General features: G+C 50.7%; 1 protein-coding gene across 7 annotated transcripts; it reads right to left on the bottom strand.

The window, feature by feature from the left end:
- Positions 1-21467: 21467 nt before the first annotated feature.
- Positions 21468-61691, bottom strand: LOC114912299 (transmembrane protein 260-like). 7 transcript variants are annotated; one of them, XM_029258490.1, is made up of 17 exons: positions 61625-61691; positions 60204-60326; positions 55501-55532; positions 53759-53910; positions 34351-34528; positions 32629-32742; positions 32354-32533; positions 31843-31883; positions 30483-30569; positions 28605-28713; positions 26867-27039; positions 24775-24946; positions 24549-24688; positions 23894-24070; positions 23750-23803; positions 23559-23643; positions 21468-21977 (listed from the first exon to the last, which is right to left on the bottom strand). In XM_029258490.1, the coding sequence occupies exons 2-17, from the start codon at positions 60310-60312 to the stop codon at positions 21720-21722; spliced, it is 2061 nt and encodes a 686-aa protein (XP_029114323.1). In that variant the 5' UTR covers positions 60313-60326; positions 61625-61691; the 3' UTR covers positions 21468-21719. The 7 variants fall into 7 exon arrangements, with proteins under 7 accessions (XP_029114323.1, XP_029114329.1, XP_029114324.1 ...); XM_029258496.1 differs by having other exon boundaries at positions 32354-32530; XM_029258491.1 differs by having other exon boundaries at positions 60424-61667.
- Positions 61692-71860: the final 10169 nt, after the last annotated feature.

The following is a 71860-nucleotide window of genomic DNA, read 5'->3' as shown; positions in this document are numbered from 1 at the left end:
GAGAGCAATCGGACAGCTGAGGGACTGGGGGGTGGGAGTGGGAGTGGGAGTGGGGGGGGGCGGGGCGGGGCGGGCGAGTGGACAGGAGAAACAAAGACTGTCTGAACATTAATGACAATAATAAAAACAATAGGCAAAACACCTCAGGCAAGACAGGGGGGAGTGGGGTGGGGGGGGGCACATGAAAAAAGAAAACAATGGCAAATTGAATTAATTTAGGCTTCCTTTCAAGTTCTTATTAAGATATCAGTAAAAACTCACGTCTCAAAAGAGAAAGTTATGAATCTATTAGCCACAATGTGTCTGGACCTAAACTGTGGTTGTTTCGCAGTTCTAACAAAACATCATTGACATTAATCGCATGAAGATGCTCGTAATTACTTTGAATGTATCACGAAAATAATTTTCTTTATCATAACAGAGATTTTATGTGCTCCCTTCCCATGTCAAGCAACAGTACAGCGGTCCCCCCTTATCTGCGGTTTGAGTTACCCAAGGTCTGCAAATATTAAAAGTCCAGAAATAAACAATTCATAAGTTTTAAATTACGAGTGTCATGATGAAATCAGTACAATAAGATATTTTTAGAGAGAGAGAGAGAGAGAGAGACCACATTCACATAACTCTTATTACAGTATATTGTTATAATTGGTTTATTTTATTCTTAGTTATTATTGTTAACCCTTTATTGTGCCTAATTTATAAATTAAACTTTATCATACATATGAACGTACGTATGATAAAAAACCTAGTATATATAGGGTTCGGTACTATCCGTAGTTTCAGACACCTGCTGGGGGTCTTGGAACGTATCCCCCGCGGATAAGGGGGGACTTCTGTAATTGCTCCTAAGCGTATGACGTGTTATAATACACGCGTATCACATAAAGTAACACGCAACACGTATATTATAAAAGAAAAAACACTGTTTCCAAGCACAAGAAAACATACGTTATAGGTTGTGCTTTTACTATAATACACATATTTAAACTATTTCCGATGCCTCATGTGGGAGAGCACAGTTGAGGGAGCGTGTGGCGCAATCCAAATGTGATCATCGACGCCCTGACGGGGGTGGGGTCGTCGTCCTTCGCCGCTGTACGGGGACGACGGGCTGTGCGGGCGGATCAGCTGTCCTGCATTGTCCCCGCTGGCCTCCCGCACTTGGGCTGGGGTGGGGGTCGGGGGGGGGGGGGCTCGGCCCGCTAATGAGCCCCCGCTCGTTAAGACCCCGCTCCCTTAATTAGTAGCGCACTGACACAGCGGTGAATGGGGAGGGCTCGGTCGGGGGAGGGGGGTGCCCGTCCACTGAGGACGAGGCTGGTGCCTAGGGGCGAGGAGGAAGCGAACAAGTGGCCCACCCCCTCGCCAATACCCCCGAACGCGCAGCAGGGTGCCCTCCTTGTCCCACCCGCCCCCACCATAGCACGGAGTGACCCCACCGGGCCCCCGGCGTGTCCCCTCGAACACACATTCCCACGTACAGGCCCGTGTCACGGGGAAATCCTGTTGACTCCAATTATGTCTCCCCGCGCCTTTCTTGACTCCAAAGCGAGGGACGCACGGCGGATCGGAGCCCTTTTAATTGTGGAGGGGGTCGGCTTGTGCGTGCGCGTCACAGCTTCAGGAAGAGCCCCCCCCCCGGCCTAACGAGACATCGATCGGAAACGAAGCGTCCCTCTTCCCGCTCGCGACTGGGCCGCCCTAAAATATCGTTCTCGTGTTCAGAAATAAGGCAACGGTGGTGCCGAGTGCGTAATTATGAGCAGAAATGAAAAAACAGAAGTGCGCAACTGTGGCCAGTTAACAGGGTAAAAAGTGAAGTTTTTTTTTTTTTTACAGTGTTTTTTTCACTTGTCCAGAGATCTTCATCTAAACTGACGACGAGTCGAGGATTTCCACAGAAATGTACTATGTTTTCGCAGTGCAATCAAGTTGAAATATTTTTAATGTTGTAAAATTACTTATTGGTCCTTAAGGACGACCCCCCCCGCCGGAACTATCCACGTTCGGGTGACGAACGTCGCTCCTTAACTGCACCACCACCTGCTGCTTGGAGAAAGCGGTTGCTTGCAGGTATGAGGCACGTTACCCCCGAGGGGTCCCGACGCACGTGAGCAGGGGGCGACACGTATGCGGTGGTTTCCATCGTTCCGCTAACGGGGACGGTACGGTTTGAGACGCTTGGACACACGCTGTCGGAGCGTGCTTCTTCGCACCCCGGCAAGTAAGTGCGTTGTCGTGTGTTTGCGCGTGCATGTGCGCGCGTGTGCGCGCTTGCCCGAGGCAGGGGTTGCGGCCGGCGCGGAGGGTCCCAGATGGGCTAATGGGGGGCTTAGCATCGGGATTACAATGCAACAGTGTCGGCTTTGGATTGAGCTGTGATTACTGAGAGCGCGCAGCGTCCACCCCCTGTCCCACCGCAAGACCCTCGGGCTCCGTCTGGGGGCAGCGGGGGGGGGGGGGGGGTCGTGCCACCCTCAGCTGGCACGAGTCTGAACCCGGCCCACGCTCGCACGGGACAATCTGAGGCACGTCCCTCCCCCCGTCCCTCCACGCCCTTTCAAAACCCGGGCGAGTTCCCGCGTCGCTCATCCTGGGGCGTCGAGGTGGCGACCGCGAAGCAATCGACACGCTCCGGCCCCTCTGCATGCGCGAGAGGCCTGCCCTGACACGAACACGGCTCGCGGAGGGAACCTGGAGTCGCGTGAGCACGAGCACGTTGAACTCAAATGCGCGGACGCCGCTCCACCTCTCAGGTTTGGCTTTTACGTAAAGGGGAATAAGACTGCGGCCCTAATTCCTAGAACGTGACCCCAAACGACTTGAGGGAACAGGGTGGCACAGTAAGTAGCTCTGCTGTCTCTCAGCTCCTGGGGGGAGGAGAGAGAAGATGGGTTTGGTCCCTCTTCAGTATGCGTGGAGTTTGCATGTTCTCCCTGTGTCTGTGTGGGTTTCCTCTGGGTGCTCTGGTTTCCTCCCACACTCCATAAACATGCTGTTCAGGTTCCCCCATAGTGTGTGAGTGACAGAGAGAGTGTGTGTGTGTTCCATTGATGTATGGATGAGTGACCCATTGTAAGTAGTGTATCGAGCAGTGTACGTCACCGCGGTGAATAAGGTGTGTGGGCTCATAACACTACATAGAGTTCACTGGAAGTCACTTTGGCGAAAAATGCTAAATAAATGTAAGACCTCATTAATTCTCTGTCCTCATTCTTTTCCTCACACTGAAGAGCCACACATTACCAGCAGAGCAAAAAGGAACCGTGAACTTCGTGTCCTAAAAAATATCAGCCAGCGCCCTGACACCCTGCCTTCAGTTTACTCAGTAAAGGTTTCACGCTGTAAATAACGACATGTATCGCACACACACACACATAGACACACACACACACACGCATTCCCTAAGTGGGGTCAAAACATGCTGGGGCATCGCGGCGGTATCTGCACGGCTTGTGTTTAAAAACAATATGCAGGAACACGTGGGCTCTCGGTGACACGCCTCCCGGTTGCCGGTCATCGTACGCAAGTATGTTGGAGGGTCGCCATGGCGACCGCGTGGTCGGACGCCGCCGCTGCGCCGACGCCCTGACCTCCGGCTGCCTCGCAGCGCCCGCTGTCAAAGAAAAGGCCCTCGGCTGCAGAAGCGAAACAAAGAGGCGCTCCGCCGTACGCGGCACAAGCCAGCGTTCCACACTCGTGCTCATAAAGAGAGCTCCAGGTCTGCGGCCCCGTGTGACCCGGGTTCCAGCGAGCAGCGGGGCGCTGACATGCTGAGGAATGATGTTTTCGCGACCCCGGCGCCCTTTCGAAAGGCTCCAAATTTGCCCCCGGTGCGTCGTCTGGCTGTTTGCGACAGGCTCGCTCGCCCCCGACTCCCACGCGCACCCTCGTCCATCGCGGGGCTCTTCGCGGTCCTGCGGCCGCTTCTGCCCCGGTCACGAGCGCCCAGCAGGGTGCGCCAGAGTCTTCGGGGTCCTTCGTTATTACGGCCGCCTCCCCCCACCCCACCCCCGACCCGCGAGGACAGCTCGGGCGTGCGCGCTCGGGCCGTCGCGGCTCCCTCTTCCCTTCGCCGACCCCTGAGCGAGACGCCCGGAGTCCGGGTTCGAGGGGCGGGAGAGGCGCGACGGCGACGAGGCGGCGGGGGCGGGAGGTGCAGGTGTCAAGCGGAGGACGGGGAAAAGTTTACAGAGGGCGTGGGGGCCAGGCCGGGACTCGGCAGCGCGCCTACGAAGCTGCGGGCGCGCTCAGAGGTGTAATGCCTGATTACGGGATTAGGAAAGGCGCCTCTTTGCAGTTCTTTGAGGAACAATTATTAACATTTTTGAGTCTCTAATCCGGGATAAACACAGCTTTTCAAGAACAACAGTGTGTCTCCCTTCTCCTTCGGCTGCGCGTAGAGCCCGCGGGCGCGCGGCGCGTCACCTCCGAGGGCCCGCCGCCGCCACCGGTCGCCACCTTCAGGTGAGGGGAGGGGCGCCCGGCGGACGGTTCGAGGGAACGGCACGCTGTCGGCGAGAGAAAATTCCGGGCTAAGACGTTGTGCGGAAAACGGCTTGTTGAAAGGGGGCTTTAAAACTGAACATATTTACACTCTGTAATCTCTTTTATTTGTTTGTACACGTCTCCCTTGTAATCTGCTTTCTTGCAATGCAGAGCTTTCCAAAGTGTGGCTCTGGTGCCCGTGGACAGCGCATCGTAACGCTGGTACCGGTACGCGGGCTTTCCGGCGCGCGAGAGCCGAGGGATTATAGTATCAATGCAGGAAAGGCGCTATCGATAGTCGACGACATGATAATGACGATGCTCATCATTTACATTTATTTATTTAACAGGCACTTTTGTCCAAAGCGACTTCCAATGAACTCTATGTAGTGTTATGAGCCCACACACCTTATTTACCGCGGTGACTTACACTGCTAGATACACCACTTACACTGGGTCACTCATCCACACACCAGTGGAACACACACACACACACACACACACACACACACACACACACACACTCTCTCGCTGTCGCTCATACACTAGGGGTGAACCTCAACAGCATGTATTTGGAGTGTGGGAGGAAACCAGAGCACCCGGAGGATAAATACAAACTCCACACAGACTGAGCGGGGGTCAAACCCACGTCCTATTGCACCGCTCAGGCACTGCGGGACAGCAGCGCTACTCGCTGTACCACCATACCTCCCGATACCCCTAGCAGGAAATGATGCTTTTCCCAGAATGCAGTTCTCAAGGCTTCTTTAGCATTTTCATCCGAAATGGCAGGACAAAGAAAAAAAAACAGAGAGTCCACCATGGGTCCGCCTGCTGTCCACACCAGGAGAGTAGACGGGGACCCAGAGCAGCGCAGCTGAGCTCGAGTGCTCTGTCGGTGGACATTCTGCCCAAGGGCTCGAAATCAGACACCAGCGACCGGAGATGTGAAAGAATCCATCGGCGTGTTTTACTAGGACCCCCTCCGCCCGCATGCTGAGCCTGTTGAGCAGCCATCCGGCGGACAGCGAGGACACGTCGCACCTCAGACCGCTCCCGCCGCCGTGCAGCGTCCAAGAACGTGCGCGCCACCACGGGCCCGTCCTGCAACAGGGTAGAACTTTCACCCGAGGGGCCCGAACAAACGGAGCCAGACGGCGAGCGCAAAACACACGGGCGACGAAATCCGCCGAGTCCTTTGAGCCCGCGACCTCGCGTGTTTACGACGGGCTCCTCCGCGCGACATGGATGTTTACGGTCCATTGGGACTTTTCTGAGGAAGCGCGACAGGAATTTCATGCTCCGAACGGATTCGCGAGTTCAAAGTTCAGAAGAATCGGGAGATTAAAAATTTGGCACACTTAAAAACCCCTCAAAATAAAGCGCCGGGGCCGGGGACGGGGGAGGGGGACGGCAGCCGGGGCCAGAGGAGCCGGGTCGAGTGAGGCGAAATGCATCTTTCAAAATATTTCTGTGAAGTTCGCCGTGGCCGGATTAAATCATACGACATTGCAGAGCGGCGATCAGATAAGAGGCGGAGAGGGATTGCGGGGAATAAATGGAAGTAGATGATGTACACAAGGAAGCTGTATTATTGTCCCACATGTATTTCGTCGCCATTCTCATGATCTGGAAAGGGCGTTTTAACGTTCGCTCCTCTCCGTGTGGAGCCTGGCGTTCCGGGGACTTATTTCGATAAGCGCACGTTTGGGTGCGCGTGCCAAGACGCTGTGTTTCCCGAGCCCCGTTACAAAAACATTTTCATAAAAGTGTAAACAAGGCTTTCTAGTCAGCGGGGACCGTTTTGGGGGAGCGGCATCTCACGTCAAAGTGTCTGCTGGAGAGGCTCTAATCCCTCTTGAACCCGCGTCTAAAATCGCATCTCGATGTTCGCTCGTCCGCTTCAGGAATCGCAGAAGCCGTCTGAAACGTTTCGTAAAAACACCCTGAGCAGCCGGGCGGCACGGCGGTACAGCGGGTAGCGCTGCTGTCCCACAGCACCTGAGGGCTGCGGGCGGATGTGGGTTTGATCACTGCTCAGTCTGTGTGGAGTTTGTGTTTATCCTCCGGGTGCTCTGGTTTCCTCCCACACTCCGAAGACACGCTGTTGAGGTTCGCCCCTAGTGTGTGAGTGACACAGAGAGAGTGTGTGTGTTCCGGTGATGTATGGATGAGCGGCCCAGTGAAAGTAGTGTATCTAGCAGTGTAAGTCACCGCGGTGAATAAGGTGTGTGGGCTGATAACACCACGTAGAGTTCATTGGAAGTCGCTTTGGAGAAAAGTGTCTGCTAAATAAATAAATGTATTTACCAAAGAGGTAACTTGCAGGTTTGAACCTAATTTGCAGCATCTTTCAGACCAGTCTGTCTGATCTAGAGATGTTCAGTTCTGACATACAGTAGATCCACCTATACTTTACTGGATCCGATCGCTCCATGTAACATCACAATCTGCTGACTCCAGCAGCAGGGTGTAGTGGTGCGGTGGAACAGTGGGTTTGGCCTGTGCCTGTTTTCTGGTTGGTCTGGGGTTCGAGCCCTGCTTGGGGTGCCCTGCGGTGGACTGGTGTCCTGTCCTGAGTGTGTCCCCTCCAGCCTTGTGCCCTGTGTTGCTGGGTTAGGCTCTAGTTCGCCATGACCCTGCTCGGGACAGGCAGCTTCAATGTGTGTGTGTGTGTGTGTGTGTGTGTGTGTGTGTGTGTGTGTGTGTGTGTTGCTAATTATCCCAACACAATGGTGATGCCTGCCCACTGCTCCCACAACTTGCATCTCACCGGCCAGCAGGTAGACTATGGACAGGTAATCTCAAGGTTGCTGGTTGAGCTCCCAGGAAAGGTTTGATGGTTTTGTTGAGGAAGCTCCGGTCATTATTTGCTGTAATTTCAGATAAATTTGTAGAAGTTTCAAGGTTTATTGTTACGTGTACTCAATGAATACGGTGAAATTCTTGCAGTACGGTCCTCTCTTCCTACAGTGATGTGCATCGGAAGGTAAGAGGCACGTAAAACAAAGTGTAACTTTTCTGATAACATCGTTAGTTAAAACTAATGATGTTATCTGTGGCAAACTCACCTTACTGGACATGATATAGAAAGGAACACACCAGTCCTTATAAGGTCCCACAGTTCACAGTGCATGGCAGAGTAAAAACCAAGCAATGGTGTCTTATGAGCATCTCTGTAGACCTCTGAGATAGAACTGTGTCGATGCATCGATCCGAAAAATTGTATTTAAAAAACTGGCGATGCATTGACGGTTCCCAGGAGCACACTGGCATCCGTCACTGTCAAATGGAAGAAGTTTGTAACCACTAACACTCTTCCTAGAGCTGGACTCCCAGCCAAATTAGGCATTTGGGCAGCAAGGGCATTGGTCAGCGAGGTGACAAAGTACCCAATGGCCACTCAAGCAGACCTTCGGAGTTCCTGTTTACAGATAGCAGAAGCCAACAACAATCGTGTGTCCGTGGTCGAGCTGCTAGACGGAAGCCTTCCAGGAGATTGCGTGATGGCGCTCAAAGGTCTCTGAGAAGAGGGAGAGATGCAGTCTCTGGTCTGATGAGACAAAAATTGAATTCTTTGGCCTGAATGCCAAATTCCGTATCTGGTGAAAACCAGCTACTGCTCATCACTTGGCTAATACCATACCTCTGGCCAAGCATGGTGGCGACAGGATCATGCTGTGGGGGTGCTTCTGAGCTTCTCACCAACGCTGCCTGTCCAGTCCGACAGAGCTCGGTAGGATGTGCAAGGAAGAATGAGAGAAACTGAGGTGTGTGAAGCTGGATGAAGTGTATCCAGGAAGAGCCGCAGTTGCTGTGGGAGGTGCCGAATAAAGGGTCCGAAAACTTATGTAAACGGGAGATTTTAGTTTCTCGAGTTTATTACATTTGCCAAAAATCCTAAAAATGTGTTTTCATGTTGTCATTATGGGATACTGTGCGTTGATTGATGACAAAAAAAGAATCAATTCAATTCGGTGTCAATAAGCTGACAGCACACCAGAGGGTGGAAGGGGTCGGTACTTTCTGAAGGCACTGTAGGATGTAAAAACAGTGTCGATGAATAAGCGGCAGTCCCGCTAAATTCCCAGCATGCCGCTTGCACACTTGAATCCGCAGGCCTGAGGCACTGGTTTCAGGTGGCGTCGCACCACGGACCTGTTGCACGGCAACCGAAGGTCCGTTTGCTGTGATGGTGTTTTGGGGAATACGCGTTACGGACGCTCCGCCCCGTCTGCCCCCCGGGCCGCGATCCCAGTGTCCGTGGCCCGGCCCTGGTGGAGGGGGCAGCCGGTGGGGGTTAGGGGGTGTGCTGCTGGGAGCGTGGCTCCCATCTGGCAGGGCAGGATTTATCCCTAATCCCCCAGCCCCTCTGCAGGGGGCATGCAGACTGCTGATCGGCCCTCCCCTGCGGACAGACGCACCAGATTCTGCATCCCTGGGAACACACACACACACACACACACACACACACAGAGCACGCTCAGGCCTGGGGTAGCCACTGCTCCACACACATGTACGAACAAACACACAGATACGGGAAGCGAAGAGCCCTACGGCACCTGAGAGTAAACACGCTTCCACACACTTCAGTTAACGAGCAAGAGTACCGGCAATGTACGAAACGTTATATAAACATTTACGTCGCAGTCACACCTTTATTCATCGAGCATTAACAAGTATCATTAACAGCCTGAGGTTACTGCATATGATTTATTACAGAACTATATTATGTACTCCTATTTATACTGTTAGGTGGTGCGGTGGCATAGCGAGTAGCGCTGCTGTTTCACAGCACCTGGGTGGTGCAAGAGGATGTGGGTTGAATCCCCACTTAGTCTGTGTGTTCTCCTCATGTCGGGGTGCTCTGGTTTCCTCCCACAGTCCAACACTACAGAGAGTTTGTTGGAAGTTGCTTTGGAGAAAGGTGTCTGCTGAATAAATAAATGTATGTATCCCTTGGAGGAAGATGCCCTGATGACCTCCTGGGCATCTCCATTCTCCTGCTCCATCTCATGGCTGCGTGCGTACAACCTGCTTTTTCCATCCCAGCGTCACAGTTCCGCAGCGTTGTGCACTCGACTCGCGCGCACCACAGGCCTTGCGCTCGGCACTCGTAAGCCTCCTCTCCTCCGGACGGCTGCTCTCGCTTCCGGCTCCGTCGCCTCCGCGTGAAACCGACGTCCTTTTCTCAGCGCCAGCGGAGCCCGTTCGTCATACGTAGGTCTACGAACACGTTTCTCGCAGCTCTTCAATGCGCTCATTGCGTACGCAGAATGGCTTGAGTATGTGAACCCACTATGAAAGATTAAAATGAATGTATGAAATCTTAAACTTATAAAATGAATGAATGACTGTGATTTACACCCCTGATACTGCTTCCCTACTCGGTTTAACCAGCACAACTTGGGCTTCGCTCATTTCTACACCTGCGCTACTCATGTGTTTCTACTACGCGCACGATCTCGTCTAAAGAAACACGGAACCGGTCCTTACACGCCTCTTATGTCACACGAGAAACACTGGTTCCCGTTGAGTATCGTTTATTTCGTGGTGAAACCAAAGCTTCAGACTTTCAAGCAGCGCTGTGCATATTAATGAATATTTTCTCAATGTATTAAATTCATACACACCTGTGTTATTTCTTCCATTCACACAGGTTGATATTTACTGGGCCCAGGTTACGTTGAGAGCCCAACGGCGCAGCATTTTTACCCCGCATGGATTCAAACCTGCAATTTTTTCGTAGCAGATTTTCTTCAGTCACTTTAGTCACGAACAAGTTAAAGTGCTCTTGCTCTTCTCAGCTGGAGCCACCGGTTGCTGGAGGATAACGGGCTGCGAATAAAGAGCGCCGATACTGCGCAGGCAGAGGCGCAGCAGCGTGGTCAGTGCGCGGTTTACCCCCCGCGACCGCGGCCATGTACGCACGCGGCGGAGGTGCACGGAAACACACGAGCGAAAAAGTTTCAGCCACTCCCAAGGCACAGATGCAGGAAATACCTGGGAAAGAAATCCACACACACTCTCACACACACCAAGGAGGAGGAGATAATCCCCAAAACACGGGGACCTACACACACACACTCAGACAAACCGCATCACACCGTGATTATCGCTGCCAACCAGCCCAGCAACACCCCTCTCTAATTCCGTTTGTCTGTTTTGTTTTCTCCTCTGGCTTTAATCTCCTCTCGTTCGCGCACGTTTGCGGACGCGCACGTGCGGCAGCCGCGGGGACGAGCCGAGCTACGGCGACAAAGATCCCGCCGCGGCGCTCCGTCCAAGCAAGACCCCCGACCGCGGGCCTCCGGACGTGAGGGAGGAAGGCGGCGGGGAAGCGTAAGGGTGGCGGCCGGTGCTCCCGGACGGGCCGGTCCGCCGCTCGCCGGGCCTACGGGCCCGGTAATCGGCACGGGCGGCGGAGGCCCCGGCCACAGAGGCTCAAACAGCAGCACGGCATTACAGGCGCTTTACATGGCATTACACAGCATCTTATTATCCCATTCAAGTCCTCCTATTAGCTCAATTGGATAGTGGGATTTCCGTTCGTAAACTGGGAGCTTTTAGATTAGTTTGCGTCGGCATCGGCGGCGAACCTTTCCCCAGCGACTCGGCAGCGTGCCGCGCGTCCGTCCGGCGACACGCTCGCTTCTCGAAGCGCGGCCCGGCGCTCGGCTGCGCCGCGGGGACGCGCCGCTCAATGCAGGTAGGGTCGGCGTCGCGGCGGCTCACCGCCCTTGCCGCGTCTCTCCACGCGCCGGCTAAGGCGACCGCGGCGAGCGGGATCGTGACCGGAGGGCGCTTTTAGTGCTGAAGAGCGCTCTTCCCGAGCGGCGGGAGACGGGAAGGGGCGCCGCGGCCTCCCCCATCCACGGGCTGCCATTCACATGCAGCCCGGAGAGGCGGTAAATTATGAAAATGCCTCTGTGCTGAATGGGCCTTGAATTCCTTAACATGGCACAAAATTACTACCTAAGGGGGGCTGAGTCGGGGAGCACGGCCGCTTCGGCGGGAGAAACCGCTCCAGGTTGTCAGCAGCCCCCCTCGCTCTCCTTCCTCTCCGCTGCAGCACCTCAGACCGACCCCCAGCGCGCACACACACACACACACACACACGCGCGCGCTCACATGCACAAACACTTGCAAAGTTGACAAAGACATTACCGTGTGCCCCACAGCACAGTCCTGCGCGGAGACGGCGAGGCAGCGGTGAGAAGGGCCCGGGGCCGGCTGCTGACGCGCCTAATGTGGCCATTTAGCCCTCAATTATTTAAATGCATCCATGCGGAGAAAGGCGGAATGGGGGCATTTATAGCTCCCCCCTCCTTGGAATCGGCGGTGGGGGGACTCGGGTGGAGCGTCAAATCTGCCGGGCGGCCAGCGCCTGCACACCTCGCCTGGGCAATTTCGCTGCTGGATTCACGGTGGCGTTCTGGGTGAGCCGAATCAGGGGGCTCCGCGCCCGCTAATATGGCAGGATGCACGGGCCGGACCAGGCCGTTCGACCGCATACCCAGTAATGCGATTTAGAGCGAGTCCGTGGGGGTACGAGCGGTGCGGTGCGGTGCGGTGCGGTGCGGTGCCGCGCTCTTCCTGTCCCCACCCGTAGACGGTGGCAGCTGACAGCTGAGCTCAGGTACAACAGTGGCTCTAGGCGGCGCGCATTCGCTGTGTGTGGGGTGGGGGTGAAACGACACACCGACTCGTCATCTAAGTGAAATTCAACCATCAAATTAGCCCACGTACAAACCCCAGCTCCCAGAGTGCGTGAGAAGAGACGTTTTCCACTTGACGGGCACTTGCGCACACACACGTTCGCTGGAGAGTCCGTGCGGGAGGAGAGGAAAGAAGGGGCCGTGCCGGGGCCCGTCCCTCACGGACTCATTGTGGCTGCCGTCCCGCCGGTGCCCGGTGCCCCGCCAGCTACGCCGTGGCGGTCCTCCAGAGCCGTGCAGGGGGGACGTTGGTGCGGGGGGGGGGGGGCTGGATTAAGGTTAAGGCTGGAAATATAGATGGTAAAATCTGCCTCCAAATCCCAGCGCTTGTCCCCACCGCCTGGACTCGCTGTGCGGGAGGTTTTAATGTGAGGGAAGGAGAGGGCGATAACAGGGGTGAGGAGGCTCACGGTGGAGGGGGATTAGACGGAGCTGGGCACTGGGGGGTGGGGGGTGGGGCGCTGCCAGAAGGCCACCGGTGACAGACGAAGGGTCGCAGTAGGGGATAGCCTAAGGGCCCACTGGGGGCCATCGGAGGCTCCATAGTCACCGTATTATCCTTGAGCACTTGGGGAAGGCAGGGGAAGGGGCTCCCAGCACCTCGAGACGACAGTGTCCACTTTCAGGGACAGGCCCCCCCGCGAACACGTGTGACTGAGGAGCATCAGCTAGTAGGATGGCGAGCCCGCGGCCGAAAAGGTGCAAAATCGGGAGAGGGAACACGCTTGTGCGCAAAAACAGACGGATGACACGCGGGTGGGGTGAGCGAAACTGTCAGTCACCGAAGAATCTTTTCACACTTTCACAGCGTAGATGTATTATCCAATTCATTACATTTATTCAACAGATGCTATAAAAAGCTAAAAAAAAAAACTGAGATTGAATAAAAGTAAAATAAAAAAAATTACCCATTTGTATAGAAGGGAGGGGGGGTGCGGTGGCACGGCGGGTTTGGCCGGGTCCTGCTCTCCGGCGGGTCTGGGGTTCGAGTCCTGCCTGGGGTGCCTTGTGATGGACTGGCGTCCCACCCTGGGTGCGTCCCCTCCCCCTCCAGCCTTGCGCCCTGAGTTGCGGGGTTAGGCTCCGGCCCGCCGCGACCCCTCTTGGGACAAGCGGCTTCGGACTGTGTGCGCGTGTGTGCGCGTGTGTACGCGGCAGGGTGATTTTCCCTGGAGTAAATCAGAGTAAATACCTTGCTTAATGGTACTACAGCAGGAGGTGAGACTCAAATGCAGGGCAGCAGCTTTAAGCACTCTACCCCCTGCCGGCATCTTTACTGCAACGAAACGCTGAAGAGCTGAGCTAAAGCGATCCCAAGCATCGCTGCAGCCTCCGAGGTCGATGAACCAAATGGACGGTTCAGGTCTGAGGGCATAACGGGGTAAATAATTCACTACGGGGTAAATAATGTTCAATTTACAATGATTGTGCGGAGCAGCAGCGAAACAGTGGAACAGGGAGTGGAACGAATCCACAAACCTTGCGGTGTATGGTGTGTGCGAGGAAAGTTAGCGTAGGGTAAAAAGCTGCAATCACAAGGTTGTTGTTTCAAGTCCCAGGAGGAGTCCAGCTGAAATGCCCTTAAGCACGGTAATTAACCTGAGCAGGACAGAAAAACACCAGCTCACAGCATCTGGACTGAACGACTGGATGTGCGTTTGATCCTTGCCGATCAGTCTATCAGCGTGTGTGCGCTACACTTTTCTGCTGTACAGATGAGTGACTGAATGTACTGGAGTTTACTGCACTGTACTGTACCTAACAGTGTAAATCACCTTGGACAAAGGCGTCAGCTCAATACGAGTTAATGATCATTTTCCCTGTGGAGAAAAGTGAATTGCTGTAAAAATGTAAAGAACGACACACCGTGTGTGGTGTGTTTCCATCCAGACCTTCTCATGGCATTTTGTGAGGAGAACATCCAGAAGCATCTTACATTTATGGAGCAGACGCTTCTCTCCAATGCAACTTCCAATGAACTCTCTGTAGTGTTATGAGCCCACACACCTTATTCACCACAGTGACTTACACTGCTAGATACACTACTTACACTGGGTCACTCATCCATACATCAGCGGAACACACACACACGCTATGGGTGAACCGCAACAGCACATCTTTGGATGGCGGGAGGAAACCAGAGCACCCAGACATGAGGATAACATGCCAGCTCAACACAGACTGAGTGTGGACCAAACCCACATCCTCTCGCACCACCCAGACGCTGTGAGACAGCACCGCTACTCACTGTGCCATCGCGCCACCCACAGCGCTCCTCTAGCGCTTCCCCCACTTCCAGTCCTGGACTCAGTGCGTCCTGGAGGACACGAGATGCCCGACGGCGCTCTTATCTGCTCACGATCGCTTTTTAAACGCATTGTTTTTTCGAAACTGTTTCTCTGCTGCCACTGGGGGTCCCGGTATTTCACGGGAAACAATAGACGCTGCCTTCCGAGCTCCGGCACAGCCGAGGGCCCTCGAGAGGCTCCACCAGATACACTTCATTAAACGAGTGTCCTTGGATTTGTGCAGAACATCTGACTTGACGCTACTGGGTTTGTCTCTCTTGGCACCGAGAGACTAACGGCGAAGAGAAAGGCGGCCAGCAGGTGGCGCGGCGGTTAGAGCTACTGCCTTCAGGCTCTGAGGACCCACGTTCAAATCCCACCTCTTACTATAGTACCCTCGACGAAGGGACGCACCTAGAAGGAGCACGGTAAAAACCACCCTCCTATACGAATGAATCGAGCCACCGGAGAAAAGTGTCTGCCCACTGAATATATATCATAAGCATAATTGCGCTTTGCTCATAACCATCTTACTGGCTGACATACAGAAGGTGTAAAAGCCCCACATGATGCGGAGTTCACGTCTTCTTCTTCTTCTTCGCCGCTACTTAGAAATGCAACAGGTAGCCTTTGGCTCGGAGTACCTTGTTTTTAAAAGGGCCCAAGGCCGACACGGCCGCCGCGCTTCTCCTCCATGATGAAATACCCGGCAGAAACGGGCAATGAGTCGGCGGCCGGGCCGACGGCAGGGCGGCCGTGGAATCTGCTGACTGGAGTCGCCTTATTAGGGATTTAGGAAAAGCACACCGGCGGGCTAAAAATACGCACACGCCGTAGTCGCCCGGCATGAGCCAAGTGGACGGCACTCCCTTGCAAACCCGCTTCCCCGCTTAGGGACTCGTGTGCGTACTCAAGTTTCGGAAAAGAAAGCGAGATGCTGCAGAATCTGTGGCCGTACATTATACCACCCGCCCCATGCGCGCGCCCCCCCCCCCCCGGGCACCCCACCAGAGAGATAGACCCGGCAGCGAAAGCCGTCTTTTCAGCCTGTTTTCCCGTTCGGTCTATCTGAGACGCGCAGCACGCGGAGGTGTCGCTTTTCCTCTGGCATTTCGGACAGTATCTCCTTACGGAGAGGAGGAAGGAGAAAGGAGAAACAGAAGGGGTATTATCAGGGAAGGATGAGAGCAGCGAAGGCATTTTGTCTCTTTATTCCCCTCCTAAGTCCTGGGCTTTGCTCCCAATCCGATTGGACGATACGGCCAGGGATGTAAATGAAATGCAAAGAGGAATAAGGCTGGCTTCTCATCTCCAGTGTGCCCCCCCTGCCCCACGCCCCCCACCCCCCTCTCTCGCTCGCCCGCAGCACTCCTCCGTTGCTGTTTTCCCTTCTTGCTTTCTGGCTGTTTATGGTGTCATCTTCTCCCGTCCCATTCATGGGCCCGCATCTCTCTCTCTCTCTCTCTCTCTCTCTCTCGCTCTCTCCCTCCCTGGCTGGGCTCACAGCCCTTATCTGCACAGACGCTCCACATTCCAGCGTTTACGTGGCTCCCTGCCTGCATCCATGGTCACGGCGATTCCACGGGTTCCCACAATCCCCCGGCAGCTCTCTGACTTGGGGTGGGCAACTGACACTCACCACGACAGCGGTGCGAGAGCGAGAGAGGGAGAGAGAGAGAGAGAGGGAGAGAGACGAGGAGAGGCAGCCCGTAGAGGAATCGGGGGCATTGAACGGAGATGAAAAGAGAGCACCTGCTTTGAAAGATACTCTTCTGTGAGTGGACGCTCGGCTGGCTGTGGAGGGCCGCCGTGGGGGTATGCGAACACGCCACCTGGCCCCCAGACGCCGTGCTACCTGGCTAAATACCACACACGTCCAAGGCGGGCCGCGGGGCCGTCCGCGGTGCTCGGCGCTCGTCCACTAGGGCTTCCGTCCCCAACGGGCACAGACACGGTGGTGGCGAGGGACAGTGCTGCGCAGTACTGTACCGCGGTCCGTCCCTCCACCGCTGCACCCAAAGTAAAATGTGCAGCTCGCCTTCCCTGTGATGGAGTGGCGGCCCGTCCGGGGTGTTCCCACCTTAGACTAGTACCCTGCGCTTTCAGGATAGGTTCAGGACCACCGCGACCCCGACTGCGAAGGAGAAAAACACAAGACGTGTCTTTATCGAGGTATTTTTACATTTCTTCTTTTAACTGACACTGTTCTCCAAGACAACTTACAGTTTAAAACTACTCACAATGACGGAGCTGCACAATGTTTTTCTTCATCTCATTTATTTTATTTAATTCACAGAAGGCAGGCAGAGTAGGGTGCCCAAACCATGTGTGAAGGCCCAGTCTCCACATCCTGCCTGATTGCAGAAAAAACATTCATATGAAAAGCCCTCTGACCTCCAGCACCTTCTCTCGGGGGTGAAGGGGTGACCCCGGTCCGAGGCGTGGCACGGAGGAGCTGCGTTAGAACAAGGGTCTATCACAGCACAAGACCAAGAATACAGAAGAGAAAAGGGAACAGGAATTTTTAATACTCATAGTTTATGAACAGAGAAAATTTGGGAATGGTGGAGGGACAGCAATGTTATCTTGGCAGCGGAAAATGGGCCATGAGGCCGGGAAGCAGATATGGGGAATATGGGGAATGAATTCACTCAAACCCGTTGTCCACAACTATAGCTTTACCAAAAAGTCAGAATGGGGTCTGTTCACGTTTTTTCTGGTTCTTAAATTCAAACCACCTCATTTCTTACAATAAAATTTTCTCCTATTTATTCCTATCCGTGCAGCTCTGCGCATTTTGATGTCTTCTCTGCAACGTGCATCACAAGTTCTTCCTTTGACAGGTCAAACACAACTCGTGCACAAGTCTGTATCAGCTTCAGAGGTTTGATGGAAGAGGCCGGATCAGACGGGAGAGAGCTGCCGCATCCCGGGTGGGGTATCGCTAAAGGCTAGAGCAGATGTTGCGTAGAGCTTGCTGTGAGATCCTGTGGATGTTATGCAGGATGTACCTGCAGCACCAGGTTAAGGTATCACTTTTGCTGAGAGCATGTGAGTTGATCATTACTCCCAGGCTTTGAGTGAATGAAGCAGGTGATATGAGTATGTTGTACAGTTTGATGTATAATTTTCAACAGGATGATGGATCAGGTGAGAAGTGAAGAATCTTGGTGTTGGAGAGGTGGAGGTGTAGGTGGTGATCAAACATCCAAGAAGATATGTCTGAGAGGAAGGCACCAATATTTATGGATATGTAACTGCAGTGGGAAAAGGGAAGAAGAGCTGGGTATCACTGGCATAGCAGTGATATGAGAATCCATGGGAGATGATGACAGAAGCAAGGGAAGAGGTGTAGACGGAGAAGAGTAAGGGACCCAGTACAGAGCCTTGAGGAACACCGGCTGAGAAAAGCTGAGGAAAGGCAGGAAGACAAAGCAGACAACGTGGTAATATCTGATAGGTAGGACTTAAACCATTTCAGTGCAGTTCCTTTGAGGCCAAGCTGTCCAAGAGAGGAGAGTAGGTGGTTGGCAGTGTCAAATGCTGCGGAGAAGTCAAGAAGGATGAGGACCGAGGAGAGGCAATCTGCTCCGGTCGACTGGAGAGCATCTGACACACTGCAAGGAGGGCTTCCTTGGTGGAATGACCAACTTTGAACCCAGACTGATAGATTGGTGTCAAAGAGATCGATCTGGGCAGCAAATCCAGATGACTGACCGTGGACTGCTTGTTCCACAGTTTTTGACAAAGAAGGAAGACTGGCCTGTTATTCTGGACTCAGTTTGGGTCCAGAGAGGGTTCCTTTAACTGCAGTGAGATGTACGTCGCATGCGGCCCCAGCTGGGTATGGACCTCGGAGACACAGGCAGGACCCAAAAGCCAGTTTGCAACGTCCAACATCATCCTTCCGTTTGTTCACATAGATACCTTTCAACAGAAGCTTGAGGAGCACTAAAGGGATACCATAGCATACACTCAGTCCTTGAGTCAGAAACATTAAAGTTACAAACTTCTGAAGACACAAACCTTTTCCATCTATTTATATGCTTTAAATTGTTTATTTTCAGAAATTGCTGCGGAGCAAAGGCCACCTGCGTTTCCACACCCAGACAGAGTAGGGATGTGGGTCCCTGTTAGTCCAACGCCTCCAACAGCATTACGGTCAACAGGATTTTCAGTTTTTTTGCATTAAAATTTAATGTACCTTGAAGTTAATAGAAATGTTAAGAAATGAAAGCACAAGGTATAGGGATATACGAGATATAAGATATATGATACGTGAGACTCTTACTGAACCTCCCAAGAGGATAAATTCAGGAACATCCGTGTTTTTTTTTTTTTTTTTGCTTTTATTGACTGTATAGGTTAAAAAGCTAAGAAAGTGGCCAAAAGTTGAAAAATTTTGTGCATGTTGTCTCAAGTGAATAAGAGATCATAAAATAAAAGTATTCCAAAGGATTGGCATCCCGTCCACAGTGCGCCCCCACCCTTCTGCACTATGTTTCAAGGATGGTTTCTGGAACACAGTGACTCTACTTTGGACAGTTGAAAAAAATGTCATAGATAAATGGTTTCAGCCAACGTTTAGACAGAACCGAACCCACTATCACATCGAGAATGTCCATACTGCACAGGCAGTTTCGGGTTACGAACGTCCGACTTACATACAACCCGTAGTTATGAACCACCCCCTGTAAAGCCTATTATATTAAAAATTCAAGTTACGCACAATGCTTCGAAATAACAAACGGTGCGACTTTGCGATGCACATCAAAACATTGAGTGTCTACAGCGGTTCGTCGGCCCGTGAGCCCGAGGTAGGACAAATATTTCCATCTTTTCAGTCGGACCACGTCGCTGTTAAGTGTCTCTGTCTCGTGTGTTACTGTATTTGGCTTTAATTTTTTTGTTTTTACCCTCCTAACCACGGCACCAAAGTGTAAATCTGATGAAAGTGATGGTGATGCATCCAAGAAAAGGAAAAGGATCATGATTCAAACTAAAGTGGAAATAATAAAGCGAGTGGAAAAAGGTGAAATGCCAACGAACATTGGAAGCGTCTTTGTTTTTTACACACACACACACACACACTCTATTATAAAGAATGTAGTAACATTTATTATTATAATTATTATTATTCTCTTTCAGTCTCTCTCCACTATACATACTGTAGTTACATTTATTAATATTGTTGTTATTATTACTGTATTGTTATATTAAAGATGTTTTAGTGTATCCAGAAGTGTTTCTTTAATATTTTTCATGTATAGGAAGGTACACGATATAGTAAGACAAACATCTGACGTTAGATACAAACCATATCGAACTGTTCCGACTTAGTAACAGAACTCATTCGTAACCCAGACACTTACTGCCTGTATCATTACAATGATAATGTGACCGGATCCCTCATTTACATTTATTTACTTAGCAGACACTTTCCACCAAAGCAACTTCCAATGAACTCTCTGTAGTGTTATCAGCCGCGGTGACTTACACTGCTAGATACACTACTTACACTGGGTCACTCATCCATACACCAGTGGAACACACACACTTTCTGTCTCACACACACACACACTATCAGAGAACCTCAACAGCATGTCTTTGGAGTGTGGGAGGAAACCAGAGCACCCAGACATGAAAAGAGCATGCAAACTCCACACGGACTGAGCAGGGATCAAATCTGTGTCTTCTCACACCACCCAGGTGCTGCGAGACAGCAGCGCTACTCGCTGTGCCACCATGCCACTCCACTAGAATGTTTCTAGAACATTCAAATGAAAAAGGCCCCGCAGCACAGCGCCCGTCTCCTTTGCCTCCTTTGCTCCATGATCATATACAGTGAGTTGTAGCCGCACGCTTCTAACACGCACAACTTCAGCCCAACATCCTTTTCGGTTGCATTTTCCACACTAACTACCGCTTCTCAATGCGCTATTCTAACACAGGAGCCACTCGCTCGCTGCTCGGACGAACGAGCCTCAATATATTTAACACTCGCAAGGATTATTGAGCCGAACGGCCGCCGTCCCATTTCAGACCGGTACTTCTACACCGTGGCGGCTCTGTGTCCCTCTGCCTATTTGCATGTCAGTGCGTCGGCGTGCGAGCGTATGGCCGTGCAGCTGTACATTCTGCGCGCACAGCTGGACGCCTCCTCTCCCCCGTAGCGAAGGCTGCGAGCCCGAACCTCCGTTCGCGCGACCGCGCGTCTCCGGGGGCCGCTCGAGCGCCGCACGTGGGCCCCGCAGGGAGAGCGCAGCCGGGGCCCCCGGGGCGCCTTTAAAAGGGTCTCTGGCGCCGACTTTTCATATTTCCCTTAAATCCACCAGGGATTAGCGACCAGTAGGAAAAAAAAAAAAAAAAAGAGAAAAACCTCATCAAATCCATTAGTTTTTAGTGTTTAAAAGGACGACCGCAAGCAGCAACCGCAAGACGGGAACATTTAAAGTCTGTCCCAGATTAACTGGCGGCATTAATCCTCGCTCCTGTGCCCGGAATGGGTTTTTCTCAATCCCAAGGAAGGGGACAAAACGGGTGCGGGGGATGGGGGGGGGGGTGTCATTTCAACAGTAAAAGGTGAAGTGCTCACACCGCGCTCAACACCACACGGTGCCTGAATAGGGTCACTGCCCGGTTACCGCCATATGCGGTCAGCAACGTTTCCAGACCACGTGCACTAAAGGCCAATTTAGGGCCCAAGTGCATCGGGAGGCCTGGGAGGCGGCGGCAGCACAGCTGCTGGTAGCGTAGCGGTTGGAGTTACTGCCTTTGGACCCAAAGGGCCCAGGTTTGATCCTCACCTCCAGCGGTAGTACCCTTGCACAAGGTACTTACCCTGAATTGCTCCAGTAAAATGACCCAGCTGTATAAATGAGTAAATAATTTTAACATTATAAGTCACTTTGGAGAAAAGCAGCAGTTAAGCAAATGAACGCAAAGGTGAAAAGGAAACAAAGTTCTTGTGACAGTGGTTTATTTTTCACATAATAAAAGATTTTTTTAAAAAACAGGAACATTTCTACACTTTTCCACAGAAAACAGTTACAGATCATCTCGCAGTACCGCGTTCCAATGCCGGCCTTTCGCCCTTGGCTGTTAACGATGAGCCTTCGGTCATTTCTTGGTGCTTTTTATCTCCTTGCGTATTAAACACAAGCCGCCGTTTTCATAATGCCCTCAAACAAGATGAGATGCCACCTCTCTTGTCGGCTGGGCCTCAAGTAGCGTGTCTGCTGCGTCTGAGTCGCTGCCTCTCTTTGCGCAGGTGTGAAATGACGGAGCGGATGGCCTCCGCCTTGGGGTCCGCGGGCTCCTTCTCCAGGTACAGCGAGAAGCTTTCGATAGTCTGCGCGAGCAGGCGGTCGGGGTCGTGCCCCCGGCCCCCGTACCTGAGCAGCCTCTCGCCGGCCAGCGCCAGGTTCTTATCCCAGTTGGACGGGTGATTCTCATGCGCGTCTACTATCTCCTTATAGAGCTGTGAATGACGGCAAAAAGAGATGGATCATTACAAATGGCACTGTTGCGTGCTCTGTAATGGTGAGATCATAGGAATAAACACTAGTAAAAGCAAAAATTAAATTCCTCATCAAAATGTTAAGTGTACAAAATACAGGCATCCCTGAATTAACGATGTTTCATTTAACAGACACTTTTCTCCAAAGCGACTTCCAATAAACTCTATGTAGTGTCATCAGCCCACACACCATATTCACCGCGGTGACTTACACTGCTAGATACACTACTTACAATGGCTCACTCATCCATACATCAGTGAGAGACTCACTCTCTCTATCACTCACACGCTATGGGTGAACCTGAACAGCATATCTTTGGAGTGTGGGAGGAAACCAGAGCACCCAGAGGAAACCCACACAGACACAGGGAGAACATGAAAGCTCCACACAGATGGAGTGGGGATCAAACCCTCGCTGTGCCACCGTGTTGATTCGTGAGCTGTCTTTATCCAAAATTTGGTATAACAGCACTTGGCTTTTCATATCCGATTTTCACTTTACGAAAACAAAAAATCTTGGTATATATAACGCTTTCCGGACCGGATTAGTTTTGTAAATTGAAGGACGCCTTTACTGGTGATCGATCTCAGTTGTGTCTCTACACAATGCAGAAGACCTCACCAAAAGAAGTCATTTTGTGTCCACAGCAGGTATGTTACTCACTGCCTGCTCCGTTTCACTCAGCAAATCAGACGGACGCCGCGGTCCTTCCGTGCCAAATCTAGGTACTGTACGTACTGCACACTTCGACTCGCCCTGATCACAGTGTCAACTTATGGCGACATCGATTACGATGAGCCCGATCCTCAACTGAAATAGCAGACTGAATACTAACTTTTGCAAATAATCCATATAAAAATGGAAATATTAATACAATTATTTGTAACTATCAAATCACGTAAACGGCTTTTATAACAAGAATCTCACACCGTCGCGAATGAAGCGTTTCCCTTGTTTTTTACGAGCCGGAGTCCGAAGGCGACAAAATTTTTAACACTCCCCTGCGCAATCCATGGTACCAGCGTTAATAACGTTGATGATAAGTGTTACAATTCAATAACTTTTCTCACAAACGTTAAAAATGCATGCCTGCGTCCACGTGTTCGAGGCAGCTGGGATGGCCGGTGGCGTAGGCGCTGGCCTTTGGACCTAAAGGTTGCAGGTTCAAGTCTCGCCTCCTGCTGCAGTAGCCTCGAGCAAGGTACTCACTCTAAATTACTCCACTAAAATTACCCAGCCGTATAAATGGGTAAATAATTTTAAGTAACTTAACGTTGCAAGTTGCTTTGGAAGAAAGTGTCGGATAAATGCCAACGTACTTAGCGTTGTCATGGAGAACAAGACCATTTATTCTAGCAAATCTTTAGCCTTTGGTAATATATCCTGTCCAGGAAACATTTGCTTTTCCCGAAGATATAACGGTAAGGGAAGACACCTCATAACAGGAATTCACTGAACAAGATTTCAGGGAACAAATGAACCCCACTAGGCCAGGGGTGGCCGCGCGCCGCTGCAGTGCTGCTGGCTGCGCTCGAACTCACGGTGTAGGAGAGCTCGAAGAGGCGCTCTTTGCCTTCTTCGGGAACTTTCTCAGCCACGTCAAACAAGAAGAAGGCCGTCTTCATCCTGTAAAGTGCAGGGAAGCTCTAAGGCAGGTGCCAGAGACAGAGAGAAGCGCCGCGCTAAAGCAGGCGCGGCACTTCATCGCCGCGCGAGCCCCGTCACCTCCTACCTGGCCTGCCACATCTCCTCGTTGGCCACCTTCTCCCAAGAACCAGCACGGAAGCTGCGGAGAAACGGTGCCGTTAAACGAAGACTACGGGAGCGCGTGGGCTTTCGAAAGCCCCAGGCCCAGGTTGCCGCGGGGACCACACACCTGTCGTGTGGCTCCGTCCAGTTGTAGAGGCTCCTGGTGCGCCGGGCCCACGCTTCGGGCTGCAGGCGGGTCTCTGCGGGCACCAGCTGCTCACAGATGCCCCAAGGCCAACGGGAGAAGCTCCTCATCCAGCCGGGATCCCCCTCGGGCAGGCCGATGCAGGCAAACACGTCCCTGCTGCGGGGACACATCACACGGGCTTCGAGGGGCTGCTTCGAGGGCCTCGCACCTAAAGAGCTCACGTATTAAGCACGAAAATACAACGCAGCACTCGAGCACCTCCCTCAGCCCGGCCCGGCCTGTGTGTCTTTCAATTATCTTACACTTCTGAGGGTAAATGGGCCACCAAGCCTGTTTAAATCACTCAGTTTAAAGTAATCCCTGGGCCACGGAGGTCTTCTCGCGCAGTAATCACATGAACACTTGTGGGCTTTTCTCACCCCTTCGCTCAAAGGCCCCAGTTGCACTCAAGGTTAATCCTGTTGGTCAGTGTTGCCCCCTTTCAGCCGCCACTGTTTGCCAAGCAAACACTGCCGCCTGGTGGTTGCAAGTGTGTGACGCGCGCGCGTTTGACGCTTGCCCTTTGTCAGCGACATTCCCGCTGCGCCCTTTCCGGGCTCCTCGAGCGGCCGTTCGCGTCGCACGTTCCACTCACTCCGAGTTGTGACGCAGGAACCGCTCCAAACCGAACGCGTCCTCCTCGGCCGCGCGCGCCGGGTCCCACCGCCGGCCAGGGAAGCGGACCCCGGGATGGTGCCGGCCGAGCTTCGCCACGTACCAGCCGTAGGTCATCATCTGCCGGAGGGGACGCAAAGCAGGCGGTCACACCCATCTTCCCCGAGCACCTCGGCCGACGGCGCGCGATCCCCCGGAGCCCTGACCTCCTGGTCGACGAGGCGCAAGTCGGGACGCAGCCCCTGGCAGTAGTGCAAGTAGCGCAGCGAGTTCCCAGGTAGGTCACCCCGGGTGAGCAGCAAGGAGTCCTGGGGCATGGAGTCCAGAATGCCACGTGCAAAGCGCTCCACCACGTCGTTCCGGCTCTGGTCGCATTCCCTGCAGCTCACACACGAGAGCACTTGCGTACGCGCACGCGGCATGAAGGAAGCACACGGTACGCCGAATACGCAAGGACGCCGAGGATAAAGCCGTCAAGATGCCGAGCCGAGGAGCTACGCATCCTGGAGGCTCTGCCCACTTCTCTTCAACGCATTTGGACTCTCTTTCGCTGTAGCCCAAAAGTTAGCGACCAGTTCTGAAACAAGTAGTCGCTGCCAAGCCCGCCCCGCCCCCAACACAGGTGCAAACACTCCATTTTTACACTGGCACTCTGCTAAAATGTTCACAGTCGGCTCTCCTCTCAGATGGAGTCCAGGACTTATTTTGGGACCGGCAAACCGGGTCCTCTGTGTTCCGATTCTCGCCAGGAAGAGCACGTGTGCAGCGCGTTGTGGGGAGAAGGAAAAAAAAAATCATGGTAATGCAGCGAAGTAAAAAAGAAAAAAAAGAAAGTGGCCCACTGACTGATGCCCGTGACATACAAGTGTACCTCCTCTGCTGATGCGTGTTGGTCTGTGCGGCAGCCCAGAGTTTCCGAGCGCCGTGTGGCGCGGCGCGATTATTCCTGCTCATCACCCCCACCCCCGTCTTCCCTCTCCCGCTGTCAGGCGAGAGCCCCCGCTGAGATGTTCCTGCGATTTGACTTTCAAATCAGCGTCAGGCAGGCGCCATGTGAACTGACAGCACCGTCCAGGTTGAACACCTGATCAAAGCGCTGCCTCTGATGCCTGGCAAAGTACCTTGTTAGTGCGATCTGTTGACTCTGATCGCGGACGTTTCCCATCACGCATTAATGGCTTCATTATTCCGCGGCCCGGCTCCCATTTAGCCCCCACAAAGGCAGCCGTTCCTCGGGGCCCCTTTCTTCTGCGCGCACCCATTAGACTCGGTAAACGGCGGAGCGCGAGGGAAGCCGGCAGCCTGCGGGAAGACCGCGAGCCGCTGCTCTACATGGTAATGAGGGACCTTCTGGCTCCGTCTCACTGGGTAAGACCAGAGCGGCTCGAGGGGGATGTGGAGAGCGCCGCGGAATAATGGCGAGTAAGACCCTGTCGTGGAATAATGGGGCGCAGTGATGAGGGCTAATGGGCGTAATGCGCAGCAACTAGAAGTGGGGTGCAGTACCACAGTGAACAAGGAGCAATGAGGGGTAAACTGTGGAGTAGAGTAAGTCAGAGCAGTCTTGAGGAACAGCGGACAGGGAGGACAGTAGCGGAGTAATAGACAGAGGAGGACAGAAAGCGATCACAAGTACGTGTGGGCGGCGCGGTGACGTCTCACAGCGCCTGGGTGGTGCGAGAGGATGTGGGTTCGATCCCCGCTCAGTCTGTGTGGAGTTTGCATGTTCTCGCCGTGTCTGCGTGGGTTTCCTCCAGGTGCTCTGGTTTCCTCGCACACTCCAAAGATGTGCTATTCAGTTCCCCCCATAGCGTGTGAGTGACAGAGAGTGTGTTCCACTGATGTATGGATGAGTGATCCATTGTAAGTAGTGTATCTAGCAGTGTAAGTCACCGCGGTGAATAAGGTGTGTGGGCTCGTAACACTACGTAGGGTTCACTGGAAGTCGCTTTGGAGAAAAGCGTCAGATAGATAAATAAATGTAAGAAAATGGGTGGAACCCGATGGGATGCATGCCTGCGCTCCACCTTCCAAACTCGCCTCAACCACCCGGTCGCTAGCCTACCTGACAAACGATTTATCTTTATTTAGCTGACGCTTTGCATCTAAGTAACTTACAGGGTCACATCACTTTTCAATGTTTTAGCCATTTACACACCCGGGTCATTTTTACGGTATCATATTCAGGGTGAGTACCTTGCTCGGGGGTACTGCAGCAGGAGATGGGATTTGAACCCGGTTCCTTCGAGCCCCCTCCGACCGACCCCCCCCCCCACAATTCACCCACCTCGCACTCACCTGTAGTTGGAGCGTGCCAGGTGTGCCAGCAGGCCGGCGGTGAGTGCCCAGGCGCAGGCGGTCCACAGCGTACCGCGGGCCAGCCACCGCTCCAGCGCGGCGCACAGCCCGGCCAGACCCAGGCCGGACAGCACGCAGAGCACGGCGTCGCCCTGCAGCCAGAAGCGCTCCACCTGCAGAGAGAGCATATGGCATAACTCAGCAACATACCTGTCGCCCCAGCCATCTCACCGCAACAGCAGCTTCGGCACCAACGGCCCCGCGGGACCGGAGGCCGCAACGTGCCCTTCTTCGCAAAGGGGCTCTGCAGAATTTCAGAAGCTCATCTGGACCCACAACAACAACAACAACAACAACAAAAAAAAAGAAAACCTTGACTTCACCGTAATTTCTTTTAATTTCACTTCAATTTCCATAGGACGCGGCCTGGACGAGCGCGTCTCATCCATCTCGACTGACTTTGCGAAATTAATTATGCCGGAAAGAAGCGAAAAGCAGAAGAAGCTGCAAAGGCCGCAGGTGAAAGAATGCGAACCCGCTACTCGTAACCGTCCCATCGGAGTCCCTCGTGTCAAATTCACATTTATATTCATTTAGCGGACGCTTCCAAGGAGCTCACGATTCCACCTTCCTTACAGATTCACCCCTTCGTTCAGGGTGAATGATTTTTAATTTTTTTTTTTTTTTTTTTTTAAATCAAGGATCGCATCCAGGCCCTCGTTTGCAACAGTCGACACCAAGGGCCGTCGCCATCATTTACAAGGGCATGAAGAGCCGCAATTCACATGATTTTATGGGTCTCTACAAATCATCAACGACTAAATACCTTTAACAAGAAGGCTAATTAAGCTTAATAATTAATCTAATTCACTAATTAACGGATTTGGGTAGAACCAAAAGACTCTCTCCAGGACCTGAGCCTCCAATAGGGTTTGCCCAAAATCATTACAGCAGAATACGACCCTACAATAGTGCTTTCAATTTGAAGAATTAGTGCTCAGTAATTACCGATTACAACAGCATTTACTGTTAGTCTGTTATTTATACCAGGATGCGAATTTTGCAAAAAACTTATTTGAGCTAAAGGCCAAAAAAAAAATCCTAGCAATTTGTGTGAGAGACTCCAATGTAAAAGTAACTTTATTGCATCTATGTACATTTTTCTGCAGAACTTTTCCGCAGCGTCTGTGAGACAACGGCACTTGGGAGCAAGGTGGAGTCGCGTCCCTCAGCCAAAACCCCTGGGGTCCGGCGTGTTACTCAAGTGTTTTTCGAATTTTAGAAAGGAAACGCGGTGCATGAAGCCCATCTGGAAGAACACCTGCATTTGGATCTGGGACAATGGGATATAAAAACTACTATAGTTTGTTTGTATGGTAAAAAAGTAGTGGGATAAATACTCTGTAATGCAATACAATGTAAATACTCTTGTGATAATTATTTCTAAGGAAAATACGTTTACTAAAACTTCAGACATACACAGATTCAAAGTAACCCTAAACAGCTGTACGTATTCACGCAATAAATGTGCAGCACATCTGGTTTCTTGAAGATCTCGGAGAAGAAGGGATGCCATCGTTGCCATCGTTACCACCGTCAGGTCGTGTTTTCACAGGTTTGCCACGAAACGCCCGGCTTTCGGAACTTTTCAGATTCCGGAGCTGCGGACGTGCAGTAACCCCCCCGAAAAAAAAAACGGCGCACTGGTTGGTTGGACTCGGGAGAGTTCGCCACGCACCACTCCGAGCAGCAGCGGCCTGCTGATGTCCAGGTTGGCCCTCCAGGCAAAGAAAAGGGAGTAGAGCAGCATCATGGCAGCCAGCAGCCAGGGCAGCACATACTGCCTCCTGCAGGGACAAACAGGTCATGGCACCACGTAGCAAACACTCTGCCTCATTTCGTTTACACAGCCACGCATCTCTACCTGAGCACACACGCAAATGAAGAAGCACAAGAAATCTGCAAGTTGCGTCCTTGATTCCGCATCGAGCGCCATCATCGGCGACCGAACCCCCTATAGGTCCCATTTAGGCTGAACGCACACCGCGCACAGTAACTGGCAGTAAAACACGCCTCCGGGTATGATCATCCACGTGACCATTTCGCTTCCGTCGGATATTGAGAAGGACAAGTTTAACCCGGTACGACCGGTTGGGTCCTTGACTTCATCAGGAAAGCGCCGGTCACCTCTGCACTCGTACCCCTGCACGCGAAGACGCTTCGAGCTCAAGCAGAAGCAGCAGTCCACTCATCCCCTTTGTCTTGGAGTCATCATAATCAATGTCGTGATCAGTTGACACTGTGATCAGGATGACGAGAAGAGTGCAGAACGTACAGTACGCGGATTTGTTGCAGAAGGACCACGGCGCCCATCTGATTTGCTGAGTGAAAAAGCAGTAACATAACTGCTGTGGAAATAAAATGATTCCATTACACAGGGGAAGGGCCTGACTAAATAAATAAATAAATAAATGTGTAACACAAACTACCATTCAGAGGTTCACATTAATGGCCCGTTGGGTGACGTCACACAGTCATTTTATTTCGATGGCAGTCATCATTTCGCATCAAATATCTGAACATTTTCCCTTTATTTATCACCCATCCGTCCCGACAGGTGTCAGAAGGAGGGAACCTGTCCCGTTGTGAAAGTGTAAGGAAATCACCGCGGTAAGCTCACGCTGCGGGCGCCGCCGCGTGCCTTGCTCTCGATCGCTCCGTGCGCGGCAGCAGGGGCCGAGGCCGTGACGTCACGCGCGGGGGGCCCTAATGGGCGCGCGCGTGTGTGACGGGTGCCCCCCACCCCGCGGCGGTGAGCCCCGAGCCCCTGGGGAGGAGCTGCTGTGCATGGCGGCTCAACGCCTGTTATCTCGCTGAATGGGGGCTTCTTTGAAGCGGCTGCTATCGGCGCATATTAAAGCGTCCGCGAACAGTTCCTTCGTGAGCTCGGCGCTGGGTGGGGATGGGGCCCGCCGATGCCCCCCGGGAGCGCCCGCGTCCCGTACCCCTCCCGCGCCCCTGGCACCGCACAGCTTTATCGGCACTGCTTCAGAGGTGATGCTGCGTGCGGCTCACCCTTGAATTACCCCCCGACCCCCTCCCCACTTCAATCCGCCCCCCGCTGTCGCACCCGTGCCCTTCGCCTCAACCCGGACCTCTCAAGCACGCGCGCCCTCTCGCCCACCTACCCTCACACTCATCCCCCCTCGAAACACTTCCAGTCCCGATCCCGCAGCCGCCCCCCGCGCCACTCCTTCGCCACCGTCGCGAACAGACGTTCCAGTCCGAAAACACCCCTTTAATCACAATTCACCCCTTTAAACAGCCGCGCTCATTTTTACCGGGGCAATTTAGGGTAAGTCCCTTGCTCAGGGGTGCTACAGCAGGATTTTGGATCTGAACCTGGGGCCTTCGAGTCCAAAGGGAGCGGATCTTAGCACCACGCTACCTGCTGCCCCAGTATCGGGAATGTAAGGGTGATCCTTACATTCAATCCTGGAACACCGGCATGCCAGGGTGCAAGGCTCCATGGAAGGAGTCTCTCCACAGGGTATGCAGGCGGTTATTGTACCCTCCACTAATGGCTGGTGTGTAACTCCATCCAGCGTATCCTCACCTGTCCCACAGGGAGAGGAGCAGGCTGATCCCCGCCAGAATCAACACAGGGACAGTGAGGTGAGCCACGCAGTGGTCCAGCTGGGCCCTGGAACACAAACGCACAGGAGGCCACGTGAGCTGAGCGCGTCACCCCAAACATCCCCTCCGCCCCCCCATCAGGCTCCGTGTCCCCCCTGTCCGTCAGCCAGCGCGGCCACTTCCTGTTTACGGGTGCGTGTGTGTGTGTGTGTGTGTGTCAACTCCAGCGTGGCGGTTTACACTGCGCAGACGGCACGCTTGTCACTGCCTGTCATGTTCCACTGTCTCCCTTGAAGTTAAACTTGTGCCTGTCTTTCAGCACCGCAAGGCGTGGGGGGGGGGGGGGGGGCGTTTGTCCATCAGCCGCAGAAACGCTGGCACAAGGATGGATAATGTGGTGGGGGTGGGGTAGGGTGGGGTGGAAGGGGGGTGCGCAATCTCTCCAGCGGTATTGCAGACTCTGTCATCACTGCCGGTCACGCTTTAACAGCAGAGCTGTGTGATCATCTCAAAGTGCTGGGAAAACACAACATGGCGATTTGGCCCAGCGAAACGGGCCCGGCTCGGCTTCGACATCGGGACCGAGTCGGGGGAAGAACAAAAGGCAGAAAAGACGCGGCGACGGCACACGGGCTTCGTGGCGCACCAGGGATCTCGAGGCGCTGGACGTCAGCCGCAGAGCCGTGACTAAACCGTCCGCAGCGCGACGGCAAACAAGCGGCGCAACGCGGGACACGCGGGCAAAACATCACGGCGACGCACAAACGGGAATCGCACAATAACAAGGTCTTCGGTCGTAGAATTAAACAAAGCTTCGGGGTGATCTAACTGTCCGGCATCGTTCGGATGTCTCCGGACGGCTCGCCGATTCCGACACCCTGCGGCAGTGTGGAAATCACTTATGACCCGCGTGTGTGTGTTACACTGGGGATACCGTATGCTCTGTTCATCAGAAATGTGGGCCAAGACAGCCAAAGTGACCTTCAGATCATCAGTATATACCGCACATCACCCTGTTTTCGGAAGTTTTGGGGCGACCGGTGCCTCGGGTGCTGTCATCGGCATTCCTGACCTCAGGGACGTTCGAACCACGAACGAGCATCTGAGGGCACGAGAGCAGCAGGCCAGACTCAATCTTGACACCTGCTTTCCGATGCTTTATCACCGAGAGGTCCGCGCGATCGCTTGCTGGCCACTTCAATGAATTCTCCATCTTCTGCTTGGAACGTTCCTGCTCGAGGCGTCACTTCGTCTTCCGCCCTGGCGCTCCGAGGCACGATCCGCAACCAAACAAACGGGGCGAGAGGCAATGTGACATAACGGTCGGGCGGCGAACTCACCGGAGCATCCTGGCTGACCCCACCGAGCCATCCGCCTTCGCCTGACGTGATGCAGTCCGAGAGACCGGGAGAGGGAGAAGGAGACGGGTGTGTTAGGCTCTACTCCCCATGGTCACGTGAACGACTGAGCCGCACGTTAACGTCGCACAAGCGGAATCTCTAATTACGGGGGACAGGCGTCCCGGGCCACAGGAACAGTTATCTGCGCGTCCGCTGGAGAACAGCGGAGTCCAATGGACAGAGTTCAATGCTTTACCCGAGCCGTGTTCCCACGAAGCCAAGCCGAGCGCATCAGAGCGGCCAAGATTCGACCTCACCGTGTGGCCGCCGGAGGCCAAGGCTGCTCCCGTTTGCGCTCCAGCACGCGCTCAACACTCGGTGCCAATTTTTATTTCTAATTATACATTTTCCAATACAGCATTGCCGTGGGAGCAGATGAGCTAGAGAACAAAAAGAGTGTGACTTGTGTGTGTGTGTGTGTGTGTGTGTGAGAGAAGGAGAGAGATCGTACCAGGCTGAAGGTGCCATACTCCATCCTGAGCAGGTGTGTGAGCAGTCCGCGAACGGTGGTCTGGTCGCCCCAGCTCCAGCGAGCCGCGTTCGCCGCCGAGGAGATCGGGAGGTAGAGGTACGGCAGGAAGCCGAACAGGAAGTGAAGGGCCAGCAGCGCCACGCCGCGCAACGACAGCTCCTGGCCAGCAGGGTGCAGCGTACAGATGATCGCGCGGCGACCCGGCGAAGAGGTCTCGAAGGGTTTGCGTAGCCGCACCGTGAGGGCATACTCACCTGGTAGGTGTGCAGTCGCAGCAGCACCCACGGGATCACAGGCACCACGTAGAGCACCAAGGTGTGCTGGTTACACAGGCCCAAGCCGCAGCACAGCGCCCCCCAGCGGGAAAACTGACGGAGGGACACGTGGCGGCACAACTGATCAATGACACACTCGCTGATGGTTTTCTAATAAATTAAAGCAAATTCCTACAGAAACAGGCATCGTTTGGACCTATTATCTAGCAGTGTTTACTGTTTACTGTGTATTTACTGTACTGGGTATCAGTGCTGTCCCGTGCATCACTTTCGCCGGGCCACTGAGCTACTAAAGTGAAGATGTGCCGGATGCTGCACTTTTTGAGCGACAGAATATTCAGCTTGAGGCTCCATGACAGCCACAACATACACGTACAATTAAACACTCACTCACTCACACGCGCAGATTCGGAACGTGATTTGTACCTGCGCAGCTCTTGAGTGACACGTATCGGCAAAACCGCAGTACCAGACAAGCGAGCTGCGCTTCGATAATCCCGTGTCTGTGTCTAAAGCTCTTCATCAGTCGTCGTACCTTTGTTTACTCTGCGCTGCACAGGGCTTTGGAGAAGAGCGTCTGCCAATCGACTAAATAAATGCAAATTTTACCATGCAGAAACAATTCATTGCGAAACCTTCCGGTTCAAAGTCCGCCTATTTTTTGTGTATTTTTTGCCTCCTTGCAAAAAAAAAAAAAAGAAAAAGATTGCAATCATTTGTGTACTTTTCAAACTTCTGACAGCATATGTTCATCCATCTGTCATCAACAGCTTATTATCCCGAGCGGGGTCACGGCGAGCCGAAGCCTAACCCGGAACCCAACCGGAACCCACCCAGGACGGGGACGCCAGTCCATCACAAGGCACCCCAAACAGGGCTCGAACCCTAGACCCACCACACAGGGGGCACTGGCCGAACCCACTCCGCCACCACGCCCCCCGAGAGCATATCTTTATAAATCTATTTTTTAAAAAAATGATGCACTTATGTACTAAATATTTGCATTTCCAAACAAAATATATTTTACTTCTTTGCTCAGCCTGATCTGGAGATTCATCGGTTTCAAGTTGCAGCAATTTTTCGTCGCATTCAAGTGTCAGCGAACGCAAATCGGTGTTTACACTGCAGCAGCAGCAACCGGTGCTCTTAATTCCCACATCCATCTCCACGTGAACATGATCCAGCGGCTGGCCCCTGGATAAAATATTTTAATCTGAGAAAATAGTGAGCGTACAATAGTTTTGTGTTTTCCTATCGAATCGGAACTCGCGCACTCGTGGGTGTGCTGTAAACTTCTCGCCACCTAGGGTTGGACAGAGCAAAATCTCCCTCGATTAGTCACAGCAGAGCGCCGAGGCGCAACACACTTTAAGCACCCTTTCTGAATAATTCCAACTAAAATTACTCTCGGGATTAAACTCTCTCGCTAGCTAATATTAATCTTTGCCGCCTTTCTTCACCTGCAATGATGTCATGGACCATTTTAGAATTTCCATACAACACGTATCGAGGCAGCTCGGAGCAATGTGGAGTTGACATGTTTTATTAAAAACGGTGGCAATTTCAGAAACGACCCCCAAGTCCCCGTTCTGTAAGTTGTTCAAGCGGTGCCTGCGGGTCTCTAAGCTTTTTGAAAAAAAAGGTCAGCCTCCCGCCGTCCGGAGCCGCACTTTTTACCGTGCTGTTAGACGCAGCGGTTACCTTCCTTCTCTCGCCGGCACCGTCGGCGCGGTGGAAGCTCGCGGCTAAAGCGAGGATCGAGCCCACAAAGAGGTTGTTGAGGGAGAAGACCTCTGCCACCACGGACCAGCGCCAGGTCAGCAGGGAGAGGGCGAACACCCCCCCGGCTAGCACGGCTCCCGGGCCCGGCCCAGCCAGTCTGCGGAAGAGAGAGATCGCCCCGGTAAGCGCGGTGTGAGAACCCCGGGCGCCGGGGATGCGTAAATACATACACACACACGGGTGAACGCTTACAGGAGCCACATAAAGGTAGAATGAAAACCATTTTTGCTTCTTCGTTAGCCCGCATCTTTATACGAAGGAAATACAAAGGATGGGTTTTACCCATCGAAAACAGCACGGGATTCTTGCTGGAGCCATTTAGGGTGAACGCCTCGATCAAGGGTGCCGCGGCAGGAACGGGATTCGAACCTGCAGCCTCGAGGCCCCTCGAAGCATCAGGCCAAAGCGGTGCGCCGGCCGGAGCCGCGCGAAAGTGCCGAAGGGATGCCCCGTGACGTTAGCGCAAAACCGCAAATGTACATTACTGTAAATGCAGAATTAAAGTAAAGCCGTAACGCCGCCTGCTGAAAACGTGAAAAGCACTTGCAGCCCATGTATTGTGATGAGAGCGTCGAAAAATTAGCCACATTCCTACAGTGCGGGACTGCTGGCCGGAGACGCTCTGCGATTAGCGCCCCCCTCCCCAGGGCCGCCACCCGCTCCAGCACAGCCTGCCAGCAATCGCCGCCGCGGGAGATATCGTTAGCAATTTAAATATTTCCACAAAAGTGCCCCCCCCCCCAGCCCCGCCACCCAGCCCCTTCCTCTCCCTCCATCTCTTTAGCAGTAATTGAGGCAAACTTGGGATAATCTGTTATACGCTAAGACCCACCACTTATTAAAGAGAGACAGAAAGAGAGACAGAGAGAGAGAGAGAGACGGCAAATGAGAGGAAGGAGAGTGGAAGAAAAGGGAAAAAAGGGTGCAGAGAGCGAGGTGGTGGTGGCGGCGGCGATGGGGGGGGTGGAGTGTGAGGATGGAGGATGAAATGAAGGGAAAAAAAAAAAGTTGGGGGGGGAAAAAAAATCGAGTCCCCAGCATGCTGGCTCTGAAATTTGAGCAGGCTTGACAATTAGGGGAGTCAGGCGGTATGGCCCTCTCCTCCATTGTGTGGAGTGGCTTAGAGTCCTCATCAGCCTATCAGCTAACTGACAGGCAGAGAGCTGCTCTATTCAGAGCGGCAGATACAAGCTGCAGGCCAAACGGCTGCCAGGTCCCTTATGACCCCACAATCCCTTGCCGGTGACAGCTTCAAGCTCCATAGCAAATTAGGCGCTCTCACATTACAATCGCAGAAGACAGATTCCATTAACGGTATCTGAAATTGAGTAGAGAGCAGGCCCGTTATCAGACCTGACTCATAAGCACCGCCATTAATCACAGGCATGATACCATTTATACATTTCCAGCTCTCTGCCTGCCGCTGTGATAGTCAGCCACAAAAGGCCTGATGAGACTTAGGGAAGGGAACAATGGAGCTTTCTGAGGAAAGCGCAGTAAATCAGGAAAAAAGGGGAGCGGGAGAGGAAGGGGAGGAAGGGGAAAAAAAAAAAAACCGTACTCTCGCTGACTACTTCTCCTTTTTTTTTCCCTCCATTTTCGCTCCTTCCTCCCTTCTTCTGCGCTTCTGCCTCCTGTGCAGGGAAGGGGGAGGAGCGGTGCTGGGTGGGAAGGAGAGGGCTGTCTGCTCCTGCACAGAGATAGCGCCCTCGCTCCCCGTGCCGCTCCAGGAATTAGCAGCCGAGGGGGCGGGGAGGGGCCCTGCGTTGAGGTGCGCGGACCCCCCGCACCCTCGATTCTACCCTCCTGCGTGGTAATTAACCCAGGGCACATACTCTTAGTGAGGGAGGAGGAGAGGTCTCGTGCTGGAGAGCCGGGGCTTCTCAGAGACGTATTCTTCCACCAGCCAGGCTTGCCTTCAATAGTGACGCCTGACAGCCGCTGCGGTGGCGGCGGGGAAGTCCCGCTGGCTCGGGTTCGCCGCTCGGCGCCTTTATTCCCCGCAAGTGGTTGATGTCTCTTTCCACAAAGCTGTCGCTGTACTGCGGCGCCGCACACGATCCGTCTCTCCTTGTCACACCGCCCGGGGCCCCTGACCCTTGCCGCTGATAACGCGTGTAACGAGCTGACACTTTTGGCAGGACGGCGTCCCGGGGAACGCGGCATGGTGCGGCGCCTGCGTCTCAGTACTGTACGTCACTAGAACAGAGAAGAGCTGCTGCGCTCCTGCAGGACAGCGACCAAACACATTCCCCATACATAAAAAGCAGCATCCATTACCTGTGTCCGCCACACATGTGGAAACAGGCAATGCTTGATATGACAAACTTTGTGGTTCTTTAAATGGGAAAAGTTGTAATAAGTCACTTTGTGGGAGGTGGGGGAGGGGGGGTGTCAGCAAAGCAACAAAATAATCACATCGTCATTTTCACTTTGACAAGCAAACAAACAGCACGGGGAATGCGTAAATCCGGAGCGCAAACGGTGGCCGGTGTAGCATCTACTTCGCCTCGTCTCCATCATGCTGTGTGATATGCAAATGAAGCAGCGGAGAACAAAGGTGCAGCATTAAACACAATGAGGAAAGCATATAAACACACAAACGCAATTAAACATAAATGATTTTGCGCTCCTGACTGCCTGCTTTAAGATCTCCTGGAGCAGCTCTGTGACACGTGTGAGGAGGGGGACAGGGAGGGACACTGTTAACACCACTGAGCAACACCCCCGGGAAATCTCCTGCCGCCACCGCCGCAAGACGGGGGCTGTGGGCAGAGCCCACTGGAAAGCACCGTGCATTCCTGAGCAGGAGCAATGGGGAGAGGTTCCTTCAGGAGTGGGAGTTGGACGGCGTCTCCAACTGGCTTCGCAGCCCCCCAGAGCGACGAAGCACAGCTATTCAGGCAGCGAGGCAATCTCCTGGATGCTGCGGAGGCCACGGTGGCACTGCGCCCTGCTGCCCGGGGTCTGCGGGGAGCCGTCCTGGCCAGGCGGCACCAGCTCTGGACCAGCAGTGGCAGCTGGCGGTCCACTGGAGTCCTACAGAGGAATTCCACAGAATGGTGGAAGGTGGCCGAAGGCACCGTCATGCATGTTGGTTGCTCTACAGAAGAGCGGGTGTAGCGTGCTGTAACACGTGGGCTCTCGCATGCACTCGGTGTCCATCTGAGTGTCCTCATGTGCATTGTGTACCTCTTCATCTACAGCGCTGCTTGAAAGTATGTATAGCCCTTGGGTCCCTTGGTTTTACCACAAAGTGGTCATTCAGTGAGAATCAGTGTTTCTCATGTGACATAACAGCTGTGTAAGGACCAATTCCACATGTTGCTTTGGAGGAAATCATGTGCGTAGTAAAAACACACAAGCAGTGCAGGTGAGGAAATGAGTGAAGCCCAAGTTGTGCTGGTTAAACCGAGTAGGTAAGCAGAATCGGGGGTGTAAATCACAGTGATTTTTCATTTTAAAAGTTTAATATTTACATTTTATACGTTTAATTTTCCACACAAGAAACAATGACCATCCCTACACGGTTTACACGCTTTCAAGCAGCAGTGTACATACAGAGGGATGAGAGAAAATCACTATTTAGATTAAGTCTATATGACAACTGTCCTGACTCAGACTGCACTCCCTCAATATCCGCAAGGGTACAGGGCTCACCAGCCACTCATGTTCTGGTCAGAAATTTTATCGCACCATCTGCATCAATACGATGTGCGTTTCGCCAGGAAAAGGGTTCGACAGCCAATGTCACCTGCGGAATCCAAATTTGCACCCAGTATTAAAAAGGTTCTTGTCTTCTGCAATCCTTCATTCTGCAGATGTTTTTAAATTCACAGACTGTCGTAGCATCAAGCATCAGTTCCCTTAAAGGCACAACCAAAATTGGCAAATTTCGGACAAATGTGACATATTGCAAAGCATTCAAGGTCAGTAACTGGTACGACATTAATACAAGCTGCTCCTTAATACAGTCGTCCTTTCCATAAGTAAAGAACATGTACTGCAACATCACGTGACGATCATGACAATGACGTGAAGAACACGTCAGCATGGGCACCATGAAACTATGAAATGTGAAATAAAAAAGGCTGACGATCACACAAGGCACTTCGTACCAGGAAAACGAGGTGAGGAAAGAAGTGAGGTCAGAGGAGGGGGGGATGTGGGGTCATTCTGTCATGTGGCAGTGATGGAGAAAGGCACTTCTTGTATATTCTCCAATTAAAAGTAAACATACTAGGTTTATAAAGACATGGTCATCAATTCCAAGACACTTTGGACAAACTAGGCAGGGAGTATTCCACTAAGTGAAGAAATAGATATAAATGCGAGCTGTTCACTTTAAAACGAATTTGCATAAAAAATGTCTTCCAACCAGAGGATGATTATATTTAAATATGTGCTTAAACATGTATAAACTGCAATGCATGTTTTCCAGAAGGCTACAATAACCACAATAGAGAGATAATGTGGTCATCAAAGAGTAATACACACACACACCGTCTGAACCGCTTGTCCCATACGGGGTCACGGGGAACCGGAGCCTACCCAGCAACACAAGGCGTAAGGCTGGAGGGGGAGGGGACACACCCAAGACAGGACGCCAGTCCATCACAAGGCACCCCAAGCAGGACTCGAACCCCAGACCCACCGGAGAGCAGGACAAGGTCCAACCCACTGCGCCAGCGCACCCCCCTCATTTCAGAGTGTTTACATATTGGGTGGGGTTAGGCATCCAACCATGGTAGTAAACGTGGGCCAGCAGATGTTGTGGTGGTTAGAGCTGCTGCCTTGCACTCCAAAGGAGTGAGGTTCAAATCCCATTTCCTTCTGCAGTACCCTTAATCAAGGTATTTACCCCAAATTGAGACGGTAAACGTTACTCAGTTGTAGAAATGGGTAAATCACTGCGAGCTGCTTTGGAGAAGAGTATCATGTATATCCAGGACCAGAAAGTGTGCAGGCAAGATTATAGAAGATGCTTCCCAGCTATCACATCTTCTATGCCCTCTGTTCCGGTAAGTGATAGAGGGCACACAGGACTTAAAAACACAAGGCACAAGAGCAGCACCCCCTGCAGTGTCCTTCATCAACCTCTTAAGTATACATTATAATCCATAACACACCTGATGGTTATTGGCACTAACAGATGGCTACTAAACTTTGGACTAGAAGAGTAGTGTACTGCATATCCTAAAGTAATACAATTATTACATTTATTCATTTAGTTTTTGAAACGTCTCCAACTGCACCTTATGTTCAGGTTTGCTACTATTTCCACCTCTGTGCCCATATTATTTATATGTGCTCACACTCATCCCGTTTTATTATTTAATTTATTTATTTTCCTTCAAACTATTACTTTATGACTTTTATTTCCTTCACGTGGTTATGTTTGCTGTACGTGTATGAAGAAGCACCCACCACGTCAAGTTCCTGGTATGTGCAAACGAACTTGACCGTTAAAACAATAATTATCTTAAAGGCAGGTAACAGTGTTAACCTGGATACACCTTCACCGCTAAGGAGTCCATGCTCCCGACCAGTGGGGTCGGTGCTCCTGCACACCAGTGGCTGGGGGCAGTTAAAAGGCCAGGTGCTGCTCCAATGCCTCCGCTGTGTCTCCTCTATGAAGCACATGCAGAATTAATCACTGCAATCCTCTCGCTACTCAAACAATGCAGCTACCGACATGACAATTTCCACAAGAATGGTGTCTTAATCTGCACCTCGCAAAATAAATGGTGTTTACCCAATTCAGACTGCCATTATTACTATTTCTAATTTTGTCTGCGCCCAGACAAAAGTCATTAGGCGGCACTGATATATAGGGTCGCTCTATACACTCCATTAAGTAATTCTGGGCAAATTATAATTGCCAAGCCTGATCCGTCACTTGGCTGGCGACTGTCATTAGAAGTCTGTTTGGTGAGAGAGGGATGTAATATTCATGGCCGCTGTGGAGACAATCTCAGGCCTTTGGGCTAAAATAATATTAAATGGTACAGTAGGTCGGGCCGCCATCACCCCTCACCCACCCCGCCACCCCACCCCCCTTCCAGTAATGAGGAAATAACATCTTCATTAAACATCTGTTACATTGCATTGTTGAGGAGGTCCTGAGGGCAGTATTGGTCATGCTGGCAAAGGAGAACACGAGTCTGCCGTTGAGGGGGCCACACACACTCAAACCTGGCTTGGATTCCAGCGCAGCAACAAAAAATACATGAGGAAGCTTCACTTTCAAGGAGCAGGGGGTTGCTGGCTATCTTGCTGTCCTTGCACTTTTCCCATCCAAGTTCCACTCAAGCAGCCTTGGACCCCACACACACCCATGGCCCCCTGCGGACACTTTGAACCGACCAATCTGAACGCAAGGTGAATAGCTGCAACAGTGCAAAAGGTGTGGTCAGGAGACGTCCGTGAGCACCATATGGAGGCAAACCTTATAAGGAGTTGTGCTGGAGGGGTACAGGTGCCGCCTCTTAGCAGAAAATACTGCCCTATTCGCATTACGTAACCACAAAACCTCAAGGAGTACTGAGCAGCTACTGGACAGGACGTTGTCTTTGTCTAGTCACTTTGGTTTTACATTTACATCTATTTATTTAGCAGATGCTTTTCTCCAAAATGACTTCCAACGAACTCAATGTAGTGTTATCAGCCCACACACCTTATTCACCAAGGTGACTTACACTGATAGATACACTACTCACGATGGGTCATTCATCCATACATGAGTGGAACACACTCTCTCTGTGTCACTCAATATTATTAGGGAACCTGAACAGCATGTCTTTGGACTGTGGGAGGAAACCAGAGGACCCAGACGAAACTCACGCAGACACGGGCAGAACGTACAAACTCCATCGTTTTTGTAGTGCAAAAATAAGTGAACCTCAAGATGCACTAGTTAAACCAAAAGGTAAGTAGAATCAGGTGTGTAAATCAATCATAATTTATTCATTTTGAGATTTAGAATTTAAAAACTGATTTCAATATTTCATACAAGAATAATGACCTTCGGTGGGCTCACCACCTGCCAGAGAGACCGTAAGGGGCCGGTGCATTGATGATTTGGGCGGTGGTCGGGGCCGAGTGCCCGGCCGACCCAAACCTCGGGCGCCAACTCTGGTTTTTGGGACTTGGAATGTCACCTCACTGGCGGGGAAGGAGCCTGAGCTGGTGCGGGAAGTTGAGAGATACCGTCTAGATATAGTCGGGCTCACTTCCACTCACAGCTTGGGTTCTGGAACCACTCTTCTCGACCAAGGGTGGACTCTCCACTATTCTGGCGTTCCCCAGGGTGAGAGGTGGCGGGCGGGTGTGGGCTTATTAATAGCCCCCCAGTTTAGCCGCCATGTGTTGCAGTCTACCCCGATGAATGAGAGGGTCATCTCCCTGCGCCTTCGGGGCAGGGAACGGTCTCTTACTGTTGCTTGTGCTTATGCGCCTAATGCCAGTGTAGAGTACCCGGCCTTCTTGGAGTCCCTGGAGGGCGTTGCTGGAAAGCGCTCCCACTGGGGACTCTGTCGTTCTACTGGGGGACTTTAACGCCCACGTGGACAGCGACAGTGACACCTGGAGGGGCGTGATTGGGAGGAACGGCCTCCCTGATCTGAACCCGAGCGGTAAGTTGTTATTGGATTTCTGTGCTAGTCACAATTTATCCATAACGAACACCATGTTCATGCATAAGGGTGTCCATCAGTGCACTTGGCACCAGGACACCCTAGGTCGGAGGTCGATGATCGACTTTGTAGTCGTTTCTTCTGACCTTCGGCCATATGTCTTGGACACTCGGGTGAAGAGAGGGGCTGAGCTGTCAACTGATCACCACCTGGTGGTGAGTTGAATTCGATGGCGGGGGAAAAAGCTGGACAGACCTGGCAGGCCCAAACGCATAGTGAGGGTCTGTTGGGAACGTTTGGCGGAGGCCCCTGTCAGAGAGGTCTTCAACTCCCACCTCCGACAGAGCTTCAACCAGGTCCCGAGGGAGGTGGGGGACATCAAGTCTGAATGGACTATGTTCCACGCCTCCATTGTTGGGGCGGCGGTTCAGAGCTGCGGCCATAAGGTCTCCGGCGCCTGTCGCGGCGGCAATCCCCGAACACGGTAGTGGACACCGGAGGTAAGGGATGCCGTCAAGCTGAAGAAGGAGTTCTATCGGGCCTGGCTGGCTCATGGGACTCCTGAAGCAGCTGATGGGTACCGACAGGCCAAATGGAGCGTGGCTCTGGCAGTCGCCGCGGCAAAAACTCGGGCTTGGGAGGAGTTCGGTGAGGCCATGGAGGAAGACTTTCAGTCGGCCTCAAAGAGATTCTGGCAAACCGTCCGGCGACTCAGAGGGGGGAAGCGGTGTTCCACAAACACTGTTTACAATGGAAGTGGTGCGCTGCTGACCTCAGCTGAGGATGTCCTCGGGTGGTGGAAGGAGTACTTTGAGGATCTCCTCAATCCCTCCGACACGCCTTCCGTAGAGGAAGCTGAGGCTGGGGACTCGGAGGGGGACTCGTCCATTACCCTGGCTGAAGTTGCTGAGGTAGTCAAAAAAACTCCTCGGTGGCAAGGCTCTGGGAGTGGATGAGATCCACCCCGAGTTTCTCAAGTCTCTGGATGTTGTGGGGCTGTCTTGGCTGACACGCCTCTGCAGCATCGCGTGGAGTTCGGAAACGGTGCCTCTGGACTGGCAGACCGGGGTGGTGGTCCCTCTTTTTAAGAAGGGGGACCGGAGATTGTGTTCCAACTACAGGGGGATCACACTCCTTAGCCTCCCTGGGAAAGTCTATGCCAGGGTACTGGAAAGGAGAATCCGACCGATAGTCGAACCTCGGATTCAGGAGGAGCAATGCGGTTTTCGCCCTGGCCGTGGAACACTGGGCCAGCTCTATACCCTCACTAGGGTGCTGGAGGGTTCGTGGGAGTTTGCCCAACCAGTCCATATGTGTTTTGTGGACCTGGAGAAGGCATTCGACCGTGTCCCTCGTGGCATCCTGTGGGAGGTGCTTCGGGATTATGAGGTTCGGGGCTCGCTGTTACGGGCTGTTCGTTCCCTGTATGACCGGAGCAGGAGCTTGGTTCGCATTGCCGACAGTAAGTCAGACCTGTTCCCGGTGCATGCTGGACTCCGCCAGGGCTGCCCTTTGTCACCGATTCTGTTCATTATCTTCATGGACAGAATTTCTAGGCGCAGCCAGGGAACGGAGGGTGTCTATTTTGGTGACCGCGAGATCTCGTCTCTGCTTTTTGCGGACGATGTGGTCCTGTTGGCTTCATCAAGTCAAGACTTGCAGCGTGCACTGGGGAGGTTTGCAGCCGAGTGCGAAGCGGCGGGGATGAGAATCAGCACCTCCAAATCCGAGGCCATGATTCTCAGTCGGAAAAAGGTGGATTGCCCCCTCTGGGTTAGGGGGGAGTTGCTCCCTCAAGTGGAGGAATTTAAGTATCTCGGGGTCTTGTTCACGAGTGGGGGAAAAATGGAGCGGCAGGTTGACAGACGGATCAGTGCAGCATCCGCAGTAATGCGGTCATTGTACCGGTCTATTGTGGTGAAGAGGGAGCCGAGTCGTAAGGCGAAGCTCTCAATTTACCGGTCGATCTACGTTCCTACCCTCACCTATGGTCATGAACTCTGGATCATGACCGAAAGAATGAGATTGCGGATACAAGCGGCAGAAATGAGTTTCCTCCGCAGAGTGGCTGGGCGCACCCTTAGGGATAGGGTGAGGAGCTCGGTCACCCGGGAGGAGCTCGGAGTAGAGCCGTTGCTCCTCCGCATCGAGAGGAGCCAGTTGAGGTGGCTCGGGCATCTGTTCCGGATGCCTCCTGGACGCCTCCCTGGTGAGGTGTTCCGGGCATGTCCCACTGGGAGGAGGCCTCAGGGCAGACCCAGGACATGTTGGAGAGACTATGTCTCCCGGCTGGCCTGGGAACGCCTTGGGGTTTCCCCAGAGGAACTGGAGGAGGTGTGCGGGGAGAGGGAAGTCTGGAGGACTCTGCTCGGACTGCTGCCCCCGCGACCCGGCCCCGGATAGCGGAGGAAGATGAATGAATGAATGAATGAATAATGACCATCCCTATTGGCTTCACATACTTTCAAGCAGCACTGTATGTATATTTTCCATATTTTTTATGTCACAGCCTTATGCTAAATTCTTTTATATTCATTTTTCCCCTCATCAACCTCTACTCAATACTTACTCAATACTCCATAATGGAAAAAGGAAAAAGAAAAAAAAACAGGACTTTAGAAATTTTTGTAAATTTATTAAATATAAAAAAAACTGAAATATGACATAAACATAAGTATTCAGACCCTTTGCTATGACAGTTGAAATTTAGCTCAGCTGCACCTCATTTTTACTGATCATCTATGAAATGCTTCTACCCCTTGAAGTCCACCTATGGTAAATTCAACTGATTGGACATGATTTGTTAAGGCACATACCTATCTATATAAGGTCCCACAGCTGACAATGAGAATCAGAGCAAAAGCCCAACTATGGGGTCAAAGAAATTGCCTGCAAAGCTTAGGCACAGGACTGTGTCAAGGCACAGATCTAGGGAGCTACAAAAAAATTTTGGCAGCATTGAAGGTTCCAAAGAGTACTGTGGCCTCTATAATATTTAAATGAAAGAAGCCTGGAACCACCACAACTCTTCCTAGAGCTGCCTGCCTGGCCAAGAAGAGAAATCAGGGGATAGAGCCTTGGTAAGAGAGGTGACCAAGAACTCAACAGTCAATCTGGCTGAGCTCTAAAGATCCTGCGTGGAGATGAGCAAAACTTTGAGAAGGACAACCATCATTGCAACACTCCACTGATCTGGACTTTATAGCAGAGAGGCCAGAAGAAGCCTCTCCTCAGTAAAAGATGATAAAAGCCCGCTTGGAGTTTGCAAAAAGGCAGCTAAAGGACTCTCAGACTGTGAGAAACTAGATATAAGTTTGATGAAACCAAAACTGAACTGGCCTCAATTCAAAGCATCATGTTTGGAGAAAACCAAGCACCACTCATCACCTGCACAATACCATCCCAAGAGTGAAGCATGGTGGTGGCAGCATCATCTTGAGGGGTTGTTCTTCAGCAGCAGGTACTGGGGGACTAGTCAGGGTTGAGAGAATGCTGAATGGAGCAAAGTACAGAGATAACCTGCTCCAGAGCACTCTGGATCTCAGACTGGGCCAAAGGTTCACCTTCCAACAGGAAAATGGCCCTAAGCACAAAGCAAAGACAACACAGGAGTGGTTTAAGGACAACTCTGTGAATGCCCTTGAATGGTCCAGCCAGAGCCTGGACTTGAACCCAATTGAACATTACTGGACAGACATAAAGTAGCTATCCAATCTGACAGAGATTGAGAAGAATGGCAAAAGATCCCCAAATTGAGCTGTACAAAGCTTGTCATGTCATACCCAAGAAGACTCGAGCTTGTAATTACTCCCAATGGTGCTTCAAATAAGGACTAAGGGTCTGAATACTTCTATCAGTGTGATATTTCAGTTTTTTATTTTTAATAAACTTGCAAAAAATTCTAAAATCCTGTTTTTGCTTTCTTATCATGGGATGTTAAGTGTAGACTAAGGGAAAAATTAATTTCAATTTTACCATAAGGCTGCATCAAAAATATGGGGGGGAGGAATAAAGCAGTCTGAATACTTTCTAAGAGCACTGTGTGCATATATAGATATACACACACCTTTGAAGAGACATCAACTAAAGATACCATTAAGAAAAATCTTGCATTCCTACATTTCACAAACTCAGGTGGATGGGATCTGCAGTGAAACAGTCAAACTGCAATGCAGTGCAAAAATAAGTCAGAGCTGTAATATGAAAGTTCAGTATTAAAACTTATCCTCACACAGTTACAAACATTACAAAGGAATATAACAGGATGGCTTTGGTGAGACCATTAAGAATTATCAGGTGAGGAAAAAAGCAGATGCGTGATGACAGGAGCAGACGAAGCAGGTAAACAGGCCTGGTCACCCTGAGAGTGGACGCTCTCCTCGGTGCCGTGCCCAGAATGAGCAGAGGGCGTGGGGCGTGCGGACTGGTCTGCCTTGGCGCATGATGACCACGCCAGTCTGAGGACAGTCACGGTGGGCAGAGGCCCCTGCTGGGGGATGGTATGCCATTGTGGCGGTCCCGCTGGGTACACCACGCAACACCTGAGGTCCCCGTGCCAAACACTGAAATGTGTGTGTGTGTCTGTTGGGGGGTGTCATTCCGGAACTAGCACCCTTTCCACCACACACACAGTGGTCCTAAGTCTGCCAATTCAATGGCGGTAAATGGCCTAGCCCAGAATGAAACAGGAAAAGAAAAAAAAAACCTGCATGTTATGTTTGACTTTTAATTTTAGGAATATAGATTAAAAAGAGGGGAAAAAGTCTAAACCCCATGTAAGCCTGTACTTAAAAGCTTACGGGGTGTGACTGGGCACTCAGTCTGAAATGCTATCTTCCTCTGCTACACCATCAACAGAGGGATGCCAGGGTTTCCGGTAATGACTTTTTTCTTTTTACAAATTCAAAATTGGATCTTAGTGCATTTGGAGATTATGAACAGAGCAACGTGATTTAAATGAGGTCCATAGCTCTGTGGACAGCACCCGTTACCGTCCATTGAGCCTGGCCTAAGTGCAGTAATAAGTCCGATTTATTTATATCACACTCACTGTTTTATAACAAAGACACAAACTGCCAAAAAAAAAAGAAGAAAGTTTGTGAACCTTTTGGAATAATCTGAATGGTGTATGAATGTGAACTGATCTAAATCATAATAATATATAGCTATTTAACAAACACCACCCATAACATCTTTATTGATCAAACAATTAAGGTCACTGATTGGGAAAAAGTATGTGAACCTCAAGGAATATAACATCTTCAAATGGAAGTAATCAGAATCAGGTATTCCAATAACTGATTTAGTCATTTCATTCAATTCAAGTAAGGCTTTGACTTTCCCTGTTATATAAAGGGACCACACAACTTGATACCTGCTCTTCACAACAGAAGGGGGGGGGGGGGGGGGGCGCGGTGGTGCAGCGGCCTTGGCTGGGGCCTGCTCTCTGGTGGGTCTGGGGTTCAAGTCCTGCTTGGGGTGCCTTGCGATAGACTGGCATCCCGTCCTGGATGTGCCCTCTCCACCTCCAGCCTTACGCCCTGTATTGCCAGGTTAGGGTCCAGTTTGCCGCAACCCCACTCGGGACAAGCGGTTTCAGCCACTGTGTGTGCGTGTGTGTCTTCACAACAGAATGCTTTTTAAGTGCAATATGGTCTGATCTAAAAAGATTTGAAGACATCAAATGAGTTGATGAAGCTCATAAGACTGGAAAGGGTGAGACAAGGACTTCTAAGGACTTGGTCCTCCATCAGTCCACGGTCAGGCAAATAGTTTTCAAATGGAAGAAATTCTGTACTGTTGCTCTTCTCCCTAGGAGTGTGTCCATCAGTGCATGGGGCATGCCGTCAAAAAGTGATGCATCTGGGTGCCAGCTGAGGATCTTCAGGCATCTCTTTCCCTTGATAACATCTGTGTTCATGACTATGATAATAAAAACACTTGAGAAGAATAATGCCAGGGAAGAAATCACTGCTCTTCAAAAAACATTGCTGTCCACCTCAAATTTGCTAAAGAACAAAATAATGGACAGATAACAAATGCTGAGCTTTTGGTAAAAATGCCCAGGCTTATGTCTAGAGAAAACAAAACTTTGCACACCAACACTAAAACCTCGCACACCAACACCAAAACCTCATTCCACTAGTGAAGCATGGTGGAGGGAGGATAATGATGTGAGGCTGCTCTGTTGCCTCAGCACCTGGACAGCTTTCAGTCATTGAGGGACCAATGAATTCCAAGTTGTATCAGGAAATTCTACAGCATAAAATCTGGGTGTTTGTCTACTCTCTGAAAAGAAGTTGGGTCATGCAACATGAAAATGATCCAAAACACAGGAGTAAATAACCAACAGAGTGGCTCAAATGAAAGATTCTGAATGGCCAATTAAGATTCCTGACCTCAATTCCACTGACATGCTGTGTGATCTGAAGCAGGCCATTCAAGCAAGACATCCCAAAAAATGTACATAAATTAGAAAAATATATGTAGAGGAATGCTGCAAAATAACTCCTAATCCCTGCACAGGTCTGAGCAGCAGCAGCAGAAAGTGTTTTGTTGAGGTTATTGCAAAAAAAAAAAAAAAAAGGTTCCATTTGTTATTGAATATGAGGGCTTAACCACACTTTTTCCATCAATGACCTTGACTGTGTAATCAAGATACAGCAGTGAAAATGCAGGTGTATTATTTTGATGAAGATCACACCACATTTTGGGAGACAATCATGCAAGAAAATTGCAAAGGATTCACAAACATTTGCTCACAACTGCAAATGTGTTATTTTGTGCTGTTTCACCTTTTAGTTTTTCAGGTAATTCAATCATATTTATTAATCACTAAATAGCCATCAAATATAGAGCAAATCATTTAACAGTGTCTGATTACTAATCATTGACCCATTGTAGTGCTTAGCAAGTACAGTAAGTTTGTGGCATACTGATAGGAGTTACAGGGCAACATGGACATCTGGATGGGACTTTAGGTTAATGCCCTTGGCTTTGACTTCCCAGTGTTGAGCAACCTGAGGAGGCTGTAGGCAGACAGTCATGTGATGCACCTTCTCTGTGTGTCCAGTGTATGCACATTAGGACCAGTGTTTGTTTTTAACTGTAAAAAGACAGGCATTTCTAATCCCTCATTCCTAATCCCAAATTATTAATTCTGCACCAGCGAAGACCTAAGGATGGGAATTTTGCAGATACTATGACAGGTCTTTTTAGTGTCTTCTAAAGTAAAAGAAAGGAAATGAATGCATATACATTTCTAATAACTAAGCATTTGAAGGACATTTGGACACTGACTATTCAAGAAGCTCAAATCTGAGTGCAAATGACGGGATGGCCTGCAATGGACACACATTGCAAAATAATGTCATATAAGACGTAGTTATTACTACGGTTCGTGTTGTAGTGCATATAACAGATGGAGGTAAATTTGACATCCTGTATGTGTGTGGAGCTAAAGCTTTGCCAACTGCAGGAGTTAAAGTTTCTAGGTGATACTCAAGACATATGTATTTCAGGTGAACCGGTGACTCTACATTGCCCTTAGCGTGCGTTTGTGCGTCGGTGTGTTACCTTGCTGTGCTGTATAAACAGGTGAATGGTTTTATGGAGTTTAGTGTAGTGTATTTAGCAAGTCACCAATAACAAAGCTGGAAGCAAAACCACAGTGGAAAAAATCATTGTACCAAATTCTTGAGAAATGCTAAATGAATAAATGTAAAAGTAATGTGATGGAAAACGGGTGGAATGATGGGTGGTGACAACTATTATCCAAAGAAGCTGCTGAGGAGGAAAAGCAGGACAAACTGGAAGTGCCTGGCACTGTTAGGAGCAATATTGCCTACGAGTCCACTCGGGTCAGCTGAAGAAACTCTGTGGCCACGGCTGGCAGCCTGCAGGTAGCCCTGCCGAGGGGCAGGTGCTCTGGCTGCAGCCTGGGACGTGGGCCAGCCCCCACAGTGCACACTTCCTCTCCTGTTCCTGTCCCCGTCCCATTGCAGCAGGTGTCCTTGACCTCTGACCTCTTCATCGCAGCTTACTGCCGTGTGCCTTTCATTCACAGGAAGTAGAAACTGGTCCACAGCAGCTGCCACAAGCAAGACACATGGCTCAGCCCAACATCACTCTTCTTTCACCGCTAACAGCCATAATTCGCAATTACTAAGACAACTACAGTGCTCGCCCACCTCACAAAGGCAATAAGTTCCTAAAAAACCTTTTGTAAGGTGAATTCTCATAAAGATGTAATAATCATTCGTTTCAATGGTGAAAAATCTTAAGCGCCAAAACTGACCGCAACTTATGCTAAATATCACGGCACCCCACAAAAGCGAACACAAGTATTTCAGCACTTCACATTAGTTTTTATAACAAAACATAACAAGGCAGATTCCATTCATTAATTACTATAATACTGTACAGCTGTCCAGTTGTGCTCATTCAGCACTTTTGCAGCTATTACACGGAGTACACAAACAACGGAAATAAACAATGCATTCAGCGAATAAGTTCCGACAATCCGGACAGCTGTGGTTAGAGCTACTGCCTTTGGATCCAAAGGTTGCAGGTTCGATCCCCACCTCCGGTGGTAGTACCCTTGAGCAAGGTACTTACCCTAAGTTGCTCCAGTAAAATTGCCCAGCTGTATAAATGGGTAAATAACTGTGAATACCTCAACATTGTGAGTCGCTTTGGGGAAGAGCATCACCTAAATGCATACCGTATTTCTCCTAATTATCGCGCCTGGGCACGTCGCAAATTACGGGCAGGGCGCGTCTATTTGAGGCCTGATTGTGCAAACTATGAAGTTTGCCTAATTCTCCCTAGCATGTGGCACGTGGTAACCATGCGGCCTGAGTGACGTCATTTTGTAAACGCGGGTTAAATATGCAAAAAGTCGTACACAGCTGCTTTTAAGTTGAAGGTTATTGCAGTTGCTGAAGAAAAAGGAAAACATTTCGCCGCAAAAGCTTTCAATGTTCACCGTCGGCGAGTGCAAGATCAGTGCCAGAACAAGACACGATTACAAAACGCATCTAAATCTGAGAAGAGAAAGTCAAGAGCTGGTCGGCCCGTCAGATATCAAGATATTGAAACTGTTCTGATAAACTGGTTTGAGGCACAACCAATGTGGGGTCCGAGTCGCCGACATTGACAGCGACGAACATTAGATGTAGGCGTCCGCATTGATTTTTTTGGCCAGACAGCTTGAAATCCGTTGTAGTTGTTAAAAAGAAAACTGCGTTCTCTAAACTAAGGTTTAATCATTGATCATTTTCAAGAAGCTAAAGTTTTACATATATGTGCACAAGGATATTAAAAATCAACATAATCAGCAGAAAAATATTAGCCGCACCCTGGCTTATCGGGCGGGGGCGCTATTATTAGAGCGGGAGCATCAAATAGGAGAAATACGGTAAATATAATTACAGGTGCATGATCACCGATATCCACGACTAATGAAGGTTGAGAACAACACAGCACAAGCCAAACTGTAACTGTGAAGATGACCACACGATAGCGCTGGTCTAGCACCACTCAGCTGTCGGAAAACTTCACAAAGTCCAATTAAATTCTCGCAACCCGAATGGGCATTTCTCACAGTATGACTGTAAATATGCAGCAGCTGCAGTTAAGATACGTGACCCTTTGAGCCTCCAAGGGCAGTTTGGAAACACTCGCTTGGTGTGATCCTGCACCACTGGTCCCAGGAGGCCCTGAAGGGAACTTCAGGAAACACACTAATTCAGGATTGGAGGCCCCAGACAAACACAGGGGCAGCTGCAGAATGTTGAGGGCAATCTGGACCATCAGCTCAGTCCATAAACGCACAACAAAACACCAATGCTGCATCTGCTGGTATTCTACTCCTTCCTTCCTAATGTCCTAAATGTCCATCACATATGCACTAACACAATATCCTGCATATCCATCCATATTGAGCCTAAAATTTGAAGGCGATGTGATGAGCTGCAACTTCTGCATCGATCCCTTGATTTCTACACTTTTGAATTTCACATTGCAAATTTAAATTTATATTTCATAGATACGAACACTTTCGTTGGCATACTGGGCAAATTTCATCTTCATCCAGTGCTCTGTTTTGAACTGGCATCACTCAGCGCACTGTTTACGTCTCTTTGCCGTTGAGCATTGTGGGAATGAATGTCATATCAAATGCTACCTCACAGTGACTGCTTGTGCTGTTAAAACTAATCTGAATCGGCTTCTTGTCTCTAAATATTCTTTAGCTAGAATACTAGTTAACATGGTTGTTTATGCTTATGGTGATTTATAATACAATATTGAAAATCTTTTATATTTGGAAAATTTTTGTGTAATATTCAATCCTTTGTCTTCACTGTACATGCACAGTTGTATGTACAGTACTGTGTTTTATTAACAAAATATTAAACGGTCATTGATAATTGTATTGTCTGGTGAAATTTTTTGATGTTCCTGTGTCCTGCTTGGAATGAGATGGAATTATCCCCTAAGAAGTAACAGTATAGGTCGTTTTGATTTACAGATGCTTGCCAAACGGCTTTCCAAGAACAAATCAGGTTTGTAAGCGGAGGAATGGGTGTACTTCCAAAAAAGCAAAAGTACGATCGAAGAGCAGACTTTAGCCAGAATTAGTCCGTCACATCCCCACACTAATGCATTCTCAGCAAGCAGACAGGAAGGGCAAAGCAAGGTCACAGAGCAGAGGTCAGTAAAATAGAGGGGATCAGCTGGCGTCTCTGCCGCCACACAAAGAAAAGTATTGATCTTCATCGATTCTGCCTGGTTACACTCTGAGCTGAAGTCCTTCATGCAGCAAAGACACGGTAATGTGTGCTGTATCTGAGTACAGAGCTGCTACCTGAGCGGGCCTGTTTAAGCACGCTCACTCTCTGGCCGTTCAAGGTCCTGGCGATGTCAATGGTATGGATTCTCCTCCTTCCTCTACACTCGACTGACCTGCAACCGTCCACCCCGTGGGGAGCACGAAGGTTAACTGGATAAATAACTTCCAGGTCGGGGGGGATTAACAGGAAATTGAGTTGAGAACCAGGGGTCGCGGTCTCGGGAGATAACCGTATCAGCTTCACCGCTGCGTACGCCTCCTCCTTGGCACCCCCACCCTCCCAGCTCCCCAGATATATCACATGAAGAGAGGGAAACACTGAGCAAAGAGAAGGAGGGCAGAGAATCCACAAAGGCAGAGAGAGACAGCAGTTGGCAGAGGAAAGATCCACCTGAGCTCTTCCCCTGGAGCAGGCCGTCATCTAGTTGGTATCCAGCACTCTGCCATTTGCTAAGCGCAAACAACCAGCGTTCACCCTCCCAAGGACACTTCTCAATTATGCTAAGCAGGCGAGAAAGGAAGAACCTATTTAAAAGCTTAATTTGACTATAATTTGAAATAATTTAATATTTTTGCAATCAGCACAGTAGATACTGAAAGGTGTCATTTGGGCCATGTCTTGTCCAAGGAAACAAATCAGACTTTCAATTTGTACACTTCTGGTGGAGATCTTCATCCACCTGGACACAGTTTTAGGCCCAGACTTCGTTCTATGAGGCTATTGTGCCACTCAAAAAATTGTGTCACAGCAGCTTGACAACTGACAAGGTCATATACTTGATGCTTCTTAAAGTCAGTCCCATCGGTGAAGCTCTCAAGTACAGTTCCCCCCTCCCCGTACCTGCACACAGTAAAGCATAGGGTGCCACTCGCCATCGATCCCAGCAGACCACTCAGAAGGTTGACACTGTGGGCGGGGGAAACGGAGGGCAAGAAAGTCATCGCCAGGCTGGACAGCAGAGTGAAGAGAGGGTAACCTGGGGGATGCGCCACCTGCAAGCAAGAGAGAACACCGTCAGTGCTGCCGGAGGGAGACAAAAGACGAAGGGAGAGAAAGAGAGACGAAAAGAAGCAGGACAGAAATACAGAGAATGAAAACAGAGAGGGTCCGGCAGAGGCCCGCAGAGAGTCCCAACAGAGGTGAACAGTGAGAGTGCGGGAAAAGGACGAAAGACAGGAGAAAAAAAAAAAAAAAAAAAAAACGTGGAAGCAGAACGATGATAAAACAGACGAGGACATTGACGCACAGGCGGAGCAGGGGAGGATGAAAGGGAGGAAGCGAAATGTAATTAAAAGCCTGTAATTTTAATTACTGTCTTTCCGAGGAGACAAGTGCCAGGGCACCGTCTCTGGCATGTGTGGGCACCCAGGGGGGCAGCGCTGGCCAGGGCCCTGACCGCTCGGTGACTTGCCCGTTACTCCATTGCTCCACACTCATCCTCCTTCCCCACCCATGGCAGGGTCGGCCGAGCCCAACCGCCTCCCCCCGACTGCCCAGGGAGGGAGGGGGCGCGTGGTGCCAGCGAAGCTCCCTGCCAGTATAGCTCCGCCTCTGAGCCCCATCACCCGGGACGGCAGCGATCGCAGCAATTAGCGCCTAAGTCTTCTCGGGACTGATAAGACCTGGTTATTAAGCACAAGCTCATCCGCGGCACCGATAAGGCTGGGCAGGCCCCCAGAGGGAGTAGGCCAGGGCTGGTACAGCAGCGAAGCGAGCACCACGATACCGGAAGACAAGGGTTCGGCTCAGGCCCAAGTCCTACCAATAGCGCCTGGCCAGGGGAACACTGGGATGCGGCACGGAGACAAGAGCACTGCCTGGGGAAAGGGACGGCTGCGGCAGCGCAAAGTAAGGAAGCAAGAAGGGGGACAGTTTGGGGAAACAGATGGTCAAGGTCAGGCAGGCCAGCAGCGACATGGCGAGCCGAACCAGGATGGAGGTACACGGCAAAGAGGGACAGACGGACGCGGGAAGACCAATGCCGGGAGATGCACTGCTGCACGGGGCCCCGGAGAGAGGGTGCTGCCTCTGGGGTGCTAGCAAGGGGCGGGGAAACGGGTGGCTGGCCGGAGGCCTGGGGCCGGGGAAGTCGAAGGGGGGTGGGGTCCGGAGGAGGTCCGGGGGGAAGCCTTGAGCGAGACGAGCGGGCCACACGGACTGCAGCAGGATTACTGGCATAGTGGCACTGACGCAGACTCCCTAAAAGGATCACAGCGGCGTAATAAACTTTATTAAATAATAAAACTTATTAGAACTGTTAACCCGATTTAGTTCATTCTTTGCGGCTTACGCACACACACACATACACACACACAAAAAGGGGGGGAATATAATAAGCCTTATACCGTACATAAGGCAAAGCTTACAAAGCCATCACTTTACCATTGACTTTAATTGGATTTGAAAAACGGGTTGCAAATTATGGCATTCTGTACTTTTAACTTCGTAAAAAGTGTATAGAAAAGAAAAAACCTGTGCTCTGAAAGTAAATTAATCTGCTTTTTGCCCATGCTTAATTAAACTTCGTTAATGCTTATAAGAGTTAATGAGTGAATTGATTAAACAATACAGCTAATGCTTACCCCCAGCTCGCAAGCAGCCGTGATCAGCTCTCCTGTGGAAGAAAATAGAGAGCAAAATTAATGTAAACCCAATAATTACTAATAGGAGATGAGTCCCTTCCAAAGTTTTCCCAGTCCAAATACTTGCACTGGGGTTTTGCATTAATTTACTCGGATCAAAACCTGAAAATCTTCCCAGCGTGACATCTCCTAAGTGGCACGCTCGTCATCTCCCCAACTCGCTTCTTGCGCCCCCGACTCACCGCACCCCCCCTCCCGGTTCTAGCGCCGAGTGTAAGTGTACGGACCCCACCCTTCTATAGCACCGCAACACCGTGCCAGCACAGAGGACACCCATGTTCCCGTCCTATAGACCTCTCCAAACGTCCAGTCCTTCCAGGAATGCATCAGACCATCGGACCCAGTCTCCCGAAGCTACCCAAGGGCAGAGGCCACCCTACAGCGTCTCCTGGTCAGCTTGGTCACAGTTGCAGGTAGTTCTCGAGTTACGATCTATGCGACTTATGAGCGGATGAACTTAAGACAGCCAACCCATCATCCTTATGTTGTCATTTTCCAGTGCTGACATTCGATGGTGAAGTCTAACAGCGATCGCTCCTTCCACTCTGTGATAACATTGACCGACCGCACTGCCACACGGCCAGCAGGCTCGTCTGTTTATAAAACTCTTCAGCCGTGATTCAATTAGCTTTTTTTTTTTTTTTTTTTAAAAGGAAAAAGAAAAAAGGGAGCAGGAAAAAAAAAAAAAAAAAAAATGTTCTGGTACCAGTGAAAATTAAAAGCGAAAGACAAAAGATTTTATGATCATTTTACCATGAATGTGTGAAATTAGCGAAAAAGAAAAATAACCAAGCCCATTATATAACACAGATTTTATGCAAACTGTTCATATATCGTTATGGTTCATCTTATTTAAGGACATGTGTAGCTTACAGCGAAGTTGACATGACAGGACCGTGGAAACAGAATCTCCGATTACAAATAAGAGTTGGGACTGCAAGTCTGTCCTCACCTCAACGTGTTTCTAAATTCTTCCACTACATCACAACCAGCGAAAGACATAAGACTTCTATTTAGCCCAATTTCATCAAGCTCTTGGCCTTTGTGAGGCTGCAGTGGCGCAGGGCTCCTCTTGGGAACGCAGGATGCAGGGCAGGGTACACCCTTTTATCGTTTCGTCGTCTATTATTAACGCATAGCAATATTATAATTAATTCTACTGGCAAATTACTGAAAACGAAATGCAACACCTCCAGAGCCGTCTACCACTGCCAGCCAATTCATCACGTACACATGTACAACACTGTCGTCTTGCTACTGATCGCCAGCATTTACGAAACCCATAAACCAGCTGTAAACACTGTGGAAGCAAGCTGGATTAATGAGATCCACGGTGCTGCAGAAATACAGCCAAGCGGAGCAGGAATCTGCTTGCAGAAACGCAGACGACGTTCGCTTTGCAAACATTTGGAAAATAAAGAAAGGCTAAATTAAACATTAATGTGATTAACAAACCGAACCTTGCTCGGTTGTAGCACAGCTGGAGGGTTCGAACCCGCAACCTTTGGGCCCAAAGGCAGCAGCTCAAGCCACTACGCTACTGCTATACATACATGCACGTGTAAAGAACCCAAACATATAAATGAGCAGAAAAATAAACAAGTTAGTAAGTGAATAATCAGACAAACACAGGAGGAGGGGATTGGAGTGAGACGGTGCAGGGTGTGCTGGGACAGACTCGCTCGGAGCCGCTCTCGTTAAGAAATCGATTATTCAAGCCCCCCCCCAGCAGGGTGAGGACTCGTGACACGTGCGGCGCATTAAACAACGTATGTGTTTCAAAAAGAAAACAAAAAAACTCCCCCTTCCAACTGAAATCACCGCATCCTCTCAGCATGTGAAACGGGACGTTTCGAGGCCTTTCCGTGCTAAACAGGAACGGAACGCACTCCGACAACGCCTCGGTCACTTCTGATATGCAAAACCTCTTCAGTCAGCAGCGCTCAAAGTCGTTCAATCGCTTCCACCCGGCATAACCACCCGCCACTGCCATGTTTTCAAAAGCCCTTTTCATGTGTCCTCCTCCCCCCCCCTTGCGCTCTCAATATGTCTAGGTGCTTATGCAGCAAGGGGAGGGGGGAAGCGCAAAACCGGAGGCCTCGTACACGGACGCGAACGGCCAAGTGCCACGGTCCCGGCGAGAGGGGCTGCCGTCCCCTTTCCGAGAGAGGAAAAGCGGCGAGTGCCGGGGTGACACGCGAGAGCCAAGCGCCTTTGTGGTTCCAGGGCACCGGCGCCAGCCTGTGCATAATCCGGCCATTTCCACGCTCCCATTCCTAGACAACAGCTTCCCCCTGCGAGGGGCGCTCAGCCACTCGGGGCACAGCACACCTAAAGAGATTAGGGCAGGGGGAAGCGAGACCGGGAGGACCGCGCGGCGCACTCGCCCGGTCCGCTATCAGGACCCGCATCCTGGACCGTCCCTAAACACTCTGGGATAGGATAGCCGCCACCCCCACCTTCCTTTTCAGCAGAGCCATTCCACCACAGCAGTGCCACCCTGCGTCTCTCCACAGCGTCACGTCCAGCTCTGACAGCGGCCCACATCCCTGTCATTCACCTGCATTTACAGGCAGTACAGCAAGGCTCACTGTGTGTGTGTGTGGGGGGGGGGGGGGGGCATGAAACCTCCAGCCCCCCTCCCCTGCCAACACACACACAGTGGCAATGAGCAAACCCCCTTTAAGATCACTTGAAACACAACTCAGATGTTCCATGCCCACTGCGTCATGTCATACTTCAAGTTCCGTGTAAGAGACAGCAGGTGGCGTGATGCTCAAGGACGACAACTTGAGCCTGAACCGCTCCAGCAAAACAACAAGCGCACGTTGAAAAGTGTGTGTTGCGTCAACAAAAGCATCAGCAAAGTAAACAGAACATTTCCAAACCGTAATTATTTTTTCCACTTAACACTTTTCTACTTTCGCTACATAAATGCTAAATGACACTTGGAAAACGTTGATTTTCGACAATTTAAGTTAAGCTAAGAACGGGAATCTCGATGTTTTGGGCGACGAGGCCGCTCGGTCGCCGACAGCAATAATAGGCGTCGACGCGGGAGGCGAGGAGGCGAGGAGCGCGCCGCACCCCCGGTCCAACTGTCAGCCCCCTCCGCGCCACCGGCCCTAATCGGCCTCCCCGCGCGCCGATAATCCCGACACGGGAGCAATCCGCCGGCTCCTCGCGAGCGCCACCGCCGTCGCCGTCGCCTCTGCATAATGACTGCATTAAGTCAGGGCCCCCGCGCGCCGGCCCTGTCACCTCATTGTCATCGGCAAAATAATAATAAAAATAAATGAAAATATCTATTAACATAATCTTCACTTTCTGTCAGACTTATCTCCTCCTTTGTGGCAAAGTTACTTCCCAACGTCTGCATAATGCTTCCTGCGTGATAATCGCAGGCGAAGGAACTACGGTTTGAGACGGGGCGAGGGGGGGGCTGCCGGGGGAGCGTGCTGCTTTCCGATGCCGCCCAACCATGCTGCCAAGCAAGGCGAGCCTGCGATGCGAGCTAGGAGGTTACCGACAGAAAAGGAGACTTTAGGCAGCTTATACGAAACAGAAATATTAACGACATCCCAAAAACACAACGAGATGAGCAGAAACTGACGACATGGCGGGAGCGCGACGCAAAGCCAGCGGAGGGACCACGTTAGCCTGCTGACCACCGGGCCGGTGGCGGTCACGACGAAACCGCTAGAGCGCCGCCCCTGTCGCGAACGTACCCGAGAGAGTTAACGGCCGAAAGGAGTTTGCAAATGTGCGAAGATCAAAGGTTTTCGTGAGCATTTTCAAAGAGGTGATGTAACCCTGCAGGAGGACATCCTAACACGTAGTAACGGACTCCGGATACGGGCAAGACGTCGATGTCCCTGCCCCCCCCCCCCCCCCCACCCCACCCCACCCCACCCAGGGCCTAGGGTCCGGCCACGCGGCCCGCGAGGCTGGGGTGGACAGCTGGGCCTGTCCGCAGGGAGGAGTCGAGGCCCAACGTGGGTCCCCCCTCCCCCACGCGCACACACACGGACGCGCGCGCTCGCCTGCCTGCCTCTAATCTCCGTCCACCTCAGACAGCCCTGCTCCAGCCTGGGTCCTGGCACGCCGCAGGCCACGAGGATTAGGTTGTAAATTGAGGGCTTTCAAATTTGTTAAAGTGGCAGCAAATACCAGATTAGCGAAATCAGCCCTAACAGGTGTGAAACAGTGTGCAGCCAGGTACAATATCCATCGACGGGCGACATATGTTCAATAAGCGAACGAGGAGCACGCTTCCCGCGCGGGAACACTTCGCCACGGCAACCCTGGCGAGAGAAGGGTTAAAAACAACGGCACGCAGGATTTCTCGCTCGGCGGATCGCCGTGGCTCGACCGTAACGTGCGACGTGCGCTCGTGTTTCGGTAATTATTACAATTGCTGCCGATATTTGCTGCGCGGTCGCGCTTCGGTGACGTACGCAGAGCCGCCGGTCGTCCCCCGAACACCCGTAAAGTCACGAGGATGAAAAGTGTGAGGGATCTGGTCGCTACACCACTCACTAAACTGTCGCGGTGCGCGAACGTGCTTTTCCCGCACACACACGACACACACACAGCACAGGTGAGGCTGTATTCTGTGTCCGTCCACACCGCACACACTGTACCTGAGTCTCCGCCAGGAACTGCCTTCTGAACACACGGCAGGTAAAGCGCAGCGACGGCGGCCACTGTGGCACCACTGAGGAGCCAGGAACCTCGCTGTGCCGCCACCATGACGTCCTCTGTACCTGTCAAAACTGAAAGTTACTACAGTAATCATACGCTTACTGGAGTAAAATGACACACCACTAGATCGACCAAAAGAGGACACTATAACACACTTACTTTTACTACAGTAAACTGTCCGACCACTCGCTGGACCAACACTGACACTACACTGTGAGTAACACGCTTTACTACAGTAAACTGTCCTCGCTGTACCAACACTGACACTACACTGCGAGTAACACACTTACTATAGTCAACTGTCCGACCCCTCGCTGTACCAACACTGACACTACACTGACTTACACACCCACTTTTACTACAGTAAACTGTCATCACTGTGTACCACACTACACTGACTTACACACCCACTTTTACTACAGTAAACTGTCATCACTGTGTACCACACTACACTGACTTACACACCCACTTTTACTACAGTAAACTCTCATCACTGTGTACCACACTAGACTGACTTACACACCCACTTTTACTACAGTAAACTGTCATCACTGTGTACCACACTACACTGACTTACACACCCACTTTTACTACAGTAAACTCTCATCACTGTGTACCACACTAGACTGACTTACACACCCACTTTTACTACAGTAAACTGTCATCACTGTGTACCACACTACACTGACTTACACACCCACTTTTACTACAGTAAACTGTCATCACTGTGTACCACACTACACTGACTTACACACCCACTTATTACAGTAAACTCTCCTCGCTGTACCAACACTGACACTACACTGTGAGTAACACACTTACTATAGTAAACTGCCCGACCCCTCGCTGGACCAACACTGACACTACACTGTGAGTTACACACCCACTTTTACTACAGTAAACTGTCCTCGCTGTTCCAACACTCACACTACACTGTGAGTAACACACTTACTCTTACTACAGTAAACTGTCGTCACTGTGTACCACTACACGAGTTACACTTACTTTTACTGCAGTAAACTGTCCGACCTCTCGCTGTACCAACACTGACTGACACACTTACTAGTAAACTGTCCGACCACTCGCTCTGACCAACACTGAGTTAAGTAAATGACTGACATGTTATTAACGAGTAACCCCACTCTCGTTTTGTTAACCGCGCTGAACTAGAGAGAGAGAGAGAGAGAGAGAGAGTACAACTGAACTGAACTGTTAGTGTTAGCTGCTAACCGCCAGTCCCGCACTTGCACAAAACAAGTAGTTTGAAGTCACAGACGAACGCGCCATTCCTACAGGTCTCTGTCGGACCACAAACGTGTTCCAAACAGACAGAAGCAGAACTAAATGTGAGAAAACACACCAACGTTCCGTCCAACAACGCGTTACCCCGACACTCCTTCCGTTTCAACGTGTCGATTCATTTTGCTTCCTTGTTTTTGTGGCATCATGAATCTAAACAGGAGAACCCGTAATCACACACTATTTGCCTGAGGTTCATTGTTAAACATTTCGAAATTGCTTTTAAATGTCCTACTTTGAATAACCTTTAATAGACTATTTACAATCTATTTTTAATAAATTACCCCTTAATATGAGTTAAAAAAGAACATTCTGATTTAATTTCCCCCTCTAAGACCAACTATGGTACGGTCTTAAAATTTGAACCATACAGGAGCGGCAGGACCGACTCAGGGGTGCCGCCTGTCGGTTGAAAGTGGTACTGCGCGCGGGTGAGCTGTACCGCGAGGCAGGCGGACTCCGCGTGAAGCGCCGCGTGAGTTCGCCGTTCGGGGAATAATTGGAAGTAATCAGACGTCACGGGTCCCAGATGCCATAAATCTTTGGAATATCCAAACTTTAATGGCCTTCACAATTTCTCAAGCATTCACACGATAAATCATACATTTGTATAATCAAATTTTAAAATGCTTAATTAAACGTCAGCATTATTACACGTTACGTATAAACGAGGAAATCTGTTACGATTGTTTCAAGTTGAAAAATGCTTTATTTTATCAACTTTTTTCTTCAATCGCTCTTTATCCAACATTAAGCGATATATCCTGCGACCTATGTGTAATTTTTAAACAATATAGTACGATTAGTTATATAAGAAAATCATGAACAATTCGAAGGGAGACAAGAATAAAAGAACGTAAAGAATGACTTAAATGTGTGCTGGAAATATGCCAACAAATAACAGAAAATGTCTGTACTTTATATCGATTATCTATTTCTTTTACTTTTGGACAGCGGAGGTTTATTGTCGCGCAGCCAGAAAGCGAATTTTGTTCAGATTTACACTGGTAAGGGAAGTAAACTTTTGAAGGGAACGAGTTTAAAAAAACGGGGCGCGGGGGTAAAAGCGCGCGCACACGCGGCACGTGCCCGATCATGTCCGGTGTCGCGCGGCTCTTGAAAGCCTTCCTAAGATGAGCAGCTGTCTTCCTTTCCGTGACTTTTCCTCAGTCGCAGGAGCCCGGGAAAATGGCGCCAAATCAATGACGGAATTAAAAACGAAGGAAAAGCGCTTTTTTAAGAGCGTGAAAGTGGCCGGTTATTAAATACGTTGAAGTAATACAAAAAGATTTCCCCGTTTGACTGAAATTACACACCAGCTGTCTTCCTCCCGCCCAAAAAAACGATAATTCCTACAGTTTAACTGTACAGTAGTATAAGGGTCTGTCGGGTAGACTGTGCTGAAAAGGGCCCTTCATAAATAGCAGAGTTATGGAAATACAGTATGTACAGTAACAGCTACAACACACCAAACACACAAGAGCGACATGCCAACAATTCACCGAATCATGAAAAGAATTATTTCCAATAATCAATACATATGCAGTCATTATAGCAAGGCAGTTCAGTGATTATTAATCATTTTTATGGACTGATTATTACAAAGGTATCCAGATTATGATGTGTCCAAATCTGGTCACTCTATTAATGAAACCATACCTGAGATCATCTATGAACAAATTTCCATAGTTGTATGTTTTTGTCCAGTGTGGATATTGTTTGGTGTCTCCCAGAGTCGCGGTTTACATTTACCCCGGTATTCCCTTTAGGGACACCGTGAAGGCGTGGCCTTGGTCGCTGGAATTTGACAGCAAAGAGCCCAAATGAAGCGCTAGTTTTTGTGCGAAACAGCACTAATATGTGTTGGATGTGCATCACTTGGTTTGGGACAGCGAGCGTTGAGGACACCGCCTTGGACAGAGAGCTCTGGCAGGACCGCGGCGTGTGCCGGGAACAATATGCACTCCTTAAAATACTTTAAAAGCAATTTAAAGAAGATGTTCCAGTAAAATTCTGTAAAACGTACCAGTTCTCTTTTTTTTTTTTTGCAGAACTGTCCCTTTAGGTGATTTGGTTTAAAAAAAAAAAAATCACATTTTACACTTGGCTCGCAGATAACGAAAGATAAGCTTTTATAGATAAAATACATCTTCTGTTGGTTTAATTTTAAATTTCCAACAATGCTAAATCCTTAAATCAAGTAATATGACAACTGTGGTCTATTAGTTAATGTGTGTATTGTAATCTTATAATTTAATGTAGGATAACAAATGACTTATTATAGTCCACTGATTGCTGGTGGCCAACAACAGTGGCCTACGCTGCACATTTCTGTTCTGACACTATACATATGTACCATGGTATATAGCAATACTGTACATATATATATAAAAGTATATATGTATATGCGAGTGTATATGTTTTATATATGTGTGTGTGTGTGTGATCAACAGGGGATACACAGGAGGAGCCCTGTGGACTGCCTTGCCTTCACTGCCACTTTTAGGCCTTTCCTGGCTCTTCCTTTTTTGCTTCTTTGGCTAAGATCACAGCTAGGGTGGTGGGGGGCGAAAGCTGCACTTACTTGATCAACAAACCATTGATTCCTCCTCACCCCCCCACTGTTTTTCACACACCCGCCAATGTGCCCTGGCCAGGCGTAGCGTCTGCCGTCGCTGCACCGCGGCAGAGGAGCGGCTTCTTTGTGTGTCGCAAGCACCGACGGCGGAAGCAATTTGGCGCCACCGACGTACGGCGCCCTCAGCTTCAGCCTGCCCACCGACCCGGCGAACCTTCTTTTAAACGCGGGCGACTTATCGGCGGATTTAGCAGCCTTTTAAAAAGGCGCGCCGTCGTCATTTGAGAGGCCCCGTCGGAAATGCTTCGCGGCCCACATTCCCTCCCTTTATTTGTTTTGGGGACTCAAGGCGGCGTTAAGTCGAGCCGCTTTGCCCGAAGCAGGATTGACCCCTCGGCCCTGCGAGAGGGGGCCGGCGGGACGGTTCGCACCCTTTCGGGCCTCTCGCGATCTCGCCACGCAAGCACTTCCTGCAGGCGGTACATTTATCTAGAAAAGAAGGGGTGAACAGCGCTCGACGCCTATATTATGCTACCGATGATGTGTCTGTTCCGTTTTAATAAAGGACTTGAGGACGAACGCACAAAGCAAACAAGAGGGAAGATTATCGGCACCCTTTGAATGCGAGGAGTGAGTGTCGGTGGCTGAAAGTCCGTGTCACGGGGCAACGCGTTTAATGGCGCACGGCCTTCTATTAAGACAAGAGGCATTAAGCCTTTAATAGATTGGTGTCGCGCCCCCCGGGGTGGGTGAACCGCTGTGCTGTAGCCCCGGGTCCGGGTTGCCTTGTCAGCTGTGTGCAGCGGCCGCCCTCCGACAGCTGTCACACACAGGGAAACAGCGCCCTCTACACGCGGACATCCCTCACTGCTCCGGCACCGACTCGGCACAATTGCGCAATTTTTTTAAAAATACATATACTAGCTAGCTTTTCGCCGAGGCATCGGCGCAAACGTGCACCAAACACCGGACAAGCGGGAAAACGGCGACTCTCTCACACTCTGCTGTTCCCTTCTATTCCAAAAAAAGGAAAACAAATTTTTTTTTAGACTTTCGCAGGAATACCGCTACGAAGTAGCAACGTAATCCATCGTAATGGAAAATAACATTTTTCTGTAGTTTCTGCATCAGCAGGGAGACTTTTGTATTGATATTTTGCAGAAAATTCTGGGTTTATTCCCATATGTAATGTAATACATTCATCTGATGCCTCTTTCCAAAGTGACTTACAATGTTAAGGTATTTACAATTATTTACCCATTTATACAGCTGGGTAATTTTACTGGAGTAATTTAGTGTAATTATGTTGCTCAAGAGTACTACAGCCAGAAGTGAGAATCAAACCTGCAACTTTTGGATCCAAGGACAGTAGTACTAACCACTACACTACCAGCTGTCCCCTAGTTGTACTTGTGCTGTCAGTATGTGAAGCGAGATGCTTTATATATTATATCATATATTATATTGTGATCTCTTCCTTTCAATCAATATATTGCACCAAAAGGTGTCTCCCATCAGCTAATAGTTTGTGTAATTATAATTACAGACGCTCCCTGAATTACGATGGTCCAACTTACGATTTTTCGATAGTGCAATAGCGATACGCATTCAGTAGAAACTGAGATTTTGATTTTTTTCACGGGCATGTGATTTGCAGTACGATACTCTCTCGTGATGCTGGGCAGCCCTAGTGATCCGCATCTCCCAGTCTGCTACGCGGTCACTAGTATCTACGGCCGATACTCTACAGTGTTCTGCGTTTCAAGCGTTTTTTTGGATACCCCCCGTATCTACGTTGTGTTTTGTGTGTCCATCATGTCTACGAAAAGCCCATCTGTGTCTCCTGCTACTGCCGAGAAGAAGAGGAGGAAGGCAGCTACTCTTGAGGAGAAACTCAAGATGCTGTAATTGCCCAGCATGAAGGCGGCAAGCCCGTAATGGCCATTGCTCGTGAACATGGACTTTCGCAGTCGACGATCTCGACCATCTTAAAGGATAAGAAGCGATGATGTTCAGTAGGTTAAGTGCATTGAATGCATTTTCGACTCACGATATTTTTGGTTTACAATGGGTTTATCGGAACGTAACCCAATCGTAAGTCGAGGACCTTCTGTATATCATTTGTATCGAGTGTGAATCCTGTGTCCAATTCCCTCCAAGGGCTGAGACACCTGGATCCATACGGTTGGAATAAAGCGTGCCACTCGGTAAGTACCGTGTTTCAAGTGGTAAAAAGGCAGCTGTTTCAATATAATGAATAGTATCCAAAGCCACGTATTAATTTCCTCTGAGTTCGACTGAGCAACACCCGGTCCGTCAGTCCACACGGCGCATCCAGCCTGGCCCAGTTTGTTTGCGGCACTTTCCTCGGAACCCGTGGCAGGGAGCTCCTCATCCTTCCCGGCTTTCCACGAGTCACTTGTTTCGAACCGCAGCACTGCAGCTGTCATGATGTGGGACCAGAGACACGGAGGGTGGAGAAACCTTTCCTCCCTTACACTGTTTACTTCCATAGCTGATACTTTTACCCAAAGCCACTTACGTAGCTCACAGTTATATGTTTTACCGCACTAATACTGACATATTTACTGATGTTTTTTGCTCATTTCTCCAGATTACAAAACCATTTCTCTTTTAGGAACTGGGGGCAGGTCTAGCTCTCGGAATAACCGGTGTTATAGCAAGCTGTGGCACACAGCAGGGCAGCTGTCGGCCCTCGTACCTGGGGCCACCGTGCATTTCGGGGCAGAGAAGGAGGAACGGCACGTGCACGAGGTACCCGCAGCGGAGCCGTCCACCGCCACCCAGAGTGGCACGCACAATTTGAGCAAGGGGGCCATCGGCGTACCACTTCCGACCATATGGAGTGGTAAAAAAATGGTAAAACTGAGGGGCTAGTGATGAAGAGGAGGCAGGGGGTGGTGGGGGGGGGGGGCACTGTGAGCAGCACTGAGACGGGGGCTTGTGTGTCAGCACGTCAGAACTCACAGACAGTTTCCTAATCCTCATCCCGCCACCCCCCCCACCCCCCACGCCCCACTACAACCACCTCCATCCGTCCTGTCTAATCAGACTTACCCCCCCACACTCACCCACTGCTCAGCCATCTCCTCGCCATGATGTCACACTTAATCCCTGCCTGGTTATCTGCCAGGATGCAGCGCCAGCGGGGGACGGGGATGGGAGGGTGCACGGGGAGGGTGGTGGGGGCACACCAGGAAGCCCCACCAAAGTCAGTGCTTCACTACAGCTGTATGTTCCAGTTCAATACATAACCGGCTAAGATTCGTAGAAGAGCCCCGTTCTCAAATACGAGGAGAGGTGGACCGTACCGGAGGCCGTCTGTGTGCGCGCGTGCGTGCATTTGTGTGCGAGCGCGGGATGTCATTTCACTCCTGATGCCAGTCTGAAAACCAGGGTCCTGGGACAAAGGGAACCCCTCATGTCGTAGCTCACCTCAGTCCACATCCCCCAGTTCCCATGAGTGACACACTGATCGCAGACTGTTGCTGCGGTTGCAGAGGAAGGTGCTGAGGCCACGTGCTGCGAGAACACACAACTGCCCCCAAGTGGCCCCCGGAGGGCCCCGCTGGGCCACAAACCGACGTGCCCCACATCTGCGCCGACCCAGGCCACGTTTCCGTGGAGCTGCCGGCTGCCGGCGCTCCCTTTGTGTGAGCGCCGAACGCTCCGGGCCGAGGCCCGTTCGCGAACGGCGCCCCCCGGCGGTGGCTCGGAGGAGCCGCCCGGGCGGCGGCGGGATTACGGTGGGAGCCCCGTCTTCCCGAGCTGCAGACTTTAGGCGAAAGGGGGCACATCGGAGGATGTGAATTACTGTAATAGACAAAGCCCTGCATCCATATGGCACCAGGCTATTAGAGAATATTAGAGGGCTGTAAGAGCGGGGTATTAAATTCATTATCTTTGCAGATAGCTGCCACGTGGAGGGAGAGTGCATGTGGTTTTTTTTGGAGGGGGGGAGGGATTTAAACAGGAGAGAGGGGACGCATTAACCTTTACGGGGCAGGGAGGGGCATGGAGGAGTGGAAACTGAAGGGGCCGAACGGTGGTGTGACTCAACTGGGTAAGTAAATGTGGGTTTGCACTTAGCTAAGGTCAGTCAGCCCTCTGTCATGGAGTTTACCTCTATGTGTGTGTGTGTGTGTGTGTGTGTGTGTGTGTGTGTGTGGCGTCAGAGCATGTCCTTCTGTTTCGTCTTTAGCTTTTTGCTTCGCACTTCTCGGACCTCAAGGTGGTCAGCACCCCCCCCATGGGGATCTATCAAGCGAGTCAAAAACACAGCATGTTTCCGTGGCTCCGCCTCCACGTTACCAACGTTGTCTGACAAATAGTGAGGTCATACTGTGTCACGGCTGAATTTGCTTTGTCCTGTCATGAAATCGGTGCTAGGAAAACATGCAAAATCCACAGCTCGTGAAAATTACCCCTGAAAACACACACAATCATCTCTCTGGTGCTGTTCTCCAAAGCAACTTACATTGTTAGGGTGCCTACAGTCATTAACCCTTTTGCACACCTGGCTAGTTTTACTGCAGCAATTGAGGGTGAGTACCTTGCTCAAGGGTACTGCACTAGTAACACACACACTGTCTGAAACTGTTTATCCCATGCAGCCGAAGCCTAAACTGGCAACACAGGCCGTAAGGCTGGAGGGGGAGGGGACACACCCCGGACGGGACGCCAATCCATCGCAAGGCACCCCAAGCGGGACTCAAACCCCAGACCCCCCGGAGAGCAGGACCCGGTCAAACCCACCATGCCACGCTACAGTAGTAAGTGAAACTGAAACCTGTGACGTCAGGATGTAAAGGTAAGAGCGTTAACCACGTCGCTACCAGCCTCCCCTGCTATAATGAGCTGATCGCTGTAAAACTAATAGGAAAAGACACAACGACGAACCCAGACCGATGCTCATCCCATTCAGATCACGGACGACTCACGGGCACACAGGTACAATGCGAGAGGAGAAAGGAGAATCCCGTGACACAGTGTTTCACAGAGATTTATGCACATTGACAGGGTCCCCAAAACGCCAAACACAAATAGCCCCAACCGGGGCCAAATCGTCCCCCCTCACCCCAGCGTATATGCAGAGACAGACAGAGAGACAGACAGACAGAGCCACCCAAACACCCCACAGACGCACAAATCCTCTAACAAAGACGCCGGGATTGCGAGGCATGTGTCCGCACACACTTCCTTCCATGGGCGTTTATTCATATCTCGAAGCACTCCTACTAAGCCTGCCAACATCAGCTGTCATGCTCGCCGAGAAAGAGATCTCTTTATGCAGCTCCATCTCGCAATGCCACTAAATTTGACAGGCTTAAAGGGGGACATTTCCTGTCTTCCCCTAATACTTAGATTGCGACTGCGAGTCCGCGGAGCGGCGACTTGTTCGCGGCTGCCTGCAGTCACAGTGTAACTCAGCTGCGTGTTTCCCGGCAAATGTGTAAGGCGGCGATAGTGGCGCGACGCAAGATGAGGTCTTTAGAATAAACAGGAGTACGAGGAACAAACTGATTTTAAAAGGCTGATGTTGTTGTGAAACCTCACGAGCATCCTACTACAAATTGAGCCACTGAGTGGGAGTAGCAAATATTAATGATTCACATCCAAACAAATTATGGGTTCATTGATGAAAACAGGCACTTTGAACCCCGGAATGACTCATATCCTCCTTTGCTGATTTGTCAAAGGATGTTACCAGTTCTGCAAATATCATGGCGGGTATTTTACCATCTGATCTGCTTTGGATTTTCATTTTCATCAAGATTGCCCTTCTACATTCTGCAGTTTGGCTGGGGAATCAATGCAGCTTTTCAGCAGCAAATACGTAATGTAGGAAACTGCATGTTACTCCATGGCACGTACAGCTCCATCCGTTCCGTTCCAGGATTTATATTATTAATAAATATAAATCATTACTGAAACATAACCAGTACAAGCAAGTGTTAAAGCTGGAACTATTCTACCCTGTAAGATTGCAGTCATGAATTGTAATGATAGGAAGGTCATCATCATCATCGTTATGTGCAATGCATAAATCGCAGTGCTTGGACAAATTTAACGTGTGTATATTTAACGATAATTAATAATATAGGGGTATTTTATGTATAATAAATATAAAACACCCCTTATTCAAAAAACACTGCTATGAATGAAATACCGAGTGATTAAGGCTGGGCCAAAATGCTGCATGAACTTGTTAACGTGTGTTTCTTGGGTCACGCGACATGGGTTCCGAAGTGAGTTAAAACCAAATTATGGTTCTAGCTGCGGTAAATCTGCCGAGCGCAGACCCAAAAAGTACAAACTGGTTTTTCAGCGAGTGCAAATATTAACATGAAACAATGTATTAGTGAGATGTAGGGCAGCCATGCTTGCCTTTCCCGTGCTGCCCGTGCCCCCCCCTCCCCCGAGGCTCGTAATAGAGGGAGATGGCGATCAGTGGACTCGTCCACAGTGGAAGACAATGGGACAGGGGGCACAGTGGAGGGAAATGACGCTCCCTTGTTGAAATAGCCCAAAGCATTGCACCTGACAGAGACCAATTAAAATCAGAGGATTCAATTTCTCAAAACAACAGGAAACTGAAGATAATATTTGTATCTAAATTTGAAGCAAATTCCCCCCCCCCGACCCCATCCCCATTCATTTCCACCGTGTTTGTTATGGTGGTTCGGCTGTGCTGACGAGGTCGCCGCTCGCTGCCCCTTTCCTGGTAATACCAGCTAATCCTAAACACCGGGACACGGAGGGAGAGCGGCGAGGGACAGAGGTCGCCGGACAGAGAGGGGTGGGGATGGAGGGGCGACAGAGCAGGACAGGAGTGGATGGAGCCTCGGGAGGTGGACGGGGAGACAGGGAGAGGAGGCGGGACTGAAAAGACAGGAAGATGTATCGCAGCACGGCTTCCGAGCGCGAGCGGCCCACTCACTTAAACTGATTGAGATTTAATTAGCGCTGCTCTCCGCAATTACCGCATCGTTAAAGTAATTTGGCCCCTCGCTGCGACGCAGAGGTCCTCGCACCTCGGCAGCCTCGGAGGGAAAACAACACGTTCGGGAGGGAAAGGGAACGGGAAGGGGTCGGCGCCGGGCAGGAAGGATGGGCGAGGACGGATACACGGAGACACATCACAAGCGCGAAGGACACCGTGCCGCTGGACATGGGTTCCATCCCCACTCCGGCTGTGTGGAGTTTGCATGTTCTTCTCACGTTCGCGCATGGGTTCCCTTCCGTGGTTCAAAGACGTGTGTTCTGGGGGAACTGGTGCGTCTAAATTGAATGACTCTAGGGAGTTTACTGTAGTCTATCTGACACCGTAAGTCCTCTTAGGCAAAAGTGTGTGTTAAATACTAGAAGATGACCATTGGGGACAGCCGGTAGCGTAGTGGTTACAGCTACTACTTTGGATCCAAAGGTTGTAGGTTTGATCCCCATGTCAAGCTGTAGTGTCCTTGAGCAAGGCACTTAGCCTAAACTGCTCCGGTAAAATTACCCATCTGTATAAATGGGTAAATAATTCTAACCTTGGCACTGTAAGCCAAATAAATAACTTTAAATGTATGTCACCTTGGAGAAAAGTGTGTAGGGAATGAATAGATGTAAATGAGAAGAAGGCAAACCCAAGGAGAGCAGAGCGAGGGACACGGGCCTCATGCGTCCTTCAGAAAAGTGAGGTAAAGGTGCGGT

The sequence above is a fragment of the Scleropages formosus genome, chromosome 15 (genome assembly GCF_900964775.1).
Source record: "Scleropages formosus chromosome 15, fSclFor1.1, whole genome shotgun sequence".
Taxonomy (NCBI): domain Eukaryota; kingdom Metazoa; phylum Chordata; class Actinopteri; order Osteoglossiformes; family Osteoglossidae; genus Scleropages; species Scleropages formosus.
Note: the sequence above shows the minus strand (reverse complement) of the source record. Positions and strands in the feature narration are given on the sequence as shown.

Bases quoted from the DNA above. Each gene is read 5' to 3' on its own strand.
- LOC114912299 (XM_029258490.1), bottom strand. From the start codon at position 60,312: ATGGTGGCGGCACAGCGAGGTTCCTGGCTCCTCAGTGGTGCCACAGTG. The intron at 32,743-34,350 runs GTAACCGCTGCG...TCCCTCCGTCAG, and splicing joins GTGCCGGCGAGAGAAGGAAG to TTTTCCCGCTGGGGGGCGCT. The intron at 24,071-24,548 runs GTGAGTGGAACG...GTGTCCCCGCAG, and splicing joins TTCCTGCGTCACAACTCGGA to CAGGGACGTGTTTGCCTGCA.